Raw genomic sequence first — 72,089 nt, forward strand, 5'->3', positions numbered from 1 at the left:
TGTCATGTTCCCATATGTGTGATTATGTTTGAGTCAAAAGATAAGGCTCACAGCCTACAAAAAGGGACACTGTACTTGATGATTACACAACATCAATCATAAGCTTCTTTGTGCCTAGAATTTATCTTTCTCTTTTGAGCATTGCTCTCTCTCTCTCTCTCTCTCTCTCTCTCTCTCTCTCTCTCTCTCTCTCTCTCTCGCTCTCGCTCTCTCTCTCTCTCTCTCTCTCTCTCTCTCTCTCTCTCGTAGCCATGGAGAAACATGATCCACCATAACCTTCATTTCACACCAATTACATGTAATGTTATGAGTACATACAACCTAGCAGTGCTAATGATGGGCTATCTATCTTCCTTCAAGCCTAGAGTCAACGAGGCGAATCCATTTGTAAAGTATTTGGTAATATATCTTCCATTACAAAAAAAAAAAAATGCTCAAAAGAGAGAGAGAGAGAGAGAAAACAATGCTCAAAAGAGAGAGAGAGAGAGAGAGAGAGAGAGAGAGAGAGAGAGAGAAAACAATTCTTAAAAGAGAGAGACAATTACTAAGGCACAAAGAAGCTTATGAACAAGTACAATGTCCCTTTTTGTAGGCTAGGAGCCTTATCTTTTAACTCAAACACAATCACACTCACATATGGGGACATGGTACATGGCACACACTTATCTTTTCTAGATAAGAGAGTGTTCACACACATATAGGCACACTTACACAAACATGGGGTGCTCACACTTATACAACTGCACATGTAGATGGATACACACACTTATCTTTTCTAGATAAGAGAGTATTCACACACATATAGGCACACTTACACAAACATGGGGTGCTCACACCTATACAACCGCACATGTAGATGGATACACACATACTAATAGATATATGAGGTGGACATACAGGACACAAGAGACTCCGAAATACCCAACGGTAATCACATAAGGGAAAAAACCTATTTTCTTTTATTGATCTAGTAGTCCAAGGTCCTTCCTTTCTTTCCTCTTGGTCTCCTTTACCCTCTGCTTACCTGCACACAATGCCGTTTCTTGAACACCCATAGAGTTTTGGGTTGGGAACAGTTTCTTATTTTCGATGCTATTTAAATGGCTTTTCTTAAGGAGATAGTAAATAGGCAGTTGTTGTTACTTTCCTATGAGATGAATTACAAACTTATTTTGCTTTAATCATTCTAGCCCCTCCCCTGGATATGCCCTTACTTGGCTCCCTAGGTGAAAAATAAATCTTTGGTGATTCTAGGTCCAAGGATTTCATAGATAGACTTGGGGTTATCCTCTGCCATGTAGATGGCATAGGCAAAGGTGTATACTATGAAGGACCCATTCTTCTTGGCAAAGGCTACAAGATGTTGGGGCAAGTGGTAGCTACACCAATGGAGGTGAAGGTGGCGGCTTAAATGGTGTTGGTTAAATGTGTGGAGTTGAGGTGGACAAGAACCACGGTTGGGCCAAATGCACAAGAAACGATGGCTACATATAAATAGGCACATAGAATGCTATAGTGGGGGTGGACCAAGCTGCCGGGGGGGGCTTACAAAGGAGGTTAAAGGGGGGAAGAAGAGGAGGAGGCGAAGGGGGGGCGGGGTGCTTCCTAGAGGCCCCTTTTTTTGGTTTTTTTGCTTTCTTTTTGTTTGTTTTTTTGGAATTAATTGCTCTTTTTAATTAAATCAACAAAGTAATTTTATTAAAAATATTAGAAAAATAAGAAGCAAGGGATGATTTTTTAAATAAATTGAAAAAAAATAAAAAAGAAGGGGGGAAGGAGGTACTTAAACAAAAAAGAGAGGGAGGTAGCTTCTTGTGTGTGCATAAGAAGCAAGTGTGCGATGGCCATGCACATGGACATGTGCAAGGAGGTGTGTGTGCAAGATAAGAAAGGGTGTGTGCACGTGCATGAAGGTGTGTGTGCACATACAATGTACGTGTGAGTGCAAGGTCCAAATTGGGTGCATATGAATGTGTGTGTGGTGTGCACATGCGGGTGTAAATGTGCATGGGGTGCATGTGCATACATGGTGCACATGCAAATGTGTTTGCATAAATGTGAGTGCACAAGCGAGGTGTGTGCGCACGTGTGCACCAGTGAATGTGCACATGCAAATGTGTGTTTACGTACAAGTGCATGGGCGAGGTGTGTGTGCACATGTGTGTGCCAATGAATATGCACACACAAGGTGCAAGTGTAGGAATGTGTAGGTGTATGTGTGTGCACGGTGTGTGAATGTGCAAATGCAAATGTGTGTGCACGTCACTTGAGGGCAGAAGGTATGTGCATGTGCACATGCAGGTGCAAATATATTCATATGGGAATGTGTGGGGTGCACGTGTGTGTGGATGTATAAATGTGTAAATGTGTGTGTGTGCATGTGCATATTAATGTGTGTGTGCAAGTGCACATGTAAATGTGTGAAGGTGTGTGCACGTGCATGGGCCTGGGTAAGGTACAATGCACATGCAAATGGGAACATGCAGCAAAAACTCGTGTGCACATGCATGTGCATGCAAATGTGCTTGTTTTAATTATTTTTTCACATTTTTGGTTATGTTTTTGGGTTTCTATGTTTTTTATCATTCCCAATGAAGGTCATAACTATATAAGTAGGGGTCTACATTACATATGTACACATGAGCTTAGGGTTTCAAGATTATCGTGCACGTGCTCAGTGAGTGAGGGTGGAGAATCGTTTGCATATCCACCATGATGAAAGCTTCAATGCCACCACAATCGTATTTTCTAGCACGCTTGATTGAGGTTGTCTTTCTACTTTCAGCATGCAATTGTCATGTGGCATCACGATAGTGATCTTTTTGAGCCCTAGAGCTTCTTGGTGGTGGCATCGAAGTGTGCACAATTGTCTTTGGGGTTTGGCACCATGAGTGTCTCTTCTTTCTTATGGGAACATGGATAAGTAGGGCCACTGCATATGGGCAAGGTGTTGCCTCTTGCCACTTGGAGTCCACAAACTCTTTTGACTTATGTGAAGGTGGTGTTGACACATGAGTCAAGGTGGAAGCCACTACTCTCCATTCTTACTTAAGCTTTGGAGTTGGTGTCCAAGGCATGGCTTTTAGTCTCCACTCCATCTTTGGTCTAATGTTTGATGGTATGGTTGTAGAGGCTTCTAGTGTAGGTTTCCTTGACTTTGGGACCCAAATATAGGGGTTCCCTTTATAGAAGTCTTTTGCTTCTAACAGCCAACCGAATGTCGACTCTTGTTAGGTTCAAACTGTGGTCCAAGTTCGACACGCTTGACTCTCTTTACCTTTGGGGGTGCGGGGGTCATAGCTTGATCTTCTAACATCTTGATGGGATTCAACGGGATGAGGCGAGGCGAGGCGAGAGGAGTGTTGATTGTTAGGGTTGGATGAGAGGAGTGTTGATTGTTAGGGGTTATTTAAGGGTGATGGCTTGTAAGTGGAGGAAGAGGCTTGGGCAAGAGGAGTGTTGGTTATTAGGGGCTACTTGAGGGTGATGGTGGCTTGGAGTATGTGGCTTAGGATGTTGACAAGTTTGGGGTGCCCTCATCCACCACCAGGGGTTCTGTAACCATTCCATGAGGAAGCTCAAGTGTTGCAGTTCTTTTCTACCAAATGACTACACAATTAGAGGGGATTGATGCAATCCATCCCTCCGAGGAATGATAGTATCTTTTATTATATCTACGTAGGTCACATAAAACTTGCAAGATGCACGTTTAGTTTCAATAAAATTCAGCTTCACAACAATCAAAGGTAATGGATTGGGAATTGTTTATTGTGGCAATGGTTGTTGGTGTGAGGGGTGGGTGGCCTAATGAGGTCCACGTCTCCCAAGACAAAACGTTATGGCTAGCCCTGGAGCCAACCAAGGTAGACCATGCAGCTAGATGGTACTTTTTGGGGAGCTCTAACTCATGGCAAGCTGGTTCCACCAATGGTTCTATTTTGAATGAGTTGAGCACAAGTAGGGATATGATTTTAACACCATCCAATCGTGCAAATCTTGTCCCCAAAGCTTCTACAGAAGAGTTTCCATGTTTGCCAGAATGTGAATCCAAACCTTGAAGCCAACAAGCTTCGAGGAGAGGCTCGCATTCTTGGTCCTCATCTTCACCATCCAACATCAATTTACAAGCTCTACAAATATCAATTTACAAGCTCTACAAATATCAATTGACGTGATGTGAGCTTTTGCATTACAAGCTCTTGGGCTTATTTCATTTTCTCTTTCTCTAACACGGGGTCGGGATACTCTTTGAGTTTCTTTGAAAGGTTTGCATGTCAATGGGTTTCTTTGCTTTGAGAAAGGTTTTCATAGTTAACAGCACAGCAGATGGTTCTAGTTTAAACGTGAGATTGCTCGTTATCTTCGCGAACCACTTTCAATGGTCACAATGTCATTGCCCTTGCTAATCGTGCATTGCATTTTCACATGCTCTTTGAGGCTTTCTTCTTTTGGATCTCTAGTTCCAGTGCTTTAGCCTTTCAAGGGCTATTGTAGCCATTTGGGCTTTCATCTAGGGTCTTGGGTTGCTAGCTTTGAGGTCGAAGCTTGAGGTTTTTGCTCCTTTGTTGCCCTAGATGTTTCCTTGGCAAACTACCCTCAACTTGGTTTAGAGCCTTGTGATGGCATTAAGGGGGACTGTATGAATAAGTCTTCCTTGTATACTTAATGAGTTAAGGCTTCTGAAGTGGGTTGATGCTCCTGCCATGATTCACCCTGCTAGGACAATTCTTGAAGGCATGTTCAAATCCACACTTGTAACATGTGCGCCTCCGTATGGAACGACCTTGGGATTTGGCACTCGGATAGTTAGAGATGGCACTGGATATTTGGGGATGTTACTAGATATTTGGGAATGGAGTTGGGACACTAGGTGTGATGGTTCTATAAGGACACTTGCTAACACAATGCAAGCCCTTGCCAATGGCAACATTGGAAAGGTGGCCTACATGCCATGTTTTTGAGGCCTCTTGCTCTTTGTTACACCATGGTTTTGAATATAGAGAGATATAGTCTATGGGGGTTATCCTAAATATCCATATGAATCATATTGCTTATATGACAACTCATAGCTCTAGATTGTTTGATGACTCATAGCTCTCTTGTTCTAGAATCTCTAAATCCATTGGCAATTTCATTGAGTACTATTATACTGGTGCAGTTCAAGGAGAAACCGGTTGGGGTGTTAATACCGGAGGTGGGTATAGCATTTGTGGTGGATTGCACAAAACACCCCACTTTCACTAGAGTGATGTCACACAGCAACTATTTTAGTATGATCCTAAAGTCTCAAAATCCATTAAATCCATGGTGCGATCCACCACCTCTCCACTAGCAACCCCACCCCGCTCCATGGCCCACCCCTATCCCCGAAATACATTGCCTTTTGACACTCACAATAAAAGAGCAACATGTTCTCTCTCTCTCTCTCTCTCTCTCTCTCTCTCTCTCACACACACACACACACATACAACACTCAAATTAAAAGACACAATGTGGCAAGAAACCTATATGTGTGTGTGTGTATACATATACATATACATCCATATTTATACAAAGAGAGAGAGAGGGCATCCCTACTCATGCCCAAACTCTCCCCATCCTCGTATGCTCCAAAGAGAGAGAGTGAGGGAGAGAATAACACTCCCTCCCTCCCCCTCTCTCCCCACCCCCCCGCGCGCGCGCAAGGAGCTTTTGTTCATTCTCTACATACACAAATATACACACATACACATATATATATGTGTACGTACATTCGTACATACGTGTGTATATGTATGTATATATGTATGTATACTGTATATGTATATATATATATGTGTGTGTGTGTGTGTGTGTGTGTGTGTGTGTGTGTGAAGAGAGAGAGAGAGAGAGAGAGAGAGAGAGAGAGAGAGAGAGAGAGAGAGGACCATCTCTCCTCATGCCCAAACTCGCATGCTCCTTGTTGAACTAAGAAAGAGTGACTGAGAGAGAACACCCCAATGCTCCATAGCCATGGTATATGTTATACCATGATCCTAATATTCATTGCTTCGCAAACCGTCAAACAATCTCTTATATTTTACCTCATAAAATGAAACCCTCTTTACAAGCAACATAGATATCTTGTCGAAACAACTTGGTATTTTCCTATAAAGCAAGGTAGATTGGCACCAAAATATGAAATTTGTGTACAACTAAAAAATATATAGCTATCTTGTCAAAACAACTTGCTATTTTTCAAAGCTATAAGGCAAGTGACATTGGCAGCAAAATAGAAAATTTGTGTACAACTAAAAAAATATGAACTCACAAGCAAAGAACTACACTTCCCAAAAAATTGACACTAGTGTCCCAGCATGGAGACAAAGAGCACAAACGTATCACAACCCTCTTGCTCCCTTGAGCTCAGTGACTTTAAAAACTTACATGAATAGTCTTCAACAACTTCATTATCCAAAACCTCAATTGGATTATTATAATCATCACCATCATCTTCATATTCTTCTTCATCACATCAAAATTACGGACGGACTTGACATTCTTCATTGAAGTTGTTACCCAAGGTGATACCCAACCTATTGCTTAAATAATTATCCAAGATCTCTTCATCAATGATCGAATCCACGAAAAATAAAAAATGAGGCTTGTGCAAATCTTTCATGAAATATCCCCCCTTAGAAGTATGCAAATTAACTTGTCTCAACCCCTACACATTACCAAGCCCCTAAGTGATGGTCTACATACATCCCAAGTCATGTAGGCTCAAATTGAAGCAATTCTACAATCAAGGACGTGGACATAAGCATAACAATCATATGAAAATGCAGATGATGCAAATCCCCTCCTCTTTCTAAAGAGAGAAGCCCTTTCAAACCCTCGCCATTTACGAATGGATCAGAAGCTGCCACCTCCTTTAAAATGTTCACAAGAGCATGTGAGGACTACCTAGAACATGTACTTGGATGAACTAACAAATTTCAAATAATGAAGCTTAAAGAAGACAAAAATACACTCCAAAGGGAAATTAAGACCAAACGAAGGAAGTGTGATAGCCATACTACACAAGGTACAAAAATGCAATCATAAAGAAGAAGCACCCAAAGAATTACATGCAAAAGACACATTAAAAATCACTACAAGTAGCCTGAAAGTTCAGCAAAAAATGTGTCAAGATTTAACAAAATCTGTACAAACAATTAATTATTTCAGTGCTTTATTCGGTCTGAAATCATCATCCCAATTCACTAGATTCAACCAAATTTAAAGCTACATTTCATGAATTTTTATACATAAGCTAATATATTTAATATACTCTCCTCAAGAATGTGCAGTGGCATGTGCATGCACAGATATTATTTATTATAATTATTCATGGTTTTTGCCCTGTGATTTACATCTAAGAATTCTCACATACACTCTCATCAAAAGACTTTGGAGAGGTTTCTTCTATTTTATGATCAGCTCGGCATCTGTCTAAACAGCTTGGTTCCATCAAACTCCTCTGAAGGCCCATCATTCACCTTTTTGCAATCAAACAATCTGTACAATCCAAAACAGTGTATGAATCAAATTATATGAAGGGCGAACAGTAAATGCTTGCAGCCTAGCTAAACATGCTTGGCTGTTCGAAAAAAATCAGCTTTACTTGGTTACTGTTTCATATTTGGCCTTCCATATTATAACTGGGCGGCCAACTAAGTTTCAAATTTCAGGTATCTTCAATGCTTGTGAATAGTTAAATACACAAGCATGTATGCGTTTGTGTAAGATCCTCCTCTATAAATGCTTGAAAACTGTTCCATGTCCTAGATGAACACAAGGCTGGTGCTCCTTCACTCTTGCCAATTGCCACCTCATCCTGTTATGGGCTGTTTTGGCCGCCATGGACACTCTTCCACACACAAGCTTGGAGCAAGGTTTGCAAGACTATACAAAACTAAGATCACATCCTTGTATATGCTAAACTCTACACTAGAGTAATAGTGTTTGCAGAAGAACTTAAATCTAAGGTGCCATGAAGGAACTAGTACTCTAATTAATGTTGAAAATTATGCAATAGACTCTTATGCGTAAATTCTTCTGCATAACTCCATGTCACATGCACTCTGCACTGTAGTGCATGGTGACAAGATGGCTCATCATCATCAGTGCAACATTGTACAGTATTAGCACCCTTTAGGATGATATTTGTCGTACGCCGTGACCCCATTGTAATCCTCAATCCAAGATATGTCAGGCACGAGCTACGTAGGTCATTCCTCAGCCATAGTGAGTCAGTCAATCTGTCAAGTCCCTTAACCCACTTGAAGAGATTCATTCATGCATGTAGAGTCAGTAGAAGCATTAGGGTTTGCATCAGCTCATGGTTGCATTTTGCATATCATCCATCCCATAGGCACATAAGACCAGATAAAACACGGCAGAAGTATCAAAATATTACTCATTATTATTCCAATATTATTCCCATATTTTATAGCATTTAACTAACATTTTTACCATATTTATCCATTTAGACAAGACACGATGCAGTCGGCCAGCTCTGTAGCCAGTCGACCAACTCAAAAGTGCATATCACTGAAATTAGGGTTTTCAGCAAAAAGACCAGAAATTACAGCAAAAAGGAGAGCTGTTTTGCTGAATTTCAGTCATTGGGAGTGAGTAGGAGAGTGATTAGCACTTGGAAACACTCTTGGAAGCTTGGAAAACACCCTAGCAAGTTAGGTATGGCTATGGAGAGCTTGGAAATGGAGAGAAATGGTGAAAAAACAGAGTTTTCAACCTCCAAAAATCTTCATGAAGAGAAAACACGAATTTTCTCATAATAAGTAAGTGAATTGGGTGGGGTCCTATCAGGTGAAGGGACATGGGGAGATGCCCATTTATGAGTAGAAAGGGAGGATCAGGTCCTCGACATTGAGTCTTGTTCGCCTCGGGACTTCAGTGAGTGTGAATTTGGAAGCGGTCATAATTTATAAGTGCTTTTGGGCACCCAAAGTTTAATGAAGTGGGAACGCACTCACTTATAAATACTGGCCAAGTCCTAAGGGCTATTTGAGCCTAGATTGGGTAATACTTACCACCTGTTCACATGCCACACAACCATGTCAGCAGACAGTTTCACACGCACGGTTCACGGACGGACGTCCCCTAGCCCGGAACTACACATAGGTCATGCATGCATGAAAACAGCATGCAATTTCATTTGCAGGCAAGCACATAAAGATGCTATGCAATGCAGCATTGACATGAGCAATTTCCGTTCATGAAACCATATAAGACCAAGCGTTTCCAGGCAAGTATATGCGATACCAGACCCAATGGAAAGCCAATCCTCCAGGCGTTTCCGGGCATGTACACAAAGGCACAAGTCCCAGCGGAAAGCCAAGTCCTCCAGATATTCCGGGCATGATAACGTCAAGTCCCAGCGGAATATCATATCCAACTATACAGCATGACACGTGTCAATCACATGCATAGGCACATTCCATAAGCCATGGACACCAATCCAATATGTACATAGTGTGAAAGCAAGAGTGAACCATTCGGGTGGCCAAATGGTGACAATCCCTCAAACCGCCCAAGAGATCCGTTCTTTCGTAGGTCTTTGTCAAGCCTACAGTACCCATGTTCACTAGTTTTCCAACCTTGAAGCACCTCTCACGGACTTGCTCAAGGGGGTAAAGACTCGTAGACAAAAAGTCTCAGTCACACAGGCAAGGCGCTTGATGCATTCCATGCACTCCAAAACGTTGTCTTAGAAGCACCTGTTTTGAAGTTAGCATTGGCCCTTCTAGCTCTACAGTGAATATGTATTTTATGAGAAGGTGCGTGGAGTTACAAAATATATAGTAGGGGTTCTGACTACCATCTTCTTTCAAACTTAAAATTGGATTTCCTTCCATACTCGTCTTCTTATTCTTCTACAAAATATATAGTAGGGGTTCTGACTACCATCTTCTTTCAAACTTAAAATTGGATTTCCTTCCATACGCGTCTTCTTATTCTTCTACTTTCTTGTTTTTTTTCATTGTGTACCTACAAAATCAAGTGACAAATTACAATATACACAGTAACAAAAAAAATAAGGGTCCTTTTCTTTGTTGAAATTACCTCTATTATAAACAGCCATCAGCATGCATCAAGCCCTGATTTGTAGTCAAGCAGAGAGAGAGAGAGAGAGAGAGAGAGAGAGAGAGAGAGAGAGCTTTTAATGGCTACAAAGGCCAGAAGGGCTATGAGAAAGTGGTACATGATGTATGCAATATATCCTAGAGCATCTTTGCGAGTCTCCTCTCTCTTAGTTAGTGTGATGACATCTGACTCGACCGAAGTGCATGTGACATTCTGCTCAGTATGCGACTCTGGGCACTAAAATGTCAATTTTCTGAATGCTCTTTTGGATTTGCACTCTGCCCAATTTTCAGGGAGGCTAACTTGAGCTAGGATTGGCGCCAGCATCATAAAGCTTGACCGCTAATGTCTCTTTTGGATCTGCCTAATTTTCAGGGAGGCTAACTTGGGCTAGGATTGGTGCCAGCCTCGAAAAGCAACCCCCCCCCCCCCCCCCCCCCACCCCAGGCGGGCCCCAACCTTGATTATTTCAGCAGAAGAGGTGGCCACTTGAGCCCTCTCCACCCACCATGTTCTTTAGCAGCCCTCTCTCTCTCATGTTTTTAACATTCAGCCCCACAACCATCATTCTCTTCCCATAAGTCTCCAGCATCAAAAGATCATCCTCTCAACCTAAGGCAGTTTTTCACCACCTTTCAATCTACCACACTTACATCCTGATGAGAAGCTACAGCCTTTACCACAAATTGTGATAGAGAGCTGTTGTAGCGATATCTTCATCAATATTTTGAGTTGGAGAAAAAGGGTTTCATGCACAGCCAAACATAAGGAGCCAATCCCATGATAAAGATATTATTAGACTGGTGAAGCTACAGCCTTTACCATGAATTGTTATAGAAAGCTGCTGTAGCGATATCTTCATCAACATTTTGAGTTGGAGGAAAAGGGTTTCATGCACGGCCAAACATAAGGAGCCAATTCCATGATAAAGATATCATTAGACTGGTGAAGCTACAGCCTTTACCATGAATTGTTATAGAGAGCTTCTGTAGTGATATCTTCATCAACATTTTGAGTTGGAGAAAAAGGGTTTCATGCACGGCCAAACATAAGGAGCCAATCCCATGATAAAGATATCATTAGACTGGTGAATTTCTTTTTTCCACAAAAATGAAAAACATGGAAACCAGTTACCATTTGCAAATCTTTAAAAAACTCTCCCTTATATGCTGACATGTGTATTTCTCAAAACGAATGATTTAGGCAATTCTTAAAAAAATTTGTCCATTTTATTCTCTTTTGAAATAGCCCAAATCTTTTTAGAAGATCTCGCTCTCTATCTCCTACATATCACAATACACGCATACTCTAGCTTCATGCCTGCCCTACCCTACTCCAGCCTCAAGTCAAAGATGGTGTGACATAGCGTGAACCAAATCGATTTATTCTTGCCATTGATGTGTGTGTCTACTTGGATGGTGCCTCTTTCATCTTGCAAAGATAATTTATAGTTGGGATTGCACGGGCAAGTCCAATCATCACTCTTTGTTTGATCTTTCAAACCACGCCCGGACAAAAAGAATTGACCGTAACAAACTCACCCCCATGTAAGCACATGAACCTAAGAGAATATGCAGAGACATTGTCTATAAAGGGAGAGAAAGGGAAGGTCAAATCTCATACCTTGAATGACTCTCTCTTAAAAGTACAATGTATATTGGATCCTGTGGTGAGAGCTGGAAGAGCTTCAATGTAATGTACCAGCAAGTTGCCATGCTGCACAAAAGTTATACAAAGGAACCATATGTTAATAAAGCATTTCAAACGTAAGTACAACAACACAATAAAGGAAGGAGACAAAGGAATCCAAAAGCCACCTGCCAAAGCATACCAAGAGGACTGTCCAAATGAATGCACTAAACCATGATGATTCCTTGTACCACACCCAGACCTGGTACACAAACAGGAAAATATTATTCAAAAGTTTACTATGCCAAGCAAATATCAAGTACTGCTCCTTACAAATTCTGATAGAAACACTTAAGTGATTCACATTAGTTTCTTGTTTGAGCACACCACAATTTCACTTGATCAAGGGGCTATAACTGTTATGTGCCTTGCAAATAACTATGCTCCAATTTTTTTCACCACAAGTGCCTCAAGCAAGTTAAAAGAACAGTATAAATCAATATTCCCAAGTCACCCAAAGATATCACACGTAACACCTCAGGATCACCTAACACAAGGGGCTAGAATATGGTGGCCTGATGCTTTGATACCAATGTAACATGAGTGCGGAAGTGTGCTAGGATTGATGCTAATTAACACTGATTAGTCTGATAATAAATGCTAACAATAATACCTAATCATTTATAACTGCAAGCACATATACAAGAGGCAAGATGGACCTTCATGGCCCACCTTGCAGCAGTAATGACAAGTCTTCTTGCCCTTGAACCTCCTGGTTGTGAAATCTTCATCTTCAATCTTTAGCTCTTGGTTACGACATTCCTTGTCCAAGCGTATAGCAACAAGAGTGTCAAAATCCATGAAAAGACTGCTAAGGCAGAACACCTTCACGGAGCCATCATATTTGGGATGAAGACTTCCCAACAGAATGGCCTTTGCATCGTCTTTGGGAACTGCTGCTTGTAGACCTGCAAGTTGATCTTATAAGAGGGCTGCCCTTAAGTGCCTTATCTCTTCCTGTTTGTCGCCGAGGCCATCAATAGTTTTCTCTCCGCCCAGGAGACCGGGGTCTAGGGACTACGTCTTCCCATCCGAGTGCAGGAGGAGCTACTTGATTGAGAGTTCGCAAATGACATGGCAGCATACCTGTCGCAGAATATCAACCCGTGAACAAGGAGTAGCATAGAATGGGGAAGAATTGATTAGTTCTTACAAGGCTACGCCTCCAATTTGCGGGACGAGGGGAACCTCCAGAGATTCGCCAAGGTGATTGAGATCTTTTGCTGTGCTTCCAGAGCGCAGATCAACTGGCACAATTCATGTGATTTTTGGGTTGGCTCATCGCCCACCCCGACTTCGCATCCAGTCTTAGTCACAAGAAATGTTTCTAGGTTTTGAAAGTTTCGAGGTTTCTAAGGAAAGCTTTCGCCCATCACTAAAAAAACCAGAGGTTTATTTGGGATTTTTATCAAAATTACCTGACAAGCTGGACAGAGCATATCATTGTACCACTCTTTAAGAGTGGGGACCCCATGGTACCAAGCAACTACAGGACGATCATGATTGGTCATTACTTGGCCAAATTATATGGCTCTATATTGGAGTCGGAGCTGAGCCGATGGGCAGAGAGGCATGGTCATCGAGCACATGGACAGGCTGGCTTCAGGAGAGGATTTACTACCTTGGATCACATACTGACACTTAGGGCACTTATTGAAGAGGGCAAGGCACAGAAGAGAAGTATATACTGCTGCTTTGTGGTCTTCCGCAAAGCCTTTGATACCGCACCACATGCCAGGCTTATGCACAGATTGCATGACATTGAGGTACCCGAGGATATGTAGTGGGGGATATATGCTTTGTATGAGTCTCTGACAGGCAGAGTCCGAGCTCCAAGCGGACTATCTGATAGGGTGACCAACACGATAGGGGTGAAGCAGGGATGTGAATCGTGATGAAAGCGAGGTGGTAGAAGGAGAAGAAGAAGAAGAGGGTAAAGGAGAGGAAGTGAAAGCTTTAAGTAGAAGAAGATGGCAAAGGGGAGAAAGTGAGAGGAGGAAGGAAGGAGAAGAAGAGGGGAAGGAAGGAAAGGAGAAGAGGAGGAGATGGCATGAGAAGAAGAGAGGACAAAAGGGAGGAGGTGAAACAAGGAGCACAAGAGGGAGAAAGGAGAGGAAGTGGAAAAAAAAGAAGAAGGGAGTTAAGGGGAGGAAGTGAAAGAAAAGAGAGGAGATGCCTGGCACTCCCTTTTTTACATATATTGCATGGTTGGGCCCTAGGATTCAGATGCCAAAGGTTGAGGGCACTCCAACAGCAGGACGACGCTGGCAGACCCAGGGCCTCCCACCACACTTTCTTTCAAATTTCTAGAAGCAGCTCTGGGATAGTTTTCGGTCATGGAAGATCACTTTCTTTAAGTGGCAGGTGTCAGAATGCACAGCGGAAATGAAGACAACTGCTGTGGAGAGCAAGACACAGATGAAAGAAAGAGAGAAGCTATGTAACTCTACTATATACACCACAGAAAATCCCGAAAATATACAGAATGGAGTGTGGGGACAAGGGGCCATTTTATATGGCCCCTGGCTACTGGTCGACCAGCCCATACACAGGCCGACAACAGCCTGACTGCTCACGACCAGCAACAACATCAGTCGGCCAGTATTAAGTCCAGTCGGCCAGTACTGAGGAAGTGGTCGGGTAGCACCAAAGCAGTCGGGCAGCTCTTGAAGGCAGCCGACCGCCCATACACACCTCCAGAAAAATAGGAAAAATATACGAAGAGTGACGAAAAATGGGAAGACACTAAAATGGGCGGGCACACCCACAACAGAGGCCCTAACATAGTGTACAGACAGGAGATGACTGCTAACACCCCCTCTCATCTCCTAGATGTGGAACCAACACCAGTGAGCTAGAGTGCCGCCGGAGCATAGCGTGAGGTAGAGACTTCGGGAAGAGGTTCGCCGCATTGTCCTCCATCGAACAATAAAGAAGCAAGATGTCACCAGCCAAGATCTTCTCACGAACAAAGTGATATTGTATCTCTATGTGCTTGGTCCGGGCATGGAAGACCGGGTTCCAAGCAATAGCGATATAGCTCTGGTTATCGCACTGGATGACCGTGGGCTCTTTCTGTGGAAACCCAATCTCGCCAAGCAACCTCCACAGCCACACAACCTCGCAAGCAGCGCCACAAGCAACCCGGTACTCTGCCTTTGTAGACGACAAGGCAATAGTGGGCTGCCTCTTACTGCTCCATGAAACAGCTCCCGAGCTGAGGGTAAAACTATAGCCTGATGTAGATCTCCTCGTGTCTGGATCTCCTCCCCAATGTGAGTCACTCCAACCTTGGAGTCGAACTCGGTCCTTCGTTTCACCTCCAGTGGCGTAGAAGAGTCCAAGATCCTTCATACCCTGCAAATACCGCAAGATCCGCAATACAAAAGAATGAGGGTCTATTTACAGGTGAGGGAGGCCCCTAACTCAGTCCAATTGAGTTCTAGAATTTTCCAGCACGTGATAGGCTTGCAGTTCTCCATCCCAAAGGCCTCAAGCAACTCATGTACATATCGCTACTAAGAGACAAAGAACCCCTTCTAGGTCTGCCAGATCTCCAATCCCAAGAAGAAGTGGAGTAAGCCTAAATCGGTCATCTCAAACTCCTTTGACAAGGCAGCCTTCGTCATTGCAATGTGCTCCACATGACCGCCAGTGAGAATGAGGTCATGCACATAAAGGATGATCAACGTGACCATGTTGCGTTCCCGAAAGAGAGAGGTTTAGATCTGTTGGGGTAAAGGCATTATGCCCACCCTTATAGTGTGTACAAGCCCATAAGTTTTATAGTACATAGTACACTTAGTATTTTTAATGTACTAAGTGCACTATGTGCACTAGAGCAAATATACATGTGTGATAGGGGAGTCACACACTCATATACTTTGTGAGTTGACTTATCCCCACATGTCTCTCTCTCTCTCTCTCCCTTCTTCTCTGTGTGTGTCTCCCACATGAAACCCTAACTGTTTCAGCTGAGCTTCTTAAGCTCCTTCAACTGGTATCACAGCTTGATCACCTCTGCAGTCCTGTCAGGTCAACAATTGTCCACCACTGCTCTCTGCTGTCAACTGCAGACGCTACAGCCACGTCAAATACCTAGTCACACCAGACGGCTGTAGTATAGGCTACAACACAGTTCATGGCCTCTGCCCAGTCGCCTTCTCTCGGTTGACCCCAACGCCTGCACACAACAGCGCTCCACCAAGGCTGTCTCCAATGCCCGCGACACACACGGCTGTTCACCGCACAGGCCACACCGTCGACAGCAGCTAACTCGACTGCTTAAACTGCGCCACAATACTGCAGTTTCAGACTGTCCATGATGGCGCACCTGTGCCCAACATCGATTTCCTGCAGCTGGCGACCTGTAGCCACACCACTCGACACCTGCTCGCCTTGCACGTGTTCCAACTGCCAGCAACCAGACGCTTGATCCAGATACTGTACCTGTAATCTTACAGCAGTTTTCAGACAACAGTACACAACAGTTTTTAGAGCTCCACAACTGACAACACCAGCCCAAGAGTTGCTCACACAGCAGCATCCGTACCTGCACAGCAGCAGCAGCATCAGCACACGAGTCAGCAAATACGACGCCCCCCTTCCTGCAACAGAAATCAAGAAATTGAGTCTGCAAATCGCAAGAAATCAAAAATTTCAGAGGTATTTGCTTCAATTTTGGGATTTGCATGTCCATTATCATCAATTGAGCAGGTACGGTCCTAATGGCTCAGATTTGAGCACAATTGGTAACATTGGGTGACATTGGTCACATTCCGGGTCAATTGGCAGGAAATTGGGTGTTAACATTTGGGACTTTTGATGTAATTGTGCCATTGGGCACTCATACATGCTGTATGATGTGAGCAATCTCACATTCGGGGCTAAATTGCAAGAAATTGGAGTGCAAATCAAAGGGCTTTTGTGCCAATTGGGTTGATTTGCATGCAGGCACTGGCATTTGATGCTTTGGGCAATGTGTTGATGCCTGTCAAGCACTCAATGTGCCATTAAATCAAGGGACTTTTATGTATTGGATGTATATGTGGCCAGGGGGAAGCATTGTGAAGACTCTGGATGCCTTCATGTGCATTAATGTACCACTCATGATCAGAAATTGATGTTGAATCAAGGGGCTTTTCAAGATTCTGTGCTTGTTGAGCTTGGCAAAGCAGCAGGGAAGACTTTTATGCCTTAAACCCTCAGTAATCCACTTGCAGTCAAGGGGCTTTTGCCCAATTTCTGTCCGGGACTGTTGTATGCAGTGGTGGGGACTGTCAAGGTCTCATTCTTCACTCATTTGGACAGCCAGGAGAGCATTTATTGCTACTGTACTTGCCGGTACAAATTTGGTACATCATTGGTGAGCACTTAGTACTGTTGTACAGTATTTTGGAAGGGGAACAGAGCACATCTAAGGTGCTGTCATAAATCTGCAGCGACCAGATTTTGGTGATTTTATCACATTCAGTGGGAAGAGATTTGCATTCGTGCTTCCGCAGTGGGAGATAAACTTTGGGAGAACAACTGTGAGCACTTTGTGTGCTTTAGTGCAGTGTTTGCACATCTTGCAGGGAGTCAGGTATTGACTGTGTCAAAGGTTGCATATTGCTATGGCAACCACAGGTGAGAGCTCTTCATTGCTTCACATCAAGAAGCTTGAAGGCTCACATAATTATGACATTTGGCAAACCCAGTGCTATAATGTGTTGCTCCAAAAGAAGCAGCACAAGCCTATCAAAGAAAGGGGTGTAATGCCCGCTTCTCTTACTGCTGAAGAATGGGAAGATATGGATGAGCTGGCAAGATCCACCATCATGTTGTCTGTGTTAGACTCTTTACTTTTCAGCATACGTGAAGAGAAGACAGCTTGGGGAATGTGGCAAAGATTGCAAGACTTGTATGCCCAGCAAAGTGCCTCAAGCAAAGTGCCTCAAGCAAAGTGTATTGGTTGAAGAAACTCATAGGTCTTCAAATGAAGGAAGGGGCGTCTATGACAACCCACCTAAATGAGTTTAATGGTGTTGTCAGCCAGGTCATCAATCAAAAGTTGGCAATGGACGATGAGTTCAAAGCCACCTTTCTCTTATGCACTTTGCCAGAGAGTTGGGACACATTCAGGACAGCCACTAGCAATTCAAATGCTATGCTGTCATATGCAGATGTGGAGGGTGCTCTCCTTCAAGAGGAGATGAACAGGAAGAACAACTCTGTTGGAAAGTCCAATGCAATGAATGCACGTGGGAGATCCCAGCAAAGGGGTAAAAGCCAAGAACGGGGAAGGAGCAAGTCCCGCTCCAAAAAGGACTTGGAATGCCATTATTGTGGCAAGAAGGGACATTTCAAAAAGCAATGCTACAAATGGAAGAATGATCAAAAGGAAAAGGGCAAAGGAAAAGACAAAGACAAAGATGAAGCCAAAGATGCAAAGCCAAAGGGCAAAAGTGGAGTCAAGATTGAAGAAGTCAATGTGTCACATGCAGGTGACAGTGAGGATGAAGTCATACTGCTGGCAATGAAGGAGTAGTTTATTTGGGTGACAACCATGCATGCCAGATTCTTGGCAGAGGTGATGTGATGCTGATTATGTTACCACATTTGGTGGTGGAAAGTGGAAGATTAGTAAGGGCTCACTGGTTGTTGCCAGAGGCTCTAAGGTGGACACTCTTTACTTCATGCATGCTAATGTTTGTCACCATGCTAATGTAAATGCAACCGAACTGCTGAAAACCTCTGTGGCATAGTCGGTTGGGACACATGAGTGTCAAAGGAATGGAGCAATTGTCTCGTTTTGGTTACTTGCCTTCTCTAAAGTTCTCAAGTTTTCAGTTTTGTGAGCATTGTATATACGGCAGGCAACTCCAGTGCCCCCACAAGAAAGCTCTTGGACAGAAAGATGCTCAGTTAGAGCTTGTGCATACAGATGTATGTGAGATGCCTCAGCTTTCTTTGGGAGGGGCAAAATATTTTGTGTCTTTTATTGATGATGCCACACGCAAAGTGTGGGCTTATCCTCTTCGTTTGAAGAGTGATACATTCTCAGTGTTTGAGAAGTTTGTTGCTCATGTTGAGAATCAAACTGGCAAAACACTGAAGGCTTTGCGTTCCGACAATGGTGGAGAGTATATTGCCAAACAGTTTCAAGACTTTTGTGATGCTAAAGGCATCAAGGGGGAGCTCTTTGCTCCTTATGATCCTCCACAAAACGGGACAGTAGAGAGGATGAACAGGACCATTCAAGAGAAGGTCCGTTCTATGTTGTCACATGCTGCGTTACCTCATGGTTTTTGGGCTAAAGCTGTTATGACAGTCGTTCATCTTATAAACAGATGGATTCTCTGCACAAAAATGGAACATAGGAGTTGGTGCATTTGCCTACAAGCAAGAAGGTTTTGCCATGCAAGTGGGTTTATAGGCTCAAAGTTGCACCTGATGCAAAGCCAAGATACAAAGCCAGGTTAGTGACTAAGGGCTTCAAGCACGAATATGGTGTGGACTTTGATGAGATCTTCTCTCCAATGGTCAAAATGACCACACTTAGAGCTGTATTAGCTTTGGTTGCTCATGATGATCTGGATTTGATTCAGATGGATGTGAAGACTGCTTTTCTTCACGGTGATCTCCATGAGGAGATATATATGCAACAGCCAGAGGGTTATGCAGTAAATGGAAAGAAGAAGCTTGTATGCAAGCTGAAAAAGAGTCTTTATGGGCTCAAACAGGCACCAAGGGAATGGTATCATAAATCTGATACATTCATGAAATCCCAATATTTCAGGAGGAGTGACATAGATCACTGCTTATACACCAAGAAAGCTTTGGATGGCAGTCTATTTATCCTCATCTTGTATGTTGATGATATGTTGATTGCCGGGAAATCTTGTAAAGAGATGGATGCCTTGAAGAAGAGGCTGCATCAGACCTTTGATATGAAGGATTTGGGTGATGCAAATCACATTTTGGGTATGCGAATACTTCGGGACAGAAATCAGCATGTGTTGTATTTGTCTCAGAAGGAATACATTGGCAAAGTTTTGCACAGGTTCAATATGGAGGGGGGGAAGAAGACTAGTACTCCTTTGCCTCCATATGTGAAACTCAATGCTATGGACAGCCCACAGTCGGATAGTGACAGGGCTGATATGGCCAAGATTCGGTATGCTTCAGCTTGTGGCAGTCTCATGTATGCCATGGTTGCTACCAGGCCGGACATTGCATTTGCAGTGGAAGTGGTTACTAGATACATGGCCAACCCTGGCAAGAAGCATTGGGAAGCAGTGAAAGGTGTCATGAGATACCTGAAGGGCACACAAGATATGTGCATTTGCTTTGGCAAACAAGATGCATTAGTGCATGGTTACACGGATTCGGATTATGCCGGTCATCCAAATAACCGGAAGTCTACTACCGGTTATGTGTTTACATTCACAGGAGGTGCTGTGTCATGGATATCCAGGATGCAGAAGTGCACTGCCTTATCTACTACAGAGGCCGAGTATATTGCAGCCACAGAGGCTTGCAAGGAGGCATTATGGCTATCTCGGTTAGTGGTTGATTTGGGTTATACAGGGGATATTCCATTGTTGCATTGTGACAGTCAGAGTGCCATCCAGTTGGCAAAGAACCCTGTCTTTCATGCAAAGACGAAGCATGTGGATGTGAAGTATCACTTCATCAGAGAGGTGATAGAGCAAATATACATGTGTGATAGGGGAGTCACACACTCATATACTTTGTGAGTTGACTTATCCCCACATGTCTCTCTCTCTCTCTCTCCCTTCTTCTCTGTGTGTGTCTCCCACATGAAACCCTAACTGTTTCAGCTGAGCTTCTTAAGCTCCTTCAACAAGACAAGCTGAGTTGTTGGGATAAGCCCAACTTGTGGCAAGGCTTGCATAAATTGGCTAGACCGGGGGTCCCTAACGCCTTAAGGTTTTGGGGTCTAGATGGCTAGCCAGTTTGTGTAACCTTGCAGTTAAGCGCGCTTGCGCTAGAACAGCACTGGGATGGGTGACCTCCCGGGAAGTTTTGAAATCCAATCCGTAGAAAGAAGGAATCAATCTTCTGATTCCAAGCCCTGGGAGCCTGCTTAAGACCATACAAGGCCTTCTGCAACCTGTAAACCATCCCCTTTGATCCAATAACCTCAAAGCCTGGAGGCTACTCACCATACACCTCCTCCTGCAGGTCACCATTAAGGAACGTAGATTTCACATCCATCTGAAATACGGGCCACCCCTGAGAAGAAGCAAGGGGGCAAGAACGGTCCGAATCATGGTCATCCTCGCTGTCGGTGCAAAGGTATCCTCATAGTTGATGCCAGGCCGTTGAGCATAACCCTTAGCCACAAGTCTGGCTTTGTGTTTGTCCACCGACCCATCTGACGTATACTTGGTCTTAAAGACCCACTTGACTGTCAAAATACGCAGCGGAAATGATAACCAAACTTGAGACCACAAGAGCAAGTAGAGTGCAGAAAATAGACACCACAAGAGAAGGAGAGAGATAGGCGTATAACTCTCCTCTATACACAAGATCCCGAGAAATAACTGAATGAGTACAATGTGGGGCAATGGGGCCTATTTATATGGCCCCATCGTGCAGTCGGCCAGCACTAGTGGCCCTCACAACTAGGCACATCCAGTCGGCCAGCAGAGAAAAATACCACGACCCCTCCTGATGAAGTCGGCTAGCTCCTAGTACACATGAGTGCAGTCGGCCAGCATCAGAGGCTCTTGCCAGCCTGTGGCAGCCACCCACATCATGGAAAAAATGGGAAAAAATGGGGAAAAAACACGAGTGAGGAAAAATGATAAAACGCCTATACAGGGCGGGCACGCCCACAACAGAGGCCCTCGTGTCTGATAAAGACAGGGGACGACTTCTAACACCCCCTCTCAGCTCCTGGCTGTGAAATCAACCCAAGGGAGCTGGAGTGCAACCTGAGCGTAGCCTGAGGTAGAGACTTCGTGAAGAGGTCCGCCGCATTGTCCTCCGTCGAACAATAAAGTAGCAAGATGTCACCAGCCAAGATCTTCTCACATACAAAGTGATACTGTATCTCTATGTGCTTGGTCCGGGAAAGGAAGACCGGGTTCCGAGCAATAGCTATACAACTCTGGTTATCGCACTGGTGGATGACTGTGGGCTCCTTCTGTGGAAACCCAATCTCACCTAGCAGCCTCCGCAACCCCACAACCTCGCAAGCAGCACCACAAGCAGCCCGGTACTCTGCCTCTGTCGAAGAAAGGGCAAAAGTTGGCTGCCTCTTACTGCTCCTAAGCCGAGGGTAAAATAACCTGAAGTAGATCTCCTCGTGTCTGGATCTCCTCCCCAATCTGAGTCACTCCAACCTTGGAGTCTGACTCCATCCCCTCCTGTGTAAAAGAGTCCTAGATCCTTCGTACTCTGTAGATACCGCAAGATCCGCAATCCTGCGTCCCAATGAGACTTCAATGGCGTCTGCATAAAAGAGCTCAACAGCCCCACGAAGAAGCTCAAGTCCAATCTGGTGTTCAGCAACCAGATCAATGAACCAACCAACTTCCGATACTGCGAGGCATCAACTGGCTCACAAGGATCATTAACGGTTAACTTTGTGTTTGGGTCCATCGGCGAAGTAATAGGCTTGCAGTTCTCCATCCCAAAGGCCTCAAGCAACTCATGAACATACCGCTGCTGAGAGACAAAAAACCCCCTCCGGGCCAACCAGATCTCCAATCCCCAAAAGAAGTGGAGTAAGCCTAAGTCGGTCATCTCAAACTCCTTTGACAAGGCAGCCTTCGTCACACCAATGTGCTCCACATGACCGCCGGTGAGAATGAGATCATCCACATAAAGGATGATAATCGTAACCATGCCGCGTTCCCGAAAGAGATACAGGTTAGGATCTGCAACCTATCTCTGAAATCCAGTCCGAACAAAGAAGGAATCAATCTTCTGATTCCAAGCCCTGGGAGCCTGCTTAAGACCATACAAGGCCTTACGTCACCTGTAAACCATCCCTTCTGATCGTGGAACAACAAAGCCTAGAGGCTTCTCAACATACACCTCCTCCTGCAGGTCACCATTAAGGAACGCAAATTTTACATCCATTTAATACACGGGCCACCTCTAAGAAGAAGCAAGGGCAAGAACGGTCCGAATCGTGGACATCCATGCTGTCGGTGCAAAGGTATTCTCGTAGTCAATGCCTGGCCGCTGAGCATAACCTTTAGCCACAAGTCTGGCTTTGTGTTTGTCCACCGACCCATCTGACGCATATTTGGTCTTAAAGACCCATTTGACACCAATGACTGACTTTCGACGGCCTCAGTACCAACTCCCATGTGTTGTTCTTCTCGATGGCATCAAGTTCCACCTGCATGGCTTTCCTCCAAGTATCCTGTGAAAGGGCTTCCTTGACGGAAGTGGGCTCCTTGTCCCGCAAGATACGAGACATCAAAGCATAGTTTACCTGAAGAAGCTCCGCTGTATTGCTTTTGTCTCGGACTCTGTGTGATCTTCGAGGGCTGTCAACGAGGAGAGTGCAGAGAGCTTGTAGATACCATTCTCCACACCGCCTTCCCAAACAACCTAGCCAATCTCACGGTCCCATAGAGCAACTGAAAGCTCCTCAAATTCCACCCGAAAGCCAGTCTTGCATACTTCATGCACTGACAGAAGATGAAAACCCAGAGCAGGGACATAAAGAACACGGGAAGCATGCTTGCCCCCCTTGCCGTCGGGAATAATCTCCATCCGGCCCTCACTGTGTATCGGAATAGTGGAGTTGTCGCTAATAAAGATGCAACCTAACTGCCGTTTCAGATCCAAAAAGAAGTCACGGGACGGAGTCATGTGCCTGGAAGCACCACTGTCAAGAATCCATTCCCGGGTATCCTTCGCCGTGAAGCCAACTGCCTCCTCGCTCGAAGACGATGAAGCATCGGAGTCCATCATCTCTAAGTGCACAAATGCAGGAGTCTTTGCAGCTGAGGCTGAAGAATCAGCACTCTTCCCAGTCTGCTTAGGACACTTCCTCCAATAGTGGCCTTTCTCGCCACAATCATTGCAGGATCGTTCGGCCTTCAGCTTCTCTCGTTCTGAGTCGGGCTTCTTCTTAGAAGACTTCTACGGTGAAGCCTTCCCTTTGCCCTTGTTGTTATTCCGGCCTTTCGACCATTGGCCAGTTAAGGCCTCCGAACCTCCGCTGTGAGGAGGGTTCGTGAAACGTTCCTTCTGGTCCAAGACCATTGGCACAAGCTCCTCCCAGGTAATGGTGCTGAGCCTACCACTCGTAATCAAAGAGGAGTAGAAAGCAGAATACTGAGCAGGCAAGTGGGACAGCAAAGTAATGGCCATGTCTTCAGATGATATCTCCTTCCCAGCCTAGAGGACTTCTTGCTGAAGGGCCTGCAGCTTGTTAATGTACTCCCGCATCGTCGATGACTTTGCAGGGTTCATAACCCGCATCTGCACTTCCAAGGAGATCCTCTTCATGGGTGATACCCTGTTATAAAGAGAAGCCAAGTGCTGCCATATGCCTCTGGCCAGCGTCATGTGCTTTACGTGATTGATCACTTGTGGTGTGCAATTGAGGAAAATAAATAACCAGACCTTGGCGTTGACACGATCCCACATCTGTGCCTGTGCCTCTCGGTCCTTCTTCATCGACAGTAACTCCCCTTCCTCTGCTTCCGACCACGGAACCCCGATAACGATGAAATCAGCAAGGTCATATGACTCCAACACAGACTCCATCATCACCTTCCAGATGCCGTAATTGTTCCCGTCCAACTGACGGTCCACTGGGAACGTGGGGAGAGTCGGGATCTTCACATGCTTCTCAGCCATCTCTAACAAATCTGCCATCGCGGGGATGTAACTGAAAAGGGTGGGTGGGTGGGAAAAAAAAACTCTAAACCTGCAAGTGGCTGTCCAGCACTTTAGCCCACCCTCCTCTTGCAACTTCTCTTCCCAAACAGTCCAAACAATCCACCAATCAGCAACGTAACTATCCCCCTCTTGCTCAGAAAGCTCCCAAGATCTATCAAGAGCCTAGGGCTCTGATACCATGTCAAAGTACGCAGCAGAAATGATAACCAAACTTGAGACCACAAGAGCAAGTAGAGTGCAGAAAATAGACACCACAAGAGAAGGAGAGAGATAGGCGTATAACTCTTCTCTATACACAAGATCCCGAGAAATAACTGAATGAGTACAATGTGGGGCAATGGGGCCTATTTATATGGCCCCATCATGCAGTCGGCCAGCACTAGTGGCCCTCACGACTCGGCACATCCAGTCGGCCCAGCAGAGAAAAATACCACGACCCCTCCTGATGAAGTCGGCCAGCTCCTGGTACACATGAGTGCAGTCGGCCAGCATCAGAGGCTCCTGCCAGCCTGTGGCAGCCACCCACATCATGGAAAAAATGGGAAAAAATGGGGAAAAAATACGGGGAGTGAGGAAAAACGATAAAACACCTATACAAGGCAGGCACACCCACAACAGAGGCCCTGACAGGACATGACTTCTAACATGACACCAACAGCCTCGGAACCAACTCCCAAGTTTTATTCTTCTCTATGGCATCCAGTTCCACCTGCATGGCTTTCCTCCAAGTATCCTGTGCAAGGTGACGGAAGTGGGCTCTTTGTCCCGCATGATACCAGACATCAAAGCATAGTTTACTTGTAAAAGCTCCGCTGAATGACTTTCGTCACGAACTCTATGCGATCTTCGAGGTCCGTCCTCTGTGGTCCATTCGGAGGGAAGCTCTGTAACACCCGACTCCCGAAGGGTGTCTACCAACCACCTGGGTACTCAAACAGAACACGGAGCCTCCACGGGGGCTCATCTCCAGCTGCGGGTTCAACCTCCTCAACTGACTAAGGCTGTCCAGCTAGAACAATCGACTGGGAATCATCTGGGTCTCCAAGGAGTGGCAGCTCATCAACAACGGAAATTGGAACATGCTCATCAAAAACCACATCTCTGCTGACGACGACCTCGTTCCTCTCTGGATCATACAACTTGTATTCCTTGGAAAGAGAGTTTTATCCCACAAAAACAAGCTTTTGGGACGTTGAGTCAAGCTTTCCCCTCTGCTTCTTTGGAATGTGAACATATGCATCACTCCCAAACACACGGAAATGGTTTCCTCCCAAAATACGCCTCAAAGGGAGTCATGTTCGGTACTGAAGTCGTCGAGAACGGTTGAGGATATGGACAACCGTAGCCACAGCCACTCCCCAAAGTGCACGAGGAAGATCACGATGCTCCAGCATCGTCCTCGCCATCTCCATCACACTCCTGTTCTTACACTCAACTACTCCATTCTTTGAAGGCGAACCTATATTGGCCAGCTCTAGGGTTCAATGTCACCAATTGGCCGACCATTTGGTCCATCTCCACTTTTGTGTCTAGTTCACTTGAGGCCAGGCCGGTGTCTCATCGGATGGTGTCGTATGGACGGGAGCTAGACTGGTGCCACCCATGTATGACCTGGACTGTGTTCTATCCATGGGATTGTCACGCCATGGAAGAGCCAACATTTGTGCCGTGTCTTGCCTATGGGACTGTCACTCCATAGGGAGGCTCGTGCCTAGAACTGTGTTTTACCTATGGGACTGTCACTCCATAGGAAGACCAGGATTTATGTTTTATGTCGTGCCATTTTTGTGCCCGACAGATATTTTGTACTTGTTCCATGAACGGGAGATATGTCCATGAAACTATTTGCACATGCACTCATGTTTTGCATGTTTGAAATTGTTTTCACATGACTTGTATTTTTGTGTTTGCCTACTTGACGTGCCACTTACTGAGCTGGGACGCCTGCCAGTGAGTCCTAAAGTTTGCTCTGTCTTCTGACGAGTTTTGTTGCATGTGAACAGGTGGTAAGTGTATTGCACTTGTTGGTTTAATAGTTTTATTTCTAACCTTTCATTTTATAAGGTTGTAAGTTCACATTCATTTAAAAGTGGGCACCCACATATGGGCCAAGGTGGGGAGCCACACTTAGTCCCTTAAGTGTGTGGGGGTGGATGCATGGCCACCTACCCACACCACACCAAGAAACTGGCCGCCCCCATGCAACCTTGGGGAGTCGGCCAGTTGTGGTCGTGTAACTTCCCCTCCAACACCTACAAAGAGGCGACCACCCTTCTCTCTCAGACGTTTTTGGTGCGCCTCCTTCACTTCAGGCTGCGCCACCTTCACCCCTTCTACAGTCGGCTGCGCATGCTCTCTAGCTGGTGGCTGTTTCCTTCCATCGGCGCATGCTCCTCCACGCCTCTTCCTCTTCAGGCTGCAGCCAGACGGCTGTGCACTGCAGCCAGACGGCTACTGTAACTACAGTTGACGGCTACGTTGATTCTCCAGCAGGCTGCCTTCTCTTCGCCAGGCAACTTTAACGGCGGCTGTGCTCTGCATACAGGCGGCTCCATCTCCAGCAGGCTGTGCTCCACCTCCAGCAGGCTGCGCTCCATCTCCAGCAGGCTGCGCATGCTCCACCTCCAGCAGGCGGCTGTCATCTCCAGCACGCTGCGCTCCATCTCCACAGCAGGCGGCTGTGTCCTGCACAGCAGGCGGCTGTGTCCTGCACAGCAGGCGGCTGTGCTCCTCTGCAGGCAGTTACACCTTCCCTCCATAGGCGGTTACACGTGGCTTTGCACCTCCTAGGTGGCTACACCTTCAACACAGGCAGCTCTTCCTCCTCCTCCTCAACAAGCTGCTGCGCCCTCGTGTCCACCACTAGTAGCTGCACACAGACACCTCGGGTATTGGTCTTCCATCTGCGAGCTACAAGTAAGTGAATTCAGATTTAAGTAAAGAACTTTGTTGTAAATCTGATAAAGAATTCTCTCTACGGCTAACACCCGTTCGGTGCCGGGTAGTCCAAGCTTTTGGAGAACCACGGTCCAAAGGTGCCGAGATCGGGAGAGCCAGGCGTAAGTACGGGAGCGCTTGTTTGTGCGTGGTCCTGGAACACCAGTGGGGCGCTCTCCGCGGATTCCAGTGAAGGCACAGGACCGTAGAGACTGGACCACTCCGGTGGTCGCTCTCCTTCGAACATCTACTTCGAGCCTCTTGTTTGGTACTGTATTCATTTGTACATGGACATCATTTGGTTCATTGAACCCATGGAGCATTGTATTTGTTAAATACTCCCAATAATATATCATATATTGAGGGGGGGGTCGGCCCGTTCCGGCCCCCGTGCTGGTGTCCATCTATCAACATTTCATTTCATTTCAATTTTCAGTTGTTATTAAGTTGTCCATTTCAAATTGTGATATTAAGTTGTGCTATTACGCGTGTGGGTGTCCAACGGAGTCTATTCCCACTTGACGGGATCGGTTTCATTGGTATCAGAGCACGGTTGTTTCCCTCTTCCTAGTAGGGAAACGAAGCTAAGCACACTTAACACAATGGACAGCCAAGGCAACCCTTTGGAAGTGCCTAATTCGAGGGGCCCATCAAGTGCCTCACGTGGTTCTGATGCTCTACAAGGAAGGCACAAGCCCCTTGAAAGGGTAAATGATAGTGATTCAAAGGGACAACTGTCTCGAGGAAAGACAGTCATGAAAGATGAAGAGCCTGATGCAATGAGGGCTGAAATGGAGCATATGAGAAAGCTTCTGCAGGCACAAGAGCAAGAGCAAGAGCTGAAATTTTTGCATGAAGATCCCCATGTGCAAAGTGCCATTGAAGCAAGGAAAGCCAATGCAATGGTAGATGTGACTTTTGAGTCCATGGCACGGGAAGTGGGCAAGAAGCCAAGGGAGTTGGCACTTTCCTACCTCCTCCGCAAAGGTGACATCAAAGAGGAGGAAGACGGAGAGCTGAAATTCAGAAATCCACCTCGCTTGAAGCATGGAGATCCCGCATCTCAAAGGTTGAGGTCATTTATGCAAAAGGCAGAGGTGACAGTCACCTCTCGTCATGCATCTTCTCCACAAGGCACAAAGCCTGACAGGTATATGTATGCTAGTGCTCATGGAGGGCATGAAGGTCACATGCATTCAAGACATGTATCCCATGGTAGGGGTGACACGTCTGCCACTAGAAGAGCTTTGCCTTCTGAGTTGTCTCATGAAGCGACATTGCCTTATGCAGGAAAGTCACATGCATCTGATTCTCAACTTCGTGGAGCACATGCCACCGTGCTTCATGAAACTTCCATGATGGTCCATGAAGCCCATGCAGATAGGGCTGCCCCGTTGAATAAGGGGAAAAGAAAAAGAGAGGACCATGAACCTCATGCCAGAAAGCTCAAGGAGTTTAAAGCAGGTGACAAGTCCGTTAAGTTTGATGTTTTTCATGGAGAGCATGATGCTTCCAAAGTGTTAGCATTTGTGGCACAGTTTGACATTGCTTTTAGCGATGAGGACTTCACTGAGAAGTCTTAAGTACGCCATGATAGGATTCTTTTGAAGGGGACCGCTGCTCATTGGTGGATCACTGAAAAGTTCACCAAGGACCCCATTTGCACCTGGAAGGAGTTTAAGGACAGATTCTATGCTCAGTTTTTGCCACCAAATGCGGAGCAAACTCTCACCCAAAAGTGGGATAGACTTAAGCAAAGAGATAATGAAAGTGTGCAACAGTATGTCAACAAGTTTTGGAAAGTGTTGCTGGAGGTAACTCCTTTTATGCAAATCACTGAGGATGAAAGAAAGAGGAAGTTTCGCTCCGGATTGCAACCAACTTATCGTTCGGGCATTGAATTGCACCCGAAACATACTTTGCAACAGCTCACAGCCTCTGCTCTTGCTACGGAGCAATTGGTGCTCAAAATTAAGCAAGATCAAGGCCGTTCAAAGGGGAAAGACAAGGCTGTCCCAAATCTGCAAAAAGGTGGACAGCCACTTAAAAAGAACTTCAGGGAGACCCACAAGGGAGGTAGAGCTGAAAATACCTCATCTAAAGATCAAGGCCCAAAGAAAAACAAATTTGGCTCGACCCCGGAGCAAAGAGAGCAATATGCCAAGGAGGGAAAATGTTTTTCTTGTGGCAGCAAAGAGCACATGTTTCGACAATGCCCTGACTGCGCACAAACCTAAGCACGAGGACAAGCAGACCAAGGCTAACGTACATGCAGCTCCCGATGTGCAGGGAAACACAAAACATGATGCAAAAGAGCGGATGGTATGCAAGGCTTGGGGTCAAATCAAGGATCAGCCCGCATTATTCATGTTTGATGACTGTGCAACCGATAACTTCATCTCTATACAAACGGTAGCTGCCTTGGGTATTGAGGTTGAAAACATGGGACCTCAGATTGAAGCCGAAGCTGCTTTTGTTGGTAAAGAGGTGCAGGTTACCCCATTGATAGGGAAGTTGCGCATACATATCCAGGGCTACCTTGATAATGAACATTTCTTAGTTGCACCACTAAATGGATGTGATGTATTGTTGGACAAGCCATGGCATCATAGGCTTGAGCCCCGCAAAGAGTACAAGACCAACATGATCTCTTTTATGCATAGAGGCCGCATGCATTTCATTGATGCTGGCAAAGAAGGAGATTCCATCCCACTTGTATCTCACATCCAAATTAATAAAGCAATGAAAAAGAGTCTTTCTGCGTACTTGGTTTTTGTTCGTGATAGCATTGTACCAAGTCATCAAAATGTGGATGCTATGACTTATGATAGGCTGAATTTTCTTCATGCATTCAACGACTGTTTTGCTGATGCACTGCCAGGTGAATTACCTCCCTAAAGGCCCGAGAATCATTGCATAGATCTTGTGCCAGGTAGTTCTCCACCTAACAAACCCGCCATGTGAGTGCCGCACAACAAGAAGAGATCATGAAGCAGGTAAATGATCTTTTGGAGAAAGGTTTGGTTCAGCCTAGTTCCTCACCTTATTGCTCTCCTTCTTGTTCAAAAGAAAGACGGCTCATTCCGCATGTGTGTGCACTATAGAGCTTTAAACAAGCTTACCATCAAGAACAGATTCCCAATTCCGCGTATTGATGACATTTTGGATAAGCTTGATGGTTCGGCTTATTTCAGCCGACTTGATTTGAAGAGTGGTTATCACCAAATACGAGTGGTGCCACAAGATGTCCATAAAACTGCATTCAGGACAGCCTTTGGACTATATGAATTTTTGTTGTGCCCTTTGGTCTCACCAATGCTCCTGCTACGTTGAATCGTATGATGGATAGGATATTCCGACCCCATCGCAAATACACAGGAGTATTCTTTGATGATATCTTGGTTTTCTCCAAGAATGAGCAGGAACACAGAACTCATTTGGTCACAGTGTTCGAAGAGTTGCGGAACTTTTCATTAATGCCAAGAAAAGTGAATTCTTCCTTTCAGAGATACATTATTTGGGACACATTGTATCCAAGGATAGAGTAACAATGGATCCTGCAAAGATAGAGACCATTCGGAATTGGCCAGAATTGCAAAACGTACATCAAGTACGTAGCTTTTTGGGATTATGTTCATATTATAGGCGTTTCATAAGGCATTTTACTATGATAGCCACCCCTCTACATGATCTCACAAAGAAGAAAACCACTTTCAAATGGACTTCAAAAGAACAGGATGCTTTCTTGCAGCTCAAGCATGCTATCATATGTGGACCCGTATTGATTGTTCCTGACTTGCAAAGATCATTCGTAGTAGAACGTGATGCTTGTGGCGATTATATAGGGGCTGTCCTAAATCAAGAAGGTTGAGCTTCATATGGATATCTATGAGAAAGAGCTCTTGGCTGTAATTCATGCCTTAAAGATATGGAAACATTATCTTCTTGGGGCTGAATTTGTAGTCAAGACAGATCATCAAAGCTTGAGATACTTTCTATCTCAAACAAAGCTTTCAGAGAAGCAGATGAGAATGGCAAACTTTCTTTCCATGTTTCATTTTCAGATTGTGCATACTCCGGGAAAGAAAAATGTGGTGGCAGATTCATTATCCAGGAGGCCTTATGTAGCTGCAGTCTCAGTGGCCTCTCATAGGCACTTATCTGCTATGCGAGATTTGTATCATTTGGATGCTGATTTCTGCCATATATGGATTGATTTGATGGCTCGTCATTCACATGCCTCTTATGTTATCAACGAGGGTTATCTTATGAAGGATAATTGCCCATGTGTCGTGAAGGATTTGCGTCCAAAGATTATGGAGGAATGTCACGCTCCACCTTATGCTGGTCATAGAGGTATCATGCCCACTACACGCATGATTGAGAGATATTTCTTTTGGCAAGCATGCGTAAAGACATTGAGGCTTATATACATGCATGTATTACTTGCCAAAAGGTGAAATTTGACAGGCAAAAACCTCCAGGTTTGAAGGGTTGGATCCACACTAGTTGATACATTAATACCTATCCTCCTCTATGCCAATGACATTGTCCTAATTTCAGGTTCAAAGGAAGGGGGCTACAAAAGGCATTTGGATGCTTTGCAAGCCTTTTGTGATAAGCGAGATCTCGGTAAACCTAGGAAAAAACAAAGTCATGATATTTAACACCTCCAAGGCAGCAACAAAAGTGTTGAATGTCCTATGCTATGAAGGCTTGAAGAACTTCATGGCTATGACTGTGTGAGCAACACTTATAGAAAGGAGACTGTGCTCGAGAGAGAGTGTACTACACGACTCAAATCATGTGATTGTTATGTGAAATCCAATATAAGCTCTCACTCATGTGGAACAAAGGAAAAGTCCTCAACCTCTACCAGCTCCTTAAGTGTAACAATGTTTTACTCAGCTCCCAATATCTCCTTGAGTCTACTCACATGAAAAATTGGATGAACTTTTACATTAGGAGGCAATTCTAACTTATAAGCCACCTCACCAACCCTTTTTAGGATCCTATAAGGTCCACAATACCTAGGGGACAACTTCCCAACCTTCCCTATCCGCAACGTCTCAGAACTCTTGCATATCCTTACATATACTAGCATTCCCTTAGATAACTCCCTCGACAAACGCTTCCTATCACCATAAAACCGTGCTCTATCTTGAGCACTTCTAATAAATTTCCATGTGTTGACCGGCATCTTTTGCATATCCGCTAACAAATCTTTAGCCGCATCAATCTTAATGCCCTTAAGTCCTAATACAATTACCGTACATCAGCATAAACGAACTTTATCTAGCTTAATACAATTACTAGAGATCTAGGTTGGTAACTGTATATCTGCATAAACAAACTGCAACCAGTATCCGAATATTTAGCACTATTGTAGGCAAACTCAATCCTTGGGATGTAACTCTCCCGGTTAGATGGTCGCGTGGAGACGTATGCACGAAGCATATCCTCTAGAACCTAATTTACCCTCTTTGTCTACCCATCGTAGGAACTCATACTCAACGTAGTCTCCAATATGTGGAAAACTAACTACTAGAAGTGTCCAAAAACCCTGTCACTCACTGTCAAGCACCCGCAACTTACAAACTCAGCGATTACGCATAAACAAATAGGAAAACACACAAAGACTCAGGCATCTATAGCTCACTGCCCAACCATAGAGCCATTCAAGCTCTCTCCCAAGCATAGGGGAATAGTAGCATCAAAGACATGGCTCCACGTGCAAAGTCCCTAGCGTCCCATGCCACTAGTACACACTCAAGGTGAGAGATAGCTAACAATGAGCCAAGTGCTTGCTATATATAGGCCCTTGAAGACTATGTGGATTGGTCGATCTGTTGTCGGCCAAGTCCTTGGACACAAAATAATCCCATGCTGCTGACATCTTTTGATAAGCCTTGTATCTGCTGGCCGACAGGAACCTGGTCCGACCACAAAGCCTTCCATGCCTTTTTACAGTTGCTGAAGCTCCTGAATCAAGTCTTTTCCTGTTGCCCTTCAGGGATTAGCCTTGGGCAGGTTAGGTAAACCACAGCCTAGGGGTAAGGCATTGTAAGTGGGGGTAAGTAGTTATCAGGAGACGTGCTATATTTGGCTCCTAGTTTATAGGAGGCCTATATAAGTGACTTTATGAGTCAATTTGAGATAGAGCTCCTCAGACTTGGACTCGATGCCTCGAGACTACTCCGTGCTCACTATGAATATATTGAACACTCAGCTCTCTCTCTCTTCTCTACATCTTCTGTATGCATTTTGCATCTACATGTTCTTGCAAGATGTTTAGGGCTGAAAGAAGACTCCCAGAGCTTCCGCATTGACATTGGTATCAGAGCATCAAGCTTAGCAATGCTAAACACTAATGGTGTCCCACATGAAGGTGCAGAATCCAAGGAGAGTAACACAAGACATGGAAGAAGTTCCCAAGAGATTGGTTGGTGGTGTTCCACAAGACCTAGGGGGAATGGTAGCCCTGTGAGTTGGATCACTTGGGGCATACCAGGAAAGGCTTTCAGGAAAACGATTCCAAGGGATGATGATCATCCAAGAGGTGGAGTGATGATGCTAAACTCAATACTCAGGAAAAGAAGACCAAAGACAGTGGTCAGGGGGATAGGGCATGAAGGGCTAGGAGACAAATTGGAATAGACGCAGAAATCTTCATCAGATTTGGAGTGGAATTGGACAATAGGCCAGCGTTTTCAATGAAAAGGTTGCCAAGAAGGAAAAGATGACAGGTTTGGAAGTCCATGTAGAGACAAAGGGATGATAACAGTCATCCAGGGTCAGAAGTTGAAATCCTGTCATCAAGTTTAACAGAAGGAGATTTCATGTGCATGCACATGTACGTGCTAATCCTTGAAGGGCAACAGGAAAAGACTTGATTCAAGAGCTTCAGAAGACGTAAAAAAGGCATGGAAGGCTTTGTGGTGGGACCAGGTTGGCTAGCAAATCAGAGGCTTATCAAAGAATGTCGGCACCATGGGATTATTTTGTGTCCAAGGACCTCACCGATAGCAAGTCAACCAGTCCACATGATCTTCAAGGGCCTATATATAACAAGCGCTTGGCTCATTGTTAGCTATATCTCACCTTTTGGGGTGTTAGATCATAGACTAGGAATTAGATAGGTATTACTACCTTTTCAAAGGTAGCCTATGGCTTGCCAAGAGTTATACCACTTTTTGTACATTATGAATATACTGAAAACTCAGCTCTCTCTCTCTCTTCTATCCATCTTCTGTATGCGTTTTGCATCTACATGTTCCTGCAAGGTGTTTAGGGCTAAAAGAAGACTCCCAGAGCTTCCACATGTGACACAATACTAAAGCATTTGGAGAGTTTTTTAACTTTAATTTGTAGGGTCAAAAAGAGCTAGCCAACCTAGACCTGGAGTGGGTTTTGCTATATAAAGAGGGATTCGATTCCTCATTCATCTCATGGTTTCTCAAACACAAAGTCAAGAGTGACCACTTGAGAGCTGATTGGAGGTGCTAGAAAAGATCTACAGTAAGGCATTGGCTGAGCATTAGCATCTAAAAGTGGCGTAAGGGCTGAAGATCAGAGATCTACATTTTCAGAATCATTTTGTACTTGGAGAGAGCATTGTTGTATCTTCTTGTATATTTTGTAATGAAGGGATTTTAGTGTGCACATACATATGGGGATGGGCCTAGGCACATGGGGACTTAGGAGCATTTACACATATGTTGTATAGGGCATATGGGGCCTTGCGACTATAAAAGGCACAAGCCCTAGGATATTGTACCCTTTCGATACTTTTATCATGATATGACATCTTGTCTTCTTGGAGCTTATGCCCAAGCTTCCATGGCCTTCTTGGTTGTTGCCCTAGGATGGTGACCTACACCCATGCCTTGAGTATTGCCTTAGGATGGTGCCCCACACCCATGTTGTCACTCCATGCCTTGAGTGGCCAACTTTCTTGCAATGGTATCAGAGCTAAATATACAATAGTTAAGGTAGTTGCATGTTGTGCATGTCTCTCTCTATTATGTTGTTCTATCTTCACTTGCACATAAGGCACAAGGCTACCACAAAATGAGACTTGGGGCATCAAAGAGAGTGTTTACATAATTTGGATTCCATTGTGTAATGTATTAACATGGATCTGGAATTTGAGTAATTAGGAGCCTAACACTATCCCAAGACTTGAGTGACTGTGAACTGTACATTGGAGCTGTGTTACTGCTCATCCATCTAAGATTCTGGACAGAACTAGCATTAAATGCTTGAGACTAACTCTTGCCCAGCCTTAAATAGGAACATCTGTGCTGGTCCTCCAATCTAGGGTTAGTGGGCAACACATCCCCATAGAGGTGATCTCCGACTATCCAACTATCCAAGTGTCCAATTGGCTCCACACTTGGACACTTGATCCTAGCTCTTCTAGGCAGCTTCCTCGGCACCTAATTAGTTCCAATCCTGCCCAAAGAGATTCACTTATATGATGCACATGAAATCCCCTTCAGCTCAACTTGGAGCATATAGAAACGTGATTCACATTTACCCCACTTCCACTCATCATCCACTCCCCAATTGTGATCTTGCTGCACTTTCCTATCGAAATCCACAGTGATCACACATAATGGCACATCATATCAGCGGTGGAAAAGTCTATAACCTGGGACTCCAACTCCCAAAAAACTACTTGTCACGACTGACAACGCTGAGGAATCTAAATGAGCACATCTCTCCATGCTTGTACGCACAGCACCATCTTTTCACGCTCCTCATCCAACCGTGCATCTAGTTCTACACTGACTGTTGGCATGGTATCCACCTCAGAATGAGCACTCTCCTCCATCCAAACACACTCTACCATTGGGATCGGATAACTCGAGATTACTAGGGCAACCACAAACTGTCTCTGGCTGGTCCTCCCAGAAAGACTCCTGTGCTTGCATTGACGCTGCTACCCTTATCAGCCCTTCATCTTCTACATCCTTTCTCGGTTTACACTCCATACTCAAGGAAACTGTCTCCTCGGTCACTTCCAATCCTGAAAGCTCTCCGGCGTGCACAGAAAGCGAAGTTTCAACCTCTAGTGAACTCTCTACCTTTCTGCCTTAGTCCACAGGCTATGCATTTGTCAAGATTGCACCTCATGCTTGGATCTTTCTCTCACGTCCTCCATCTATCCAAATTAACTTCGCGAGCTTCAAACCTGTCCGTATGCTCAGCTCACCGATTCTCCCAAAACTTCCAAGTTCACTCGGTAAACTACGCCCCTTCATTCTTGGCCTGATGCATCCAATCAATCCCATCACTCGCTACTTTACCACGAATGCCAAACTGACCAAGACCGGTCCGATCTTTTAAGGAAATCCTCCATGTCTTGGGCTAGAAAAGAATGCACATTTTACACAAATCTGACACAGAATTTTCCTACTTAAACCTAGACTCTGGCATGCAAACCTGTGCAAGACTGCACAAAGACTTCCGCACACATGGCTACTGGAAAAACCTACCATAACCTACCATAAACCTCTAGGGTTGGTGGGCAGCACACATCCTTGTAAATGTAATCTCTAATTGTCCAACTATCCAGCTGGCCCCACACTTGGGCGTCTTGGCTCTTATAGGCGGCTTCTTAGGCACCTTATTAGTTTTGATCCTGCCCCTAAGCCTGCTAATGCTGAGAGCTATGTCCATGTGGCACTTATTTATGGTATTCACATAACAGCCTTAGTCCAAGTACATGTCGGTAGCTGCCATCCAGGTAGACCAGGCAGTTGTACATGCACAAACCCCGTACAAATTTGTAACCCATTTGAAGTTGATGTTTGTACAAATGTACTGGCAGATTATTAGGCCAAGTGCTGGGAATTGAACATGCAGATAGTTGATTGGCAGGCAAGACATCGAAGTAACAATAGTATCTGAGCTTCCACACGTGACACATAGCGTTGGAGTAGGGTGGGGCTGTCTTTTTCTGCTCCAGGGCTGGAGTGGATGGGCGAATGGGGGCTGGGGCGCCTATTTATAGACTGGAACCCCCCCCCCCCCCCCCCACCCAAAAAAAAAAAAAAATGCTGATATGTTCCCCCTTTACGGCCCCTAAGGCACCTGGCTGGGCTGCCCCAGGCCTTCCCATGGCCTGCCCAAAGTTGCACGATCTGGTCTGCACCTACTTTTTTCCCCAAACCACAAGCATCATCCTGCATTTCTAACAAGTCACTCCCATTTTTTGATGATTTTTTAGGGTCCAGAACTGATCTATTTGAAGAAGGGAATGCTCTGTCTATTGAGTGCATGTCCGCTCTCCTTTGACGGGTTCTATAAACAAGGAATGTTGTTTTTGGCTATCTAACATGCTGTCCTAGAAGTGTCACATGCATCAGGCCTCAAATGAATGTGTTGTGACTGCTGAAACCATGTGTAGGGTTGTCGCAGGGGCATCTTCTTTAAGACAGAATGGAGATACTGTCCACGCTACATACACCGAGAGCAAGTCAATGACCCAAAGATCCTTGATGAATTTTAGCAACGCCTGTAGGATAGCCATCATGAGGTTTCCTCTTTTCTGTGGTTCGCAGCACAGAAGAGTTAGCAAGAGACCTGGCTAGCACACATGTAAGGACCAGTTTCGTGTAGCCTATGCCATGCAATATATGAATCTCACAACACTGCATCTGCATCTTCCCTGAAGCCCAACAGGCATGATCGTATCTTCATGAAGCAGGGGATCACAAACGAGGCAGGATACAGACAACTCGCCGCCAGCCATCAACGGCACCACCCATAGGGCGCGATGGACTGGTCCGCCTGTCCCACGGGCAGGCAATTATCTGTATCCAGCCTAAGATTAACATTCAAGCAAGCAACATGGGTTTATTTAGTACATGTATCTGCAAGACAAAAGAAGCCAATAAATAGGAAGCAGTACCGCGATGGCAGAAACGTTTACATAAAAGTCTATCAGAGTAGCTACCATCCACCTGTGAGCACGAAGCAAAGAAGCATGTGAGACCTAACAAAGATTAAATGCTAACTAAGGTTTAAGAAAGGTTTAGCGAAATCTTACGGTGTCAAGAGCTCCCTACGGAAGGGGCTGCCATCGGTGATGGTGGTCCACAGCACTGTTCCAAATGTGAGAAATCCCAGGAGGCCGAACACTAACCTCCCGACCACCACCGATGACACCATCCTCTCGAGTCTCAGGCTCTCACTCGATGATTTCAACAACACTTAGGATGATATACTCGCTTGATTACACGTCACCCTCAATCTACCAATCAAACCATGCCACGTGGTAGCACGTACACACCAAGGTTGGCAGACGTATGGCATGATGAATTCATACTAAGGGCCGGCTCAGACGTAACGGTAGAAAAGTTCCCATGGGAATCTCCCCCCTAACTCTGTGCTCGCAGAAATACACAGGTTTCTCTCGGAGAAGACCAGTGGTGAAGATCTGGACAAAAGGGGAATATTTTGAAGACGAGTCTCCCAAGGGTTTCACCGCTGAAGTGTGTTGTTGACTGCTTGCATGCAGTCGGCGGGCTTTCATTTTTCTGCTTTACCCAAAGCTTCCCATGTTTCAAAGATAGTAAGGTCTGGCTTTCCAATTAGAGCGATGCTCGTGGTATGGTTTCCAGCCCCACAAACACTCAAATTTTAATCCTTACAGGCTCAATAACGCAATGAAAAGAGCATTGGTTGTCCTCAAAACCCTTCATTAGCTTGTTCCATGAGACTCGTGGAATTTTCAACACCATTTGATCTTGGTAATGCATAAGGATGAGGTTACCTTTAGGAAGGGGGTATGTTAAACCAATCTAGTTTAACATGACCTTGCTTGTCCTACTTTTGTGAAGGCACTTCACCTTTAGGAGGATAAAGGCACATCTAGGAAGGGGTACGTGGTTAACATGCCCTTACATGTCCTACTTTTATAAAGGCGCTTACCACCTTATCTTTTTGTATAACGGGAGCTTACCTTTTGAAAGCCGACATTTGATCATATAAAGCAGCCTTACTACCTTACTCTATGCTTAATGCCAAGTAGGGAAAGTCTATGCCAAATAGGTAAGAAAGAAAGTGCCGGCCTAGTGTTAACACTAGCCACTTGTATATAATAATGTTTTTATATTAATCCCCTTGCAATAGAGTAATCTCCACATGACCATCATTTAAGATTTTCTTACTTCTTTGATCTAGTCATATCATGATACAAGTGCAAAACAAATATTCCATCACATGTATCTTTGATCATATATATTTATAAGGTTATAAAGCAGCCTTACTACCTTACTCTATGCTTAATGCCAAGTAGGGAAAGTCTATGCCAAATAGGTAAGAAAGAAAGTGCCGGCCCAGTGTTAACACTAGCCACTTGTATATAATAATGTTTTTATATTAATCCCCTTGCAATAGAGTAATCTCCACATGACCATCATTTAAGATTTTCTTACTTCTTTGATCTAGTCATATCATGATACAAGTGCAAAACAAATATTCCATCACATGTATCTTTGATCATATATATTTATAAGGTTGATAAGAGATCCATGAAGGTTGAGGCTAACAATGAGCTACTAATAAGAGAGGAGATTTTGGTTTGAGTCTTGTTTGAGTGCAAGTGAGGTGGACTTGCATCAAAGCATGTCGTGGCTACTTGAGATGTATAGAGTCAAGTTTGTCGACTTGTGTTCTTAAGCTAGAGCATATGTATTATTGAGAGTTTTATAGGGCTACAAAGGTGGGGGCTAGAAATCATCTATAGCTAGAGCAGTAGGCAATTTAAGTAAATGAAAACCCCCCTAAGATGTGGATTGAATGGATACCCATGGCTTAGAGCTAACCTTTGCAATAAGCGATGGGATTCACCCAACATGAGAGTAGAACTACATGTGGACAGAGAGAGAGAGAGAGAGAGAGAGAGAGAGAGCATGCATACAAGAGAGAACAATAAGTTTTTAACAACATAGCCAAGCCATTTGACCATGTATTGGAGTTGAAGTAAAATACATGGAACATTAGGAAAAATATGGACTCAAGGTAAAATACATGGAACATTAGGAAAAATATGGACTCAAGAGAGTGCCCTCTAAGGAGTGAATAAAAAAAGAATGGGCTAAATCCATGCATACAAGAGAGAACAATAAGTTTTTAACAACATAGCCAAGCCATTTGACCATGTATTGGAATTGAAGTAAAATACATGGAACATTAGGAAAAATATGGACTCAAGAGAGTGCCCTCTAAGGAGTGAATAAAAAAAGAATGGGCTAAATCCATTTAACATAGATCTTTTTGAATCTTCTTAAATCTCTCAAGATCAAGTTGCCCAAATAAAATATTCACACTTTCATCTTAAAAAATTAAAGACATGTTAGTTGTACCTTCTTGTAGTCCTCACAATAAACTATTCATCACATTAGAAAAATTAAAGACATGTTAGTTGTACCTTCTTGTAGTCCTCACAATAAACTATTCATCACATTAGAAAAAAGGTGAGGGGACCACTTCAAAACTCAATTTTCTATCCCTCCTAAATTTTTCATGCTAAAATTTTTCCCCCTTTTCTCACCTACACAATTCAATATGGCCATATCCCTTACTGTGCTTCATATTTTTTGGGAAAAATTTAAAGTTAGGTTCCTCTCTACCATATCTCCATTTTGGTAAATTTCAATGAGATATAACTGATTTCTCATGCCACCTTTATAGTTACCTTTCTCCTCTTCTTCTTTTCTACGTAGACATCCCATATTATTGTTCTACCTCATTGAAGTACTCTCCTACATATCTGAAAAGTTTGACAACACTATTTGTAAAGGTAAGAAGATTTAACTCATTCAAGTTAGAAACAAAAGTTTTTGAAGGTTTTTAAGTTGTTACTTGACCTGCAAATTTAGGGTTAGAGTTTGCAACAACAAAGCACACACACACATAGTGATAGTCTCGGGAGGAGAGAGAGTGAGAGGCACATAGCTCAATATGGATTGAATGATAGGGAAATGTGTCCAAGTATAAAAGAGAAAGTACACCTCATATACGGATAAGAGTGTGTACACATGCACAAGAGAAAAAACCTCCTAGTGAGGGAAAAAGTGCCCTGGACAACTAAGTGTGTTCACACACATCACTGCCTATGGCATAAATGTCTACAAAGCCCCCCAGAGTGATGATGTGAACATGTATAGGGTTCCTCATAATTGCGAATCTGACTGTCACTTAAAGATACAAATGGAGGACAAAAGTGGAGTGACGCTGTTCGACACTCAAATCAGGCAAAATTTGTTTGAGCCATGCACACTCAACCATGCTATAAACAGTTACCGTATACTCAGTGCTACATCTCAAAGTGGCCAGTGTTTGGCTACTTACTAAGCCATGATATACATAAATCACCAAGACAGAAGCAAAAGCTGCTAGTGGACACCCTAGTGTCATAACACCCTGCCTCTCGATGCTAACATTGTACTAGGAGGATATCTCTCCACCTCCACATGTGATAAACTAGCTGCATGTCTTTCTTAATGATGGTTACCCTCTTTGCATGGATATCTGCTAATACCATGTCGCTAAAAATGTCAATGATGTATGCCTCACCAACCTCCTATAGAGCCTCCATCTTCTCCCCCACACATTATTCTTCTCCTCACCCAATTCACACAACCCTTCAACATCCCTTGCACACAGGCCATGGAGAGCCAAGAAGAAAATTAAAATCAACAAAGTTGCCAAGACCAAATACTACCGCCTAAGCAAGATGGAGCTGAACCAACTGAAGGGAACGCTGCAAAAGAAGCTCAGAGGTTCAAGAATCGAGATCGAGCCAAACATTACTCGAATGGAAGCCCTGGATATTTTGAATGACAATATTCGTCAGGCAGAGCTGGTAAGATTTTTGCTCTCTTACTATGGAACTTGTACAGAAGTGGCAGATCACTTACCTGCCCAAGGAATTATATGGATTGTGCTATGAGTCGAGACATCTAGCAGAGGTTCTCAAAGCATGGATGAGAGCTAATTAGACCTCAAGAAGGATCCTCGTAGAGCACACACAATACCTCCCTAACAATTAGTTCTGTTTCCTTTTCAAGGAAGAAGGTATGTCCCTAAATGCCTCAGGTGCTAGACAATGGATTCTCAAGAATTCTCTCTTATCTCTTTCCCTAAGGACTCCATCATTTTCCCTTGTTGGCCTGAAACCCACTCTCTACGTGGTATGGGTAGAGTTACCCAATCTTCCCGTACATCTCCACTCTTTAATCAAACTCCTACTTGAACTAATAGGGAAATGAGAGAAAACACTGACTTGAACCCGAGGTGGAACCCACAAGCCTTAGTGGAAGTTGATTTAAGCAATGAACTTCCTAGTTCCATATCTATCAACGCAGGCCCGAGCTTCCTCTTGGATTAACCTCTAGTTTTTAAAAACATCCCCAACACATGTTTCCATTGTGGAGAAAAGGATCACTTCATCAGGAACTTCCCTATCAAATTCCTTCCACCCCCCTCAACCACCGACCAACCATCTTGTCCCTAAAGAGGACAGCTAGGGTTTCAAACGGTTGGGAGAAGAAATAGAGGACAAGGATGCAATCAAGTTGGTAGAAATATACCTAGGAGGATAAATTACAATAGATTCTCCCCTCTTGATAGATATTGTTGACCCTACTGCCAAAGAAGCCTCAAGTGAAGATGAGGAAGAAGAGGTCCTTAGTACACAATTTCATGAAAGTGACTTTGAAAAGGAAGTTGAGGTAATGAACTTCCAAGATGCCTTCTTAGTTAATTTGGATGCAGGCCCCTCACAAGCTGAGGAAGAATCCCTACCACAAGCTGAGGAAGAATCCCTACCAGAAGGGGAAAAATCCCCTTCTCTATCTGCTGTTAAACAGAATATCAAAAACTCAGGACTGTCCATCCCTCGCTCTTAAAAGAGGAGACAGTCCTAGGTAGGTGGGATGAACTCCCCCCTCCCCATAGAGAAGTGAACCAAAGACTTTGTTTAACCCCCTCCTAAAAATCAGAGAACATGAGAGACATGACCCTTATGTCTTACAATACCAAAGGGATTACTGACCTCTATAGGGCCAGAATTATTAAAGATTGGATGTATCAAATGAACATTCATCTAGATTTTATCTACCTACAAGAAGTTAAAACGGCGGGTCAAACACTAGTTAGAAACCTTGAGGGGATCTCCAAGAAACATTCTTGGTTCAGCTCTAACCATTCCGCGAGAGGGGAGGGAACTACAATAGGAGTAGGTGAGCAATGGAGGCCACTGGTTAAACATCATGATGTGGACCCCTTAAACAGATGGGTAGCTGTTCATCTTGAAGACAAACTGGTGATTATCTCAATCTATGCCACTGGTACTTATGCCGCAAAACCAAAACTGTAGAGCTTGATGATGCATTTCATTGATCCAATAATATTGGTTGGAGACACCAATATGGTAGAGTCTCCCAAGGATAGATTAATAGACATGGGGTAGACAATTCGAGGCCTGGAAAGAAACAAGCGAATGAACCTAAGGGCATCCATGCTCTTCAAAGACTTAGCCTGTGATAATGAATTTACGTGGGGCAATGGTCGTGTGGACACTCAGCTGAGAAAAGCAAGGTTAGACATGTGCTACACATCTAGAAGTATTAGTAACCTATTCCTTAATGCAAAAGTAAAAGTCCAACAGAGTATCACTCTCTCTGATCATTACCCGATTCTATGTACTCTGTCTCAAGGGGCACAAAAGGTCAGAGCATGCTGGTTTCACACAGACCCTAAGCTCTTCCAACTCTCTATAGTGACAAGGATGCAAAAGAAAACCTAGCACCAAAATTTTCTTTTCCACAAATCTCTGACAAAAGCCTAGTCGCAAGTAGTTAAAGCCTAGACAATAAATGTATTGGGATGACAAAGTGTAGGGATAGAAGAATTATCTTAATAAAGGCTTGATGACCAAAACAAACCCCAAAGATGGGTGTCGCAATGTTATTGTCAATGCCGAGTGTACTAAAAGCACGAGGCATGCCAAATTCAACCCAGGGCTTGATTCAGTTTTGTTTTTGTAGAAGCTAAAAATTTGCAAAGGGGATTTGATGGCCTAAACACACTCCGATTCATGTGTTCTTTGGCTTGGGAGACTCAGCAAATGGCGAGGAATGCATGTGTGCAAAAAAAAAAGTCTACAAATCTGGCTATACAATGGTGGTGCCATCAACGGTGGTGGGCGAAGCAGGCGGCTCAATTGACGGAAGTGGCATTGCTATGGTAGCGCTTGCGGAAATCCCCAAATAACAAAAAAAAAAAAGCTCAGTGAGCCTCCGTAGTGGCTCCTGGATCAAGGATGCAAGTATCTAAAGGAATGTCAGATTTTCAGGCTATTGGGTAGATTGATGGGTTTCAGAGTAAATTTGCATTAGAGGTGGATGTGGGTCATGGAAAAATTGCATGAAAAATCCAAAAAGCGGAGTGGTTTAGAACACAATTTTACTAGTAGAATGATTATTCTCAAACACATTCTCTTTCCCACTGCAATCTATTTTCGTTCATGCTAGCGCCCATTCAACATAGATCTTAAACAGCTAGAGAAATTGTGCAAGAACTTTTTATGGTCTGATAATGCAGAAGAGGAAAATTTTTCTAAAGTGGCATGGCATGTATACACCCCTCTGAAGAATCAATGGGGATTGGGTCTACCAAACATCACTGTTGTGGCAGACAGAATGGCTAATAAGAAGCCTTCTCAATCCTCAAGAAGACTGGGCAATACTTCTCAACCGAAACCTGGATAATTACATATTGTCTTGCTATCATGCATGGAAGAAGCTCCCCAAAATGCTACTGTATTTCATTCCGGTAAGAATAAAAGCACAAGGTAGCCCATTGGTCAGGAACATATGGCAGGCATGGAATAGATTTAAGCCAGAAATCAGGCTCCACAAGAAAATTAAGAAAACATGCCCACACTCTACACTTAGACTCCATTTGATTTTCTGTGGCAGTGGAAAGCTATATAGAGAAAAACTCATAGAAACAAGCTCACAAACTACACAAAAAGGAAATCAGCACGTGGGACCAATTATGGTGCGGGAAGAACCACACATGGTTAACTGATCAGGAGCTCAAGGATCAGTTCATGGGATACAAAAAGACAGGCTGTCAAAGGATGGACAAGTAGCCGAGGAGGAGATTGAAACTATGAGAAAAGACACCGAACTGACTGAATTCACGTCTGAGAAATCATATGGCATATGATGGAAGTTATGCGTCTTCTAATAAAAAGCATTATTTTTTGTAACCATGTAATTGGTTCCTTTACCTTATAATATAATTATGAGCTTTTACAAAAACAAAAAAAAAAAAGCAACAACGAAGCCCTATACATAATATTATTCAATAATGTTAAACAATAACAATATTTTACTCTGATTGTATGTGCTCATATTCTTGATTTCATGTATACTTGATATCAAGATTACTCATGTTTCAAGAAATAAAGTTCAAGATTTCATGTATATAAGCTTACCAGTGTTCCCACCTCTAGTTTTTCCATGTGTGAGCGGGGAGTGAAAGTAAGTAGATGCCAATACCTCCTGTGGGAGGTATGCAGATTCCAGTACGTCCTTATTGCAAGGCATGGGCGGGGATAAAACCTAAGAAGGAAGATTTTAATATTAAGGTTTTATGTTCTGCAAGAAATTATCGTCATCGCCACTCAATGTTTCACACAACACATCGTGTACGTAGGGTGTCTGTAGGGTACGTGTGTGGATTTTCATGTAGCAATGCAGGTCCATAATGAGGAACTTTAGGCTAAGCTTCGGTCAAATGGTTGTTTCCTGCACCGGCGGGGAGACATCATCTCTCTGTGTTGCTGTTTCCATTGCATGCAACTATGCAATCAAGCCCTGGACAGTCCCACAAACTAAAAGACAGGTTTAAGGGGGGAAATGCATATAAAAACCATCAAGAGCACCTTACATTTCATGGGATCTGTACAGATAAATGGGTTGATCAGAGTACCACTGCACTCGGAAGATGTTTTTACGGTACAAGCGTGCAGGAAACCTTAGTTCCCTTCCCCCTTGCGAAGCCCTTCGAACCTACAACTTTCGGCTTTTAAAATTAGCCACTCAGCTCTTCTTGTTTGTGATATCATTTCCAGAACTTATGTACTGTTTCTTTACCCATTTTATCCTGGCAAACATGCACAGGATGAAGAAGGCAGCACTGTAAATGGCATAGATTTTCCAGTTTGTATGTGGTGGCTTTGACGCCACGGCCGGATGGAACACGGTCACATAGTAATGGAGACCTATTGACACTGCCACCATCCATTGCAGGACTGCTGTCAGCTTCCCGACGAACGTGTCAGATGTGCAGGAGTTGATGATGCTGGCTGTCTGCAGGATGAGATACACCACATACCCCAAGGCCTGCAGCAGTTGCAGAGAGAGGTAGCTAGACAAGGAGTTGTAGTAGAAGAAGGACATGGGCTCGAGACCAATGATGAAAGACGCTAACCATAGTGTGGCGAAGTAGGCAGCAAGGTAGATGTTAATGAAGAGCAGGACCTTCTGCAAGGAGAGCAGGGCTCTGATGTGCTCGAACAGCATGATGACTACAATGAGGGGAAGAAGCAGGATGCCATAGGAGACCATGGCTGCAAGGAAAGGAGCGTACTGCTTTCCGATAAGCGGTGAGAAACTCTCCATGATCTGTTGGTTGGCGAAGTTAAAATACACCTTGGATGTGTCAGTCCACTTCAGCACATCCGGACGGAGGTGATCTGCTACCTTTCCTGCTGTTTCTTGGAACTTGGTTGGCAGGTCTGCTAACTCTTGGATGATGTCATAGTCATCATCAGAGGGGTCTCTCTCTTGCCTCCGGTCATTGATAAGGTCGAACATGCTTCCCCTTCTGAGCTCATCCAGCTTGGATACTACCTCATTTGTTGCTGCTTGAGTGTCTTCATCAGTTTTCAATCCTGGCAGCTCCTCTTTGTCATTGTCCTCGAGTTCCTTCTCTTTTGACTCCATGCTTTGTTCTTCCTTGTTCATGCTATCATTGCTTGATTCGTTCTTTTCTTCTGTCTTGTTGTCGTCTACCTTCGAATCATCACTGCTGCCGGGGTTCCCATTGGAATCGTCGGTGCTGCCGGGATTCAACTCAACCCTGTTCATCTTTGCATCTAGATCAAGCTCGGTATTTTTCTGGCCATCATCACTCTCTGCCAGTCCACTTTCCACCGTCTTGATGAGTTCTTCCTCCTTTGACTCTGCTTGCTTCTGATCTCTCAAGGTGGTTACTTCAACCAGAGTCTCGGTTTTCTGCTCCTGTACATCATCTTGCTTTTCATCTTCTACGGCAACTGCCGCTGAGTTCTGCTCTTTCACATCCTCGGGCTCTTCAGTTTGCACCTCAGCACTCAAGATGTTTTTCTTCTCCTCGAGCTCAATCTTCTCCACTGGCGTTTCTTCAACCACCTCAGCTTTGATCTGGTTTTCCTCTTCCTTTTGGACCTGCAAAGCATCTGCCTGAGGGAGAGTTTTCTGCTGTTCATGCTCCCCTGTTTTAACTCCATTTTCTGGCTGTTTGGCAGCAGCCTCCTCAACAGTTTTGGTGGCAGCCTCATCAATGCTTTCCAGCAGTTTGATGGCAGCCTCGTTAGTGCCAGGGGCATTGTTCTGGTCCTTTTGCGAGTCCTGAGATTGCACAGGTGTTCCTCCTGCAGTAGCCTGGCCATCAGCCTCTTGTGTCTCCATCTTAACCTCCGCTACTATTTTCGTTTCCTCAGAAGCTCTAACCTCACTGTTTGGTTCATCTTTCTGGGTGTCCTCTTTCTGAGCAGCGGCCGCCACCACAGGCTCGATATTCACCTCCTCTTTCTGAGCAGTGGCTGCAGCAGGCTCAACCTTCACCTCCTCTTTCTGAGCAGCGGCCGCCACCACAGGCTCGACCTTCACCTCCTCTTTCCGAGCAGTGGCCGCCGCAGGCTCTATCTTCACCTCCTCTTTCTGAGCAGTGGCTGCCGCAGGCTCGACCTTCACCTCCTCTTTCTGAGCAGTGGCTGCCCCAGGCTCGACCTTCACCTCTTCTTTCTGAGTTGTGGCCACTGCCTCGACCTTCACCTCTTCTCTAAACTCAACCTTTTCTGTTGCTTTACCATCTTGACCCTTCTCCTCCATTTGAACAGGTACCTTTGTCTCCTCTTTGGTGATGTTGTCGGGTTTGACTGTGTTTTCCTCCAACAGCTTTCTCCAGAAGCCAGTAACGGGCTTCAAGTCTGGCATGTATCTGAGGTTTTCAAGCTCTCCAACCTGATCAGTTCCTAGTCTGCGGGAATTCTGTATAGAGTCGCATCCCGCCCACAAAAGAAGGTGTATGCACATGATGACAAGTGTCCCTATCCTCCTCATTCTTTAGGTGGCTGCAAGGTACCAAGCAAGCTATCAACTCTCTCTCTCTCTCTCTCTCTCTCTCTCTCACACACACACACACACAAATACAATCAAAATAAATTCAAACAATACCTTGAACTAATCTAGATTTTGTACGTATAAAACTACCCTTGATTTGACCCATGGATCATTTTTTTGTGAATGGTCAAGTAATAACAAACACCAACTGTCTGCCTTTCAGTTTTACACTTGTGATGCCAACCACATCACTTGCTTGCAAGTTCAAAGGAAAAGGAGCACAGTATTGATGTGCCGACATAGCTGGTAGTAGGAAATCTGAAAATGACTCTCGAACAGCGAGCTTTGCTTGCAGGCAAGTGGGTCACAATGAGAGCATGCTAATTGGGATGCAAATGCTTCAATTAAACAAGGCAAGGGGGATAGCATGGCCATGAGAGTTTTTCTATGATCTGGTCAGAAGCTGTACGGAACACACACACACAGGGGGGTTGGGTGTGTTGTTGCATTCATTTGAATAGAAAGGGCACAATGAGAATTGTAATCAGCTGACAAAGGAGCTTACCTTACAGTGAACACAAATTGCTGCAGAAGAGCGTTGCCTTTGAGTTGTTGCAGCCAAAGCTTATCAGTGGATTTTGGCGACCCACTGTGTGTGTGTGTGTGTGTGAGAGAGAGAGAGAGAGAGAGAGAGAGAGAGAGAGAGAGGAAGAAGCGTCTGGTTAGCTATGGGGTTGATGATGATGGTGGGGGGAGGGGGGGGGGTGATTAGTATGGCTGTAGATGTGCTTTTTTGAGTCCGCACGAACCCTGCACGTCGCCACAGGAGGGCGCGGGGCATCAAATTTGAGCACCAAATGCGCCCACCACCTTTACCGAACCCACACATGATCACCCCTCGGACACACCCAATACTCAACCCTATTGCGATGCACGTTTTGGCACTAGCTAGTAGCCTGCCTTTTCCAATGCACGTTTTTCTGTGTATATGAGGGCCTTGATCTAAGTCAATTGTAAAATGTAAGACCGTTTACATCAAATTGGTGGGCCAAAAAAACAAAAAAACAAAAAAAAAAGAGAGAGAGAGAGAGGTGTCAATTTTTTCCCTAATTATCCATAAGGGATGGGTTCACCTGCCCGTGCCATGCAAGTGAGTCAAGGATGCAAGTAAGAAATACACTATGCTTTTCAGGTTCCTCACCACATGACAACATTGCAAGAAAGTAAGAAATACACTATGCTTTGCAACCTCCTCAACATGACAACCTCGCGAGAACGTGTACAAAATCAAAGTCATACCTCTAATGGTATTCCATGAGAGAGTGCAAGAGAAATGGTTTCAAACATCACATCTCAAAGGAAAATGACTATAAGGCACATATAAAAAGGGTTATCATCATATATAACCATGAGGCAAAGACAAACTACCTTAAAAGTACATCAATATGATTTAGCAAGGCTTCATGGATATATATATATATATATATATATTGCACATGAACTTGCACAAGAGTTCTACACGTAAACATTAATACATGTTCAAACTTTTCTTTACTTAAAAATTTAGTTGTGGCATGAACCATAATCAAGATCAAATTTATAACTATATCCGCCTTCTTTTGTCATGAAGAAAATTACAATGATACTTAAATGTACATAGATGGAATAATACCAACCATAAACATGTACAATACCAACCATAAACACGTAGAGACATGTGTAACATTTTAGTACTCTTAAAATGAATAGCAAGGATGTGTGAATAAATAATTCATTACCTCTTGCTTCTTTTGCTACCTCAACCACCCTTCAAAAATGTGTAATAAAAGTTAAGATGGTTATGTTATGATGTTTTGCGCTTGTTGTTAATTTTGGTAAGTTGCCCAGTTGTTAATTGGGCTTAGGCATTTTTTGCCATCTCTTATAGTGTGTGGAAGGCTAATTTTTGTAAGGTGTCCATATATGTGAATAAGGGCTAGTATATTCTAGAACAATTAGTTTTTCTACTTGCTAAAGAAAGAAAACATAAGAGAGCATTTTGATGAGTTTTTTAATTATTTAAAAAACCGTAGTTTAGGCTTTTCTCTAAGGTATATATACCTTGACCATTTACTCCACCACCACCATTTTTGGTGCATCAGATCCAACAAGTAAACTAAGGAAAAAGTAAACTAGGGAGGACGACCATCCACCATTTTTCGGCATCCCTAGTTTACCTCGAAGCTAGGCCCACGTTTCAAAAACCAAAAGCTTTACTTTTAGTAGGCGAAGCTTGGAATCAAGCCTGAGACCTCTAGTTTAAAGAGTTAAGCTGTAGTCAATACACTATTACCACCATGTTGTCAACCATCTTTTTTTATTTTTACACATCCTAGTACAAATCCAAGCCCCTAGTTTTTTCGAGTTTACCCCTCTTCCTTCCCTAGTTTTCCCTAGTGTACCCTATCCTCCCTAGTTTACTTCCTATGTTTCCCTTTCCCTAATTTACTTTTCCTAGTCTACCCTGCACCCTAGTTTACTTGCACGCAAGGCCCTAGTTTACTCGCGACATGTGGAAAAATTATGGTGGTTGATTGTCATCCCTAGTTTACTCTTTTTTTTTAACCCGATGGTGCAAAAATTACAACGGAGTAGTCCTTGTCCCTAGTTTACTTTTCAATCCGATACACCAAAAATGGTGGCAGACCATGCGTGACTGCATAGCCATTGATCCCATTTGGGCAGGGGTCTTAAAGACCCCATGCCATATATTGCTGAGGGTTGGCTTTTTTGTTCTCTTAGGTATTAAAGGTCTTCAATTCAAGCTTCATTCATTTGCCTTACCTTGTGCTTTTGGGTGTGGTTGTATACACACTTGATGTGGTTTCTTAATTTGGATGACTATATCTTATTGAGGCCGTCACTCATTGGGTGCTTTATTGTGTTTGAGTTTTCATGCGCATCCTACGATGACTATATCTTATTGAGGCCGTCACTCATTGGGTGCTTTATTGTGTTTGAGTTTTGCGCATCCTACGATGATTGTTTTGGTGGTTAAGTTGGGTCGAGAGGAGACATCTCCACATCCATTTTGTTTGTGTTGTTATATATATATATGGTTTTTAAAATGAATCAAAAAGTCACAAAGGCTAGTGTGCTCAAAAAAAGTAAGAAAATCACTTTGTAGGGAATTCTTTTTTTTGAAGATGACACCATTGTGTGAAGCTTTTTGGTAACAAATTTTTCACGTGTGTCGTGAAGTGCGGCACAATCTTAGTTTCCTAAATTTCCACACATTTTTGATGGCCTCACCTAAGCCATTGCTTGGTTCTATGCCTAGGTCTCACCCAAGTTGCTACCTCATTGCTACTTGGTTCTTAGTTTGTTTGGAGGAGTATGATGACATGTCTTTCTTTAATTTTCAATCGTTCCATTTAAAGTCCTCATATAGTGTTGATGAGTACTTACAGATGTACTCAAGGGCTCTTTTCTACGAGTAAACATGGCTAAATTATAAAACAATGAGTTTTTCTTTTATAGGAGATGCACTTGTATGGTATCAAACCTTGCCCACACCTTGCCCAACAACATAAGGCAAGATTTGGATTTACACTTGCAAGGCTTTTGTATAATATTCAAAAATAAATGAATAGCTAGTCAGTGACTGGCAAATTGGAGACAGTCATGGAGTGACTTTGTTTTACACTTACAAGGCTTTTGTATGATATTCAAAAATAAATGTATAGCCAGTCAATGAATGGCAAATTGGAGACAGTCATGGAGTGACTTTGTGAAGAAATTTGAGAAGGCCCTATGCTTGTGGAGCACATGATGGCTCAACCAACCTGCTCCACTAGGTCTAATCCGAATTGAAGCAACAACTATGGCAAGTTTTTTCATTAAGTTAAATCATCCTTTTGCTTCATTGGATGTCATTCTTCATCCTAAACTCCAAGGTCAGAATCCCACACGTTCTACTTAATTACACAAGGCTCCACAAGTGTCTTCTTTCCAACCAAGTGCTCTTGAAAATTTGGGACGTGACCTTTCCAATATTCATTTATAAGCAATGTAATCTCAAAAGCCTTATTCAATTGAATGCTTTATCATTCATGAGTTGGGACGTTATAAACGTGATTCCCTGAAAGCAACCATGTTTATAGCTCCAACTACCCTAAAAAGAAGTTAAGTTCTTCATCGAGTGAACACGACTTGGCTTACTTTGAGCAGGGACAAATACTTCATTGGAGATGGGTTCTAATAAGTAAAAGAATTCATTTATGGTGTTAAGAAAAGCAATGCAAGCAATGATATCTTCATGCCGACTACAACAAAGGTATGTATATGGATCAAGGTCTGAAGGAGTTTGCACAAATATGGTATAGTGCACTACCCAAGTTGGAATCTTTGTTCTAAGGCTTTATTAATAGATGGATGAGCACAAGAGGAAGGAATGGAAGGAACTTGATCACATAAAGCAAAGTGACACATAGCAATTCATTAAGTTCTAAGGATGGTATGAATTTCTATGGGACAAATATGAAGGAATGTTTGATGAGACAAATTCCATTTATAAACTTAAAAATCTTAAGTATTTTAAAAATAACTTGACACAAAAGTTACGAAAGAGGGTGCTAATACATGTATGTGAATTTTAGTGTTATGAAGATGCACCAAACTATTGAGAAAAGAAGGAAAAGGGGTTAAGAAGAGCACTATCAAAAGGACATAAAGAGTCATGTTGATCAAAAAGGGCTAAGAAGAGCACTAGCAAAAGGACATAAAGAGTCATGTTCATCAAAAAGGGCTAAGAAGGAAAAGGGCTAAGAAGAGAACCAACAAAAGGACATAAAGAGTCACGTTGATCAAAAAGGGTTTTCTATTGAGAAAGGAAAGAAAAAGGCTAAGAAGAGCACTATCAAAAGGACATAAAGAGTCATGTCATAAAAAAGGGCTAAAAAGAGCACTAGCAAAAAGACATAAAGAGCACTAGCAAAAAGGGCTAAAAAGAGCACTAGCAAAAAGGGTTAAAAAGAGCACTAGCAAAAAGACATAAAGAGTCATGTTGATCAAAAATGGTTTTCCAATGACGGGGATCTTGATGATAGTGAAAAAGATGTGATTAAGAAAACCAAGGTTAGTATCTCTCTTTTTTATGGTGTGTTGTCTTTGGGTCTATTTGATGAGGACAATGGATGCAATGAAAAACAATGATTCTTGACAATGATGTGTTTACTAGTCTTGAAGGTATATTTGAGGAAGAAGGGAGTTACATGATCAAGGCTTGGAGGCCATGTGGAGTAGTGTTTCTATGATAGAATGGGAAACCATGGAGATGACTTTAGGCATGTGTGATCATGTTATGCAAGCATGTACTTCTTGTGATGAGACTATTCCACTGTCTTCATCTATAGAGGATAATTTTTCATTAGATTAAAAGTATCATCAAGAGAGATGAAAGGTGATACATGTGGGATTTCTACATACGTCAATGCTTATGTTATATTTTGTGAATCAAGAACACATGTTAGAATTGAGAACGTATACATTGATGCTATAGATTCCTTGCCAAAGCTTGATGGGATTCCATTCCAAAATTTGGATGACATAGACAAGAACGGCTTTTGGACTCCTCCATTGATGAGAATGATGATGGAATTCTAGATGAGGTTTTGGGTGACTTCTCTACATTATGTACAAATGAGTGGGCTTGGAAAACTGATCCTAGCAAGGGAAACAAAAATATTCCTCACAATTGGTTGGTTGTTTACATTAGGAGAAATTTGGACTCTATAAAGGGCCCTCTAAGAAAATATTAAAAAAAGAATGGGCTGCATCCTCCTAGGTGAAGGAAGAAGACCATATTATGTGTAGTTAATGTAGTTAACTATAGTTTTGCACATTTCGACATGATTTGGATACGTTTCAGGGCCCGTTTTGGCTCTACAAGTTTTCTACAGGCATGCTATGAAGTGTTTAACTATATATACCCAATATTATGTGTAGTTAATGTAGTTAACTATAGTTTTGCACATTTCGGCATGATTTGGATACGTTTCAAGGCCCGTTTTGGCTCTGCAAGTTTTCTACAGGCATGCTATGAAGTGTTTAACTATATCTACCCAATTTCAGTGCAGAGTTGCAACATAAATTTGGTTGTAGGACAGTCTCTTGTAGGTGTTGGTAGATGTATGTGTATGTGACTCGTTTACATACAGTGGCATTAAACATGTTTACAATTGTTGCAGATTTGATGCAAGTGCAGAAGCCTTTTTGCAAGCACTATTTGGTAAGTTGCAGCAAGTAAAGATGTTTAATAGTATATCACAAATTGTGAGTGAGAAACTAGACACGAATAACTTCCAAGCATGGAAGTTCAGGATGATCAATTTCCTTCTCTGGGAAAAGGATTTTGGGAGTACATGATAAGTGATGAAAAGCAACCGAAGATTGTTGAAGAAAATTTGACCCCTCAAGTGTAGGCATATAAAGCATGGCATGAAAAATCTAGAAAGGTGTTATATTGGTTGTCTTTCAATGTGGCAGATTCTATGATTGTGCATATACAAGATGCACAAAAACCTATGGAGATTTGGGACACCTCGGTAAAGATATACAGCACAAACACCCAAGCTCGAAAGATGTAGCTAAAGCAGGAGTTGAATAATGTGACCAAATAAAAGCCGAGTATAAATGATTACTCAGTGAAGGTTAAAGGGCTTGCAAATGCCCTTGCTTCTATTAGATCACCTAGAAGTAGAGGGAAATCATCATCTAGAGGCCGAGGTAGAGACCCTTTTGAAAATAGAAATTTTGGATAGCAACAACAACCAAATGTACAAAAAGGTGGAGGATATCTTTCTAGAGGTAGGGGAAGCCAACGAGGCCGAGGTGGGTTGGTAAAGAAATCAAAGTGCAAATAACATAGAGTGTTATTACTATGGCAACTAGGGCACATGGTAAACGATTTTTTTAAAAAGAAAAATGATATTAAAATTGAAAAGTTACATGCAACAACTATGCATCATCACGTAAATAGGGTGGTGATGACAGAAGTGAGCAGTTGTTTGTGATGCAGCATATGCTCAGTTCCACAACAAGAGATGTGTTACGACCTAAAAATGTTTGGTATGTGGACTTTGGTGCCTCTAACCACATGATTAGTCATGCTGAGTGGTTTAGAGACATAGTGAAAATGGAAAAACCAGGTTATGTAGAAATAGGTTATGAATACTACACATTAGATTGCGCATGTTGGTAAAGTGCCATTATCTATGCAAAATGGAAAAATGAAGTACTTGTTGGCACATATACCCCATGCTCTAAATATTACAAAGAACCTTGTTTCTATTAGACAAATGGTTAAGCAGGGCATGCAGGGAGGTTAAATCCTCAAGGATGTTTTGTGGAAGACTTCAAAAATCAATGTCGCTTGGTTACAAAGGGTAACAGAAATGACAGGATTAGATGTCATTGCACATATTAATATATGGCACAAGCGCATTGGTCATGTGAATATACAATAGCTGAAGTCTATGTAGCCCCAAAATATTATCGTATGTTTGCCAAAGTTTAAAGTTGATGATATGTATAAAGTATGTGAAGCATGCAAGCTTGTGTTTGTTGGTAAACAGGCCAAACATGCTTTCTTGCATGAAAAGCATGTCAGTGTGTAAGGCCACTGAATGTTATACATTTAGATATAAGGGGATCAACCAAGGCTGCAACAATTGTAGGTTGCGGGTATTATGTTACCTTTATTGATAATCGCACTAGGAAAGTGTGGGTTTATTTCATGAGGAGAAAAGTGAGGTGTTTGGTCACTTTTATTGAAAGCCTTGGTCGAGAATGAAAAATATATGCAAATAAAATGCATGAGATCAGATGGTGGGGGAGATTATTTCTCCAATGAGTTCAGTGATTTCTTGAGAAAGCAGGGAATCGAGAGACAATTTACATGCAAGTATACTCCACAACAGAATGGTGTTGTAAAAAGGAAAAATAGACACATTGGGGAAGTGGCACAAGCCTTGCTGTCTGAAAAGAATATGCCATATTATTTTTAGGCACAAAAGCATTCATTAGGGGAGTATTGGACACAATTTTGGGCGTTTTTCCTCTAGAGAGCAAAAGGGTTTAGACCAACAGGAAGAGAGCCACCGCAACATAACTTTTGGTAATTAGATGTTTTTCATATATTCTTTTTATGAATACATTATTAATAAAGAAATACGAATTACATTTCAAAATACTTAGAGCACACTTACCATGTCAATTCTTTAATATATATGAAAACTAGAGTGTTGTTAGCTCATTTAATATATAGGTAGTTTTTTCCTCTAAAATTTTGAAATGTTCTCTTCAAGGTTTCCAGATCATTTAATGAATGGTCTTCCCTCTAAAATTTTAGCACGATTTGGAGGTTATCCATAAGCAGGCCAAAAAGCCACTAACACTTCAAAAGAGGCTCAAAAAGTACCCGAATCCATTTGCCCATGTCTGGCAAGCAAGGCTAAGATAAACTCTCAACTTAAACAACCCTCCTTCCTACTTACCTTGCTATCCTAGCATGTCTTCTACATACACACATGGCGGTGAGTTGTAAGAGAATGGATGCACATGCCCTCTTGTTCTTCGATTTAGAGTTTCAATTCCCATGGGGTTTGTGTAGTTTCCAATGGCATTGGTACTTTGACTATCTAGCTCTTGTGGTGTATGTGGACTCGATAGGTGGTTGCTGTTGTGGAATAACGGGGTTAGGAGTCATTCCTCGAACCAATTCTTTACGCTCTCTATTCCTCATTCCAATGCTGATAAACAAGAACTTGGTCTAGAGTGGCCTCCTTGTAGAGGTAGTGGTCCTATTTTTGTAGTGTGTGCAGCTGAGGATTGGTTTGTGGGACGTTGTTGCGCCGATGGTGCTCTGCAAAAGGGATTCATCATGTTTGCCACAAAGGAGGTAATGGAGCTGCTTGGCCTAATCCTTGTGGGGGCAATCCAAATTGGGATTGACGGTCAAAATTTTGCAGTAAGGTGGCATCCCATTTGGTTTGTGTAGTCCCACTCCAACACTAGAGCTTCATCCATGGATGGATGCCCTCTTCATATGAAGTACATGATGGCACTATTTAATGAGTCTATTGGTGAATTTGGGATGATGGCGCTTCCCTCTTCCTCGCTTGAGGTAGACTCAATGGAAGCTTGCCTTCTCCCATGTTGATGTGCACTTTGTTGGGTTTGATAGTACCAAAGGTTGGGTGGTTTTGAAATGGTATGGTTCGATGCATTGTATTCAATTGGATTGTTATTTCCAATATTTTTTCTACTTTTCATGGTGCATTAAAGGTAGACTCGACGGAAGCTTGAGTGGTAAACTCAACTTCTCCCCTGATTGAAATTGTGTGGTTGGATGCAATTCATTCGATTGGATTGTTGGTTCTAATGATTTTTTTGTTCCAGTGTTGCGAATCTGCTATTTAGGCTCACAGTAGTTTTGAAAAAAAAAATTCAAACTTCAAACTTTGATCTAAATGTTCCTCATGCAGACATAGGCTAGGAGCTGTTTCATGGGCCTGTATACTTGTAGCATCACACACACATGCCATGACCTCTTTCATAGCCCGCCAGCATTTGCTTCCTAGGCCAGCACTTTCCATTACCATACCAAACTCTTCTCAAATTCTTCCCTTTCTTTTCTCATTGTTGGTACTGCTAGTTGCTCTTTAGGCATACCTTCAACATAGAAGGGCCTACAATTTGCCATGCTCCATTTACACATCAAGCCAAGCAACATCAATTAACCCTCATGGTGTCCTTGCCTTGATCTCACTCTCGTGTGCATAGCTTCTTTTTTTGACAAATTCTCGAAGCTTTCAACTTGAGTGCACATTATGTATCAAAGTTCTATGTAAACCCACGACCCCTCGACTCATGGTACCACTATGTTAGAGAAACTCGTAGAGACAACATGCGATTTAAGGATGTGCTTCATCTCCCTTTACACTTGCTTCAACATGCGAGTGGCCTCCTTTGTGATGAACTAACTAGAGCAAGGGCCAATTCTAGCTCCGCTCTAGCAATGGTGAGTGGATGTCTAATCTCCGTGGAGAAGCAGGTTGTTGTGGCAATTCTACGACTAGAAAGTGGCACTCGCCTCATTGACATTAGTGAGTACTTCAGCATTGGCAAGTCTACTGCCTCAAAAATTTTGAACAAGTTTGTTGGGGCCCTTCTCTCGCACATCGACAACCATACATTCCATGGCCATATAATGCTTTTACTATCGCCTAGGTCAAGCTAGGCTTCTTTGCACAACATGGTCTTCCTAATTGTTGTGGTGCTATAAATGTCATACACGTCAACATGGACAAGCCAAAAGATGGAATCATAGCAGATTGGTTTGATCTCGAATTCTTGGATGTGTTCAGTCCTCAAATGACAAGAGAATTCTCTAAAACTCTCACTTTTGTCGAGCAATTAAGAGTGGGTTCTATCTCAATGATTCGGCATTCATTGATGGGCGACTCTCTATTTGAAAGTACATTGTGGGCGATGATAGGTGCACTCTCAAGGATTGGTGCATGACACCATATGTCTTGCCCCGAACAAGCAAGCAACGACAATTCAACTTCAAGCTCTCCTCAACTCGCATTGTCCTAGAGCGAGCATTTGGTCTTCTTAAACAAAGATGGAGATACTTGAATGGCAAGATCTCTTGTCTGAAGCCGGAGTACTTATCAAAGACCATTGTAGCATGTTGCATCTTGCAGAGCATCATGTTGGACGTTGAAGGCTGAAGCTGAAGATGACTCGGATGATGAAGCATAGCTTGCCCCGCAATATCAAGCCTTTCAACAAGACCCCAAAGCATTAAGGGATTCAAGAATACCAGATTCTTTTTCTTGCACATGCTTTGTATAGTCTTTAAATCTATTATAAGACGTGGTTGCAATTATTTTGTTCCTATCAAAGTTCTTTGGATTGTATGCTCTCCATTTGTCCAGAAATACTTCATTTTACACCCACCACATGCATTACAACAAAAGAGCACCACTTTGATGCACATGAGATTTTACAATATAGTGCTTTTAAGCAAATTATGCTACATCAATACTAATAGAATTTGTTTTTTCTTCAGCAACGGATTCTTACCACATCATCATAAGTGGAATGCTAACTTTCTAGAAAATAGAAATAGGGCATATCACCACCAAAAGAGTATCACAATGTATATAGGCATGTATGTATCAATGACATATCACCACCAACACAATATCACAATGTATATAGGCATGTATGTATATGGGCCTAATTATGTATGTATATAGGCATGTATGTATCAATGATGTGTGTGCATACAAGTACATGCATAGCCAGCAATCTATGGAAACAATGGAAACTTAATAGACACCTAAATTCATATCTATAGAGAGGGCCCAAGATATTTTCATTGATCATAAGTACACCTCTATAGCAAATTGGATGCTTCCTTTGCTTCTTTGGATATTGCTACTTCTAGCATCGTTTTCTCTTTCTTTTCCCTCTACCTTGCTCTTATAGTTTCATGCTCTTTCTCGATCGTCCTTGGCACTCTCTTTTTACCTTATGCGTAAACACTTACACTTAAAGACCCTCTCTCTCTCTCTCTCTCTCTCTCTCTCTCTCTCTCTCTCTCTCTCTCTCTCTCTCTCTATATATATATATATATATATATATATATATATATATATATATATACTTCTCTCCCACGAACTCCTCTTGTCAAAGAGGTGATCTTGGCTCCTCCATACCATCAGCAGCACCAAAGTTATTGTCCATGGCAGCCTCTACACCATCTAAAAACCAAGCAAAAATTCATAATAGCATGGATTTGTCGTATTGGTGCTCAACGGCATCCCACATTTTCTTCTCGAACCACCTTGGCAACCTCCTCTCACCTCTCTTGTTTCTGTTCATCTGCAAGTAGAAGTTGTAGCTAGAGGGTATCCTTTATGAGCTTCCTTTGTTTGAAAACAACGGTACGAACATGATGATGCAATCCTCTTGACTCCCACAAGCTATTGCGTTTTTAGGAGACAAATTCCCACTTAGCCTTCTTGGAGTGCATATGTCCTAAAAGTTGGTTATTCTCTTCCAACTCGTCCAGCTCCAGTTTTATCGAGACGAGACCTCAATTTCGGAGTCAGTCTTGTTAGCTACATCACTTCTGCTACCCTTTTGTTACCCTACTGTTTGTACATCTTGTCAAATCCCCACGGATCTCCTTGTAGAGCGCTCCTGAAACACAACTCGAAACCTACAAAACAAAGCCAAACAACGTGTAGGGGGTGTAGGCTTAACTCACCACCCAACCATCACATGCGTGGGCAAAACCCACAAGTCCTAGTTGTCCCCACCGAGCCACGAGCTGAGCTAACTAGCAAGATAGACCAACCAATCTCTACTCCATGACGTCCCATACCACCATGGAGCTACCCTCGCAGGCCTCGAGACTGCTGCCGACCACCACTGCATGAAAAAGCATGTACTTGCCTGCACACTAGATCTAGGCTCCTGACCCTGGATCTCTCGCAAAGACTCGCGAGACTCTATGATCAACTGACTAACCTTGGCCACCCTTTTATAGGCTCTTGGACGGTCATCGACGAGCGTCCACACTTGGGCGCTCACCTGTCACACTTGGGTGCCCGGCCGACCGCGGCAGCTTGCCAATCAGCCTGCCTAGCTCCAAGCTTCCCCACCAAGCCTCAAAGATAGTCTTGTGTACATGTTGCACACGGTAGATACACTCTATGCACATGATATACTCCCCTTCCTCTAAGAGCTCACTCCTGAGCTCAGTAAAAACCCAGGGTAGGCCCTCTAAAGGGTAGTCAATGTCTCCCATGTAGTGTCCTCCTCAACACAATCCTTCCACTCTTGATCTTGTATTCCGCGTAACGTATGCCGCAATCGTCTTTCACGAAATCCAAGAATTTTTTTCGGTTCATGGGCATAAATGTCATATCCTCGACATCCATGATTTCTTGAGGAGTAACTAACTGGTCTGCTCCACCCAGTACTTCCTTAAGTCTACTGACATGAAATACGGGATGAACTTTCACATGAGCAGGCAAGTCCAGTTCATATGCAACACTGAACCAATCCAGCGTGAACTTGAAATGGTCCGCAGCATCTAGGGATAATTTTAGAGATCTCGACCTATTCATAAAGTCTCGAAATCTTTTGGAACTTGTAAATACACCATCATTTCTGCTCTCTCGGTGAATGATGTCTATTAAAATAAAATCTATCTCTGTCTTGAGTGCTTCTAATAGATTCCTTCACAACATGTAACATTTCTTGCATGTCTTGCAAAAAATTACATGCTGCATCATGCTAAAGTCCTCAAAATCCCACGGTAACATGTAATCTAGGTTGACATCCGTACATAAGCATAAAAGGACTAAAACCTGTACTCATATGCTTAGTACTGTTATATGCAAATTCTAACATAGGAAGATAATCCTCTCATGAACCCTGTCTTTTGGAGACATGCACGAAGCATGTCCTCCAAAGTTTGATTCACCCTTTCAGTCTGGCCATTAGATTGAGGATAATCTAAGGAACTCAGATTCAAAGTTGTTTCCAACTTCTGAAAAACAAGCCTCCAAAAGTCACTCGTAAACTTCCCTATCACTGACTATGTCGATAAACCGTACAGTCTAAACAATTGCTGAATAAACTGCCTTGCTAATTGTGTAGCTGTAATAGTCTTCCATGTAGGTAAAAATCTAGCCATATTTGTCAAGCAGTCCACCAAAACCCAAATAGAATCGTGGCCTTGACGTGTTCTTGGCAGTTCAGTAATAAAATCCATGGAAATACTTTCCCACTTATTACCTGGGATTTGCAAAGGATGCAACATCCCAGCCTATCTAAAGCGTTCAGCTTTATTTGCTTGATAAATTTGACACTTGAGGACATAATCTTCTACATACCCTTTCATCTTTGGCCAATAGAAAGTGTGTCTCAATAAAGCTAATGTCCTGTGTACCCCGTGGTGTCTAGTAGAAGACACTCCTTAAGAATCTTGGACCTAATGTACGGGACCTCTAGTATAGAAATTTTGTCATTACGGAACAGTAAACCATTCTGAATCATCCACTGGCCTCTCGCAACGTGAATGGTAGGCTGCTCAGTCATTGAGTCTTGGTCAATCAATGAGCTCCCGTCCTAGATCCTCTGCCAATATGGACCAAAATGGCTATCAATCCTGCAAAGCCCTCTCAATGACTGAAACAAGCCAGTGGAAATCTCGGTGAACGACAAAGTATTCACCTCTCTAATCCGACTAAGTGCATCTGCTACACTAATCATGGACCCCTTTCGATAGCGTATTTCAAAATAAAATCTTGCATTAACTCTGCCCATCTAGCTTTTCATCATCTCAAATCATCCGCATCACACACATACTTGATTGAATGATGATCAGTCAATCAATACCACAAACTTGGAGCCATATAAATAATGCCTCCAAACCTTGAGAATGTAAATGATAGCATAAAGCTCCTTCTCAAAGGTTGGCCAATGAGATACAGTGTTGTCCAGCTTTTGACTCTCGAAAGCAACAAGTCTACCATCTTGGAATAGAGCACCACAAACTTCCCCAAATGTTTACGAAAAAGATCGTTCATCATTGTTGGAAAGTGGCTGGCATAACGGCCAAACCTAGTCCGAAAGGCGGTTCTTTCGGCATGCCTTTCATGAATACGTATCTGGTGATAGCTAGTACGTAAATCTATCTTTGTGAAATGCTTCACTCCAACTAAACGGTATCTAGGGAGAGGATAGTGGTTCTGTAATCTACACACATTCGCCAGGTGTTGTCCTTCTTTCTCCTAAGTAACACAGGCGCACCCCAAGGTGATTTACTTGGACGGATCTGGCCCATCCTTAAATAATATGCGAGTTGTTTAGCCAACTCATCTTCCTCAGCTTGGCTCATCCTGTAAGGCAGAATGCTAACAGGTTGAGCACCAGGGACTAGATCAATACGATGATCCACTGCCCTTTCGGGTGGTAAGCCCGATGGAACCTCCTTAGCAAATACATCTTGAAACGAGTCAAGTAATTTCTTCAATTCTTTGATTTCAAATATACTTAATTCATTGACATCCATAGTAGGTATGAGAAATGAAGAAAGTGGAATCAAGACACAATGGAAAGCAATATACAAAGAAGAATCCATTATATTTCCAAAATCAATGGTATTTACAAGAGGGGGATGTATACAATCACCTAGGATACAATACTCGGTGTTCCTATGTTCAAAAGAAAAAGCATAACTAGACCAATCTATCTGGACCTTAAGGGTCTTGAACCACTCAATCCCTAATAGCAAGTCTACATGCTCTAAATGCATAACATAGCACTCCAGAATATCTCTGTAGTCCTGAATCCGGATCGGTAGTTTCTCCACCTTTCGATCCCACACTTGCCGACTCACAGGTAGGCGTACCTCATAGGTATGATCACTAGTAGGCATCATGTCCAGACCCAATTTCTGCACAAGTTTGTAATTAACAAAGTTGTGTTAGCTTCTAGGGTCCAGAAGAATGTGGATTCTATGGCCATTCACTCCTCCATAAACTCGAGGTTGATGCTCCGTGAAAGAAGTGTCGAAAGTAATTTTAAATTCCCAAAAATCAAATTTAGTTAGAAAGTCTTCGAAAAGATCGCCATCAGCGGTCTCGGTAGCCGACAGGTCTTCACGTTTGGGAACGGGTTCCATCTCCAATGCTTGGGTCGACATCGTGGAGTTACCAACTTGCACGCTCTTCGAGGCATGCTCTAATACCACTATCAAATATCCATGATATCCTCGTAGTGTGCTCCTAAAACATGACTCGAAACCTGCAAAACAAAGCCAAACAACATGTAGGGGGTGTAGGCCTGACTCACCACCCAACCATGACAGCCGTGGGCAAAACCCACAAGTCCTAGTTGTCCCCACCGAGCCACTGAGCTAACTAGCAAGACGCACCGACCAATCTCTACTTCATGACATCCCATACCACCATGGAGCTACCCTCGCGGGCCTCGAGACTACTTCCGGCCTCGGCTACATGAAGCAGGTGCACGTTTGCACTAGATCCAAGCTCCTGACCATAGAGCTCTCGCAAAGACTTGCAAGACTCTATGATAGCTCATGTTCAGCTAGCTCTTTTTCTAGTTGCATATAGAGGGAGTGGGGGACCACCTTATGCCTAGCATCTGCAACCTTTTGCATACATTCCTTTTTGTACTGAGAAGAAATTGAGTTTGGCGAGAAGATTTGAGCAAAATGCTTCTGAGCAATTTGCAAGTTCCTCTTGAGAATGAGCATGGGTACCCTGGGGATTCAGCATAAGGATGACTTCTTTGCATCTTTCTTTTGAAGGATTTGGCATATCTCTTTAGTGGGCCTATCTATCTTACCAGCCCACCAGTCTCTCATAAACAATTTGAGATGTGAGCAGCTCATTTGTTCTTCCCTCCTGAGGCTCTCTTTGAGAGTAAGAAGCTGGGGCTGAGCCTCAGTATTCCCTGCATTAACATCCTTCTCTAATTGAGACAAGACTTGGTATTTGAGCTCTCTCCTACTCTGTCTAATCATTGAAACTTGTTTCCTGATAGAGACCCAGAAGGTTTGTAACTCTTTAACTGTTGCTAACCATTTTCTAGCTGGAAAGCCAGCTTCTCTAAAGTTGGACTCCCGAATCTTTGTAATACCATCTTGAACATAAAAGAGCTGAGGGTCAATATGAAACCGAGAGGTGGGCTCTCTTTGTCAAAGCTAATGATGACAACCAGGTAGTGGTCTGAGAGGTCTAGGGACCTGATGACTCTACATTTGATGTTAGGAAGGCATTACATATGTATACCCTGTCAAGTCTCGCTTTCCTGAGATCTTCACTTGTTCTACCATTAGACCAAGTATAATCCTTACCTTCATCTGGGTCAAACAAGTCTTGAGCCAATATTAGAGACTCCCAGCTTCTTCTTTCCCTACCTTGAAGGCAGTGCCCTAGTCCTTTAAACATGTCTGATATATTTTCCACCATATTGAAGTCTTGAAATTAAGAGGGGGACCTTGTAACCCTGTTAGAGACTCCCATAGAGTTGGTCTAGAAGCAACAGGGCCAAAAGCATATAGCGACACTACTATCATAAGGGAATCCCCTCCTACTATGATGGCCACCCATCTATGACATGTGCTTAGTTGCACATCCAGAACCAAGGGAAGCCATTTCTCATGGATACCCCAGGGAGCATCCCCCACTTCTAGCCTGGTGGTTAGTGAAGGGCCACTTGTACTTGCTTGAAATTTTAGGGAGCCTAGCACAGAGCTCTTCCCCAACCACTTTGAGTTCTTGCAAACAGATGAAGTCGGGAGATGACTGAGAGTTATACATCCAACTTTTGATGATATCTGACCTAGAGTAAGCCCTTTGACATTTAAGGTCATGAGCTTCATATAAAACCTTTTATTTTCTTTTTCCCCTCGTTATTAGGAGTCATGGGGGGAACCTTGGGCTCTAGCCGTTTTTTTCATTCTCTCTCTCTCTCTCTCTCTCTCTCTCTCTCTCTCTCTCTCTCTCTCTCTCTCTCTCTCTCTCTCTCTCTCTCTCTCTCTCTCTCTCTGACTGTTTAGAATGGCTTCCCTCTGGAGAGCGGGAGGGGGAAGGGTTAAAGGCCAGGTTAGTAGAGGAAAAGTGGATTAAATGGGGAGGGGGAGAGTTTTCCTTTTGGATGTCTTCCGTATCATCTATCTTGGCTACTTCTTTTTCTAGAGAAGACTTGGTTTGAGTCATTCACAATTTCTTCATCATCTTAGTCACTTGAGTCTTCCTCTGATGAGCTAAGGATCATATCCTGAAGAGGGTCTGTGGCATTAGAAGGGCTGCAAATTTGTTCAAAGATTAGATTGATGGTTTAGGCTTTGGCTTAGGTTGGGGTTTACCTATCTTGCTATTGTAATAAAACCATCCTCCTGTGCCTTTGAGACCTCTTTAGGTAGGGAGTTAGGGATAGGGGGAAATTTGATGGGACAGTTCCTGATGTAGTGGCCTTGAGTGTCACAATGAAAACAGGTATTGGGAAGGTTTTTGTTTAAAATCACTTGAGTGATGGAGACACCTTCTCCTACATTGATGATTAGGGACTATGGGAGTTCCAAATTCAAGTTAATTTCAACTAGAATATAAGGGTTGAGCTCAAGGGAGGGCCTTTGGCCTAGCACTTTGCCAAGAGGGGAAACCAATCTCTGTATTAGGGGGTATAAGTGGAAAGGCAAATTAGGGAGTTCCACCCACACAGGCATTTTGGTAGGCTTTGAATCCATGGAAGAGAACTCTGGAAACCACTTGAACACAATGAGGGGGGAGTTTCTGATCATCCACTCTGACTAGCATTGAGGGTCTCTAAAGCCATCTTCGCTTCCTTAAAGAGAAAGATGAAGATATTGTTAGGTAAGTATTGTGTGGTAGCCAGCTCAAGACCCCTTGGAGTCCACTCTCTTTGAAACCATGCTTTAATGATTTCTATAGGGGGTCTATGGCCAAACACCTGTCCTATAACTGCCCTACTCTAGTAATCCAACATTGTGTCCCTTATGATATTTTCGAGAAGATTAACAGTGAGGGAGATACCTTGGAGTCGTTTCCCTCGCACTGTTTTGCAGGAGACTCTTGGCCTACCTACTTTGACAGCCTCGTTTTCTTTGACTTGTGGAGGAGCTCTGAGCGCCCTTTTCAGGTCTGCCTCCAGAAGTTGCATTTTCTTTTTCTCCCTTTTTTTTAAAGAATTTTTGGCGACTACTAGAAGAGAGCAAAGTACTCCATGAGGACCCCTCATATCCTGTACAAAGCAAGGGCAAGGTAACTATCGGGTGTCACCTAGTACCTCCAGGTTACAAGCCACCCCCTTCAACCACTAGAACAAACGCCAGATGTTAATGGTGCATTTTCACCCTTTTCTTGAGAGGGTCCCTGCTGAGATTTAATGGCCTTGGGATGCTGTCCCCCAGGTTGTAGGCCTTCAAGGAGGATTCAGGAAGTCATGGCCCCCTTGCCCCCATGTGCCGATGAGTGCATATAATTTGAACTTGTATGACGTACCCGTGTAATACTTGTTTGGCTTAATTTTGTCCGACATACCAATAGAAAATGTACACAAACGATATCCGGTGACCGGCCACATGCATTCATTGCAGTCGGAAGGGCAGATTTGTGTCACGTGTGAGTGGATCTAGGTAAGGCAGGCAGCTACGTGTGACAGTCGAGTAGATGGTGTCTCTCAAGGAGGGCGAAGGACAGCAATAAAGGCACAATCACCATCCAATTAGCCCCTATTTATGGATTTAGGACTAAATTAGTGAGAGGTTAGGCATTATCCAATGCCTCAATTAAGCACCTTACCTAATCCAATGCTAATCCTCTTCCTAACGAGAGGGTTTTGTGCAAGAAATGAAATGCTTCATATGTTTGTTTTGGATGATTTTTCTATGGTTTTGCTTCCTAAATGCTATGCAATGCAAAAAAAACACAACTTCCCACACTCCAATCCACAAGTCTGGAGCTTCTAGCCAAGGTTTTTGCAGTGCCACTCCTAATCACTTAGGCTAAGCAATCAATTGACCTAATGGAATGAAATCCAAACCTCTTGGGCCTCAAAATCATGCCAACAACCAAGAAATTCCCCTTCCAAAACCTGCTATTTGAATGTCCTAAATCCTAACAAGATTGAAAGCAATACATCCGAGACTCTAATCCCACCATATGCCTTTTCAAAGTGTGAATGCCTAATTGACACAAAGCAATATTGAGTGATCCTAGTAACTTGAAGTAGATGAAACTCGAGGGTAATCCATGATGCTTGTCCCCCGAAGCTCGAAGCTACACCATATGTCTTGTAATAGATCGAACTCGAGGCTAAGTCCTAAGACTAGTCCCCGGAAGTGGCACGATATATGTTCAGTTCAAGTCCTTACCTAGTCTTTGTCAAAACATGTGTTGTTGGGGACTTTATCGAAGAGCACAAATGCAACTTTCTGATGTAGGTACACTAGCCCGTTCATCCAGATCTTCACTCCTTTGTCACACTTGAGATCTCTATAGCTATTGGTTGTGTAGGAAGAGCTTAATCCACCTTGATGATGGAGACAAGAAGAAGTATTCCTACACTTACTAGTAGGCAGTAAGAGAGGGAAAACTCATACAAGAGAGAGAGACTCAAGCATGCATCCATCAAGAAATGCAAGGATCCAATAGAACACGAGTAAGAGAGTAGAGAGGAGAAGGAGGAGAGCTCATAAGTATCCTATCACAAGGGGAATGCACGCGTATTGCTTGATGTCGAAATTGCCTTACATATAAGTGGCTAGGATTCACACTTGTGCAACCATGACTTGAAAATAGTCCATGGCACTCTCTTTCTAGCCTAAGCAATTATATACATCTATGACTTGAAAATAGTCCATGGCACTAGCCTAAGCAATTATATACATCTGCACCACTGCTCGCTTATCCTCATCTTGCACGGGGCATCATTTAGCTTGCAAATTGATTCAAAAGAAAGGTAACACATAGGGCTTCAAAACCCCTAGGCTCACGCTCAACATCGAAGCTCAGACACGACGGCGTTGTGGCTGCAATCGGTCGCTGTGCAGAAAACGATGCCTTTCTCTGTACGTCTACCTGCGCGCACTTCCTGACGCCTTTCGTGTTCAAGTGATGGTCGTCAAAGCTGCGTCCTAAAGTCCCCTTTGAGCTCTTGGGAGCTCAAAGGCCATTGGTTTCCTCTATCTTCTACAAGGAGCTAAACCCTAAGCTGCCATTAAAGCTCCTCGAGGTACCTTGAGTTCTTAACCTCAAGATTCGTCTTATCATTAAGGCTTTAATCCTACCCCTAATCCAAGTCATTAGAAAACCAATTGGGTGTTTTTTCTAAAGTGCATTATTATATTATCCTCTATCACTTGGGTTACCTTAAGAACAAGTGCTCTTAAACACTAAGGCATTACTTGTACCTCAAGCATATCTCAAGTATATTGCAACACTTATGCCACATGCATCACAACACATTAATTCATCAAATTTGTGCACTCATAATAAGCACTTACATTCCTCTTGTATTGAGATTAGACACTAACCTTGAGTAGTACTCAAGTGTTAAGACCTTCTCAACCCTAAAATGACTACTTCATTTGTGCTTGATAAGTTTAAAGAGGAGTCCTTCCACACATGGCAAGTCAAAATCAAATTCATGTTAATGAAGGATAGGCTATGGGGCATTGTAAACGGAAGGAAAAAATGTCCGGAGGTGGATGAAGGGGATGAAAAGAACAAATGGTTAAGCTAGGATGAAAAGGGAGTAGCTATTATTGCATTTGGATTAGGAGAAGGATTTATCCATCACATTGCATCACAAGATACATCTAAGGGTACTTGGGATGAGCTAGAGAAGTTTTTTTGGGCAAAGCAAAAGAATTCAAAAATAAGCTTGAAAATACAATTCTTTAGCTTGGATATTAAGGATAGTGAATCGCTTTCGGCACACCTTAACAAAATGAAGAGTATAACTCAACAATTGGTTGGCATTGGGGCACCAGTAGAAGAACAGGATGTCATAGCCATATTGTTAAAAAGTATGACACTTGAGAATTATGGGCCCTTAGTGGCTACCTTGAAGAATCTCCTAAATCCAACCATTGCAGGAGTGGAAGCAGCACTCACAGAAGAAGAGAAGCGGATTCGAGGGAAGATGGTTCAAGCTGCATCAGCAGAAAGCACTCTTCTCAAGAGGACTAGGACCCAGGACCATAGAAGGACCAAGGCCAAAGATAACCTATCATCATTGTGGCAAGATTGGTCACATAGCAAAGGAATATTGGCACAAAAAGAGAGCCGAAGCAGCCAATGTAATGGCAAAGAAGGAAGACAATGATGTGGCCTTACAGGATGGAGGCAACACTAATCATCTCTTCTAGATGATATGAGGAGCATGGCTCTTAACCCCTGGTTGTAACCCCAATCTTCTGGTATGTAAAGTGTCAAGACAAAGCCAACATTGTAGCTCTTAGAGCAACCTAGACGGACCGCTCCAACCATATGAGTATGGAGTGTAGGTCAGTTAGGCCATCACCACATTGAGGGGAGGTGTTGAAAAAAGCAATGTGTGAGGGTGCAAATATGAATAGATAAAGGAGAGGAGCATGCACATTAGAAAGAGGAAAAGACTAAGGGTACATTGGCAAAGGTTGATTTGTTTGGTCATTTGTAATAGGTGAAGTCAAAGGTCAAAAATGTAGCACATGGAAAGTGCAAGGGAGCACATGTAGTGTGAGCATTTATGGACACATGGTTGACACAATCATGTTTCTCATATGCTTTAATCCACCTTGAGCTTAATCAAGCTTGATTTCTTAACATGCGGTACACTAAACACATTCTAGAGAGAGTTACCTATAGCTTCTTAGATGGCTTCTCTGGATATGACCACAAATCTGTTCTTCCAAAAGCATTCTCATGTCCTCTTTTCATGTGTGTCCAACCTCATAAAAGCGTGTCTCATTGAAAATAGAGTGTGTATACGCATTGGGCACCTTGTGAGTAATCCCTTGCACATATAATTAAATATGCAATGCCCATGTTATAAGTTGTCCAGGCTTTTATCCAAAGTATCCAACATTTTTCAAATAATGTGAATTAGTTGCCATAAAACACACACATTGTCCTCCTTTAAACCTAGTTCAAATGGTCCTCGTCCAAAAGAGTGGATTCTTACATTTCCATATCATCCTACCAAACACAAGTACCAAAAGCAAGCACCTGGCCCTCTATTCATGTTCTTAGATAATCTCCCATTCCCAAAGCTTGTACACCATAATCTATCGGGAGTCCTAATATTCTCCAAAAGCCCGTCCACATGATAATAGGGAAATGACCAAAATGGTGACAAAGAACTCCACTCACTAAGATGGAAGCAAGAGAAGATCATCTAACCTGAGAAAGATTCCTAATCTCAAGACTAACCACACATGCTCCTATATATGGTGACAAA

General features: G+C 43.3%; 2 protein-coding genes across 6 annotated transcripts; both read right to left on the minus strand.

The window, feature by feature from the left end:
• Positions 1-7,164: 7,164 nt before the first annotated feature.
• On the minus strand, positions 7,165-38,888 carry LOC147620602 (uncharacterized). Of its 4 annotated transcripts, none has more exons than XM_086824842.1 (5): positions 38,672-38,865; positions 38,534-38,585; positions 11,942-12,001; positions 11,734-11,826; positions 7,165-7,518 (listed from the first exon to the last, which is right to left on the minus strand). In XM_086824842.1, the coding sequence occupies exons 1-5, from the start codon at positions 38,791-38,793 to the stop codon at positions 7,510-7,512; spliced, it is 336 nt and encodes a 111-aa protein (XP_086680968.1). In that variant the 5' UTR covers positions 38,794-38,865; the 3' UTR covers positions 7,165-7,509. The 4 variants fall into 4 exon arrangements, with proteins under 4 accessions (XP_086680968.1, XP_086680965.1, XP_086680966.1 ...); XM_086824839.1 differs by having other exon boundaries at positions 11,928-12,001; positions 38,672-38,835; XM_086824840.1 differs by lacking the exon at positions 7,165-7,518 and adding an exon at positions 9,771-10,014 and having other exon boundaries at positions 38,672-38,888.
• Positions 38,889-46,544: 7,656 nt separating this feature from the next.
• Positions 46,545-49,986, minus strand: LOC147620603 (uncharacterized). 2 transcript variants are annotated; one of them, XM_086824843.1, is made up of 2 exons: positions 49,594-49,986; positions 46,545-49,039 (listed from the first exon to the last, which is right to left on the minus strand). In XM_086824843.1, exon 2 carries the CDS (start codon positions 49,026-49,028, stop codon positions 46,743-46,745), a length of 2,286 nt encoding a protein of 761 aa, XP_086680969.1. In that variant the 5' UTR covers positions 49,029-49,039; positions 49,594-49,986; the 3' UTR covers positions 46,545-46,742. The 2 variants fall into 2 exon arrangements, with proteins under 2 accessions (XP_086680969.1, XP_086680970.1); XM_086824844.1 differs by having other exon boundaries at positions 49,599-49,977.
• Positions 49,987-72,089: the final 22,103 nt, after the last annotated feature.

This window comes from Cibotium barometz, chromosome 31, assembly GCF_041138505.1.
Source record: "Cibotium barometz isolate CiBa-2024 chromosome 31, ASM4113850v1, whole genome shotgun sequence".
NCBI lineage: Eukaryota > Viridiplantae > Streptophyta > Polypodiopsida > Cyatheales > Cibotiaceae > Cibotium > Cibotium barometz.

What these genes read in the sequence shown, in the direction of transcription:
- LOC147620602 (XM_086824839.1), bottom strand. Translation starts at nt 38,793, where the DNA reads ATGGTGTCATCGGTGGTGGTCGGGAGGTTAGTGTTCGGCCTCCTGGGA. An exon ending in CTCTTGGTATGCTTTGGCAG is followed by an intron (nt 11,827 to 11,927) that starts GTGGCTTTTGGA and finishes ACTTTTGTGCAG; the next exon opens with CATGGCAACTTGCTGGTACA. An exon ending in TTAAGAGAGAGTCATTCAAG is followed by an intron (nt 7,519 to 11,733) that starts GTATGAGATTTG and finishes TGGATTGTACAG; the next exon opens with ATTGTTTGATTGCAAAAAGG.
- LOC147620603 (XM_086824843.1), bottom strand. Translation starts at nt 49,028, where the DNA reads ATGAGGAGGATAGGGACACTTGTCATCATGTGCATACACCTTCTTTTG.